The 72089-nt window shown below is 33.0% G+C and overlaps 1 long non-coding RNA gene across 8 annotated transcripts; it reads right to left on the bottom strand.

Moving 5' to 3' along the window:
- Window positions 1-18576: 18576 nt before the first annotated feature.
- Window positions 18577-42318, bottom strand: LOC148598320 (uncharacterized). Of its 8 annotated transcripts, none has more exons than XR_015918745.1 (8): window positions 41783-42312; window positions 34571-34702; window positions 34109-34270; window positions 33435-33519; window positions 27543-27637; window positions 22509-22686; window positions 19267-19377; window positions 18577-18595 (listed from the first exon to the last, which is right to left on the bottom strand). It is a non-coding gene; the product is annotated as an uncharacterized LOC148598320 (long non-coding RNA). The 8 variants fall into 8 exon arrangements; XR_015918746.1 differs by lacking the exon at window positions 18577-18595 and adding an exon at window positions 36645-37003 and having other exon boundaries at window positions 37457-42318; XR_015918749.1 differs by lacking the exon at window positions 18577-18595 and adding an exon at window positions 36645-37003 and having other exon boundaries at window positions 39285-42318.
- Window positions 42319-72089: the final 29771 nt, after the last annotated feature.

Raw genomic sequence — 72089 nt, 5'->3', positions numbered from 1 at the left:
AAATGAATGGATCTGATATAAATTTTACTACAAGTTGCCATATGATGAAAGGAAGACCGGGAATAGTATTTGGGTTGTTAGTAGAGCAAAGTAAGAATATGGGAGCAGAAAGGTGCCCGAAACTACAAGGTGCCCTTTGAGGTTTTAACTGAAACCGATTAAGAAAAAGGCCGAAAAGTAGGAACTAAGATTCTGGTCATATACTTATCCTGTGTTAAATATCTTATAGTAATCTTAAGTTCAAAGTTGTATCAAGTTTGAATAAGTGTGTCCATATTTTCCCTAGCTGTTCCAGATTTGACCTCTGTGTTCGTATCAAGCTGTGTCCTGCAAAGCATTTCATTGTTGATTAAAGTAGAACTATTCCTGGGCGATATTAATGTTCTTGATGGTTTGTTATTTCACAGTTGACTAAACTGGAGAACTGAATATCAAATTAGAATATGAAATCGAATAAATTGAGTGTCAACCATAAGAAATGTGCTGTTAACCCTATCACACTTGCAAGCTTCAGTTTTTCCCTGCTTTCTTAATCTTGGCTACATCTTGGAAATGGGAATGTTATTTTAAGACAAGGATCTTTGAATAGTAAAATTGATAATGAATTGATGTGTGATTTTTTATTGGCCTAAAACTGGATGCAACATATTGAATACTGCTCTGTTTTGAATTCTGTACTACAATAACCATGAGTAAAGTGACATGTGATACTAATGTAATGACATCAAAATATGTGATTCTATGTAGAAGTACAACCATAGTCAGAATATTATACTGTTGGTAACAGTATTTATGAATGCTTAAGTCCTAAAGGAGAACTACCAGTATGTAGTGTAAAGAAATTTCAACTTTATCTGTTCACCATTACAAACTTTATAAGTTGGAGACCTGACTGAAGTTGATTAAATTTCTTAAGACAAGTGCTTACATTATATAAAGATCAAATATTTTTTTTAACAAATACTACCTGATTGTTACTGGATTCATGCAACTAAAACTTTTTTTCAGCAAGGAGAAGTATTCCGTGATTAATTAGTGAAATAAAGCCACAGAGTGGAGCGGAACCACTGTCTGCTGACCAATGTGTATCTGTGAGTTTAATATCCTGAATATTTTATCTGATGTTTTTGACAAAATTCTGAAAAATGGACTGCAGATATCACTTATGGTATAATAAATGGTTTTAATCAAGTGCAAAAATTTTGTGGTTGTATAATGGTATGATGCTTTGTTGCCATTGTCAATGTCTTCATTGTCTCGGTCATCCATAGACATTCTGCTTTGGCTCAATAACTTGAACTTTGGTTTGTTGATTTTTACAAGATTTACTAACAAGGCTACAAACTGCAAAAGGAAGGTTGATATTGATTTTGTGGCTTATGGTTCTAACCGGTTTAGAATTATGAACCTGAAAAAGGCCAAAAACAAGCATTTTATCAAATTTAAATGTATAACTCCAGTTAAAGAATATGAATGACTATGACAGTATTCCACAATATTCTACATGACAATACTCAGACTGGTATTGATTTTGGGAGTTAAGATATGAACATTTTAGAAGTTAGGGGCCAAAAGGGGGCCAGAAACATGCATTTTCCTGAAGTCCAGACAATAATTTGACTATTACATGTATTAATAAAGTGATCTCTTTGAATATGACTGTATTACAAGGTGTTTCATCACCAAAAGAAGACTTGGATTGATTTTGTGGATTAAGACTTGAAGTATTTTTGAATTAGAGGCCAAAAAGATGTCTGGAACAAGCATTTTCCTTATGTCCGGACAATTACTTGAGAAAAAGTGAATGGATCTGATATAAATTTTACTACAAGTTGCCATATGATGAAAGGAAGACCGGGAATAGTATTTGGGTTGTTAATAGAGCAAAGTAAGAATGTGGGAGCAGAAAGGTGCCCGAAACTACAAGGTGCCCTTTGAGGTTTTAACTGAAACCGATTAAGAACAAGGGCCTAAAAGTAGGAACTAAGATTCTGGTCATATACTTACCCTGTGTTAAATATCTAATAGTAATCTTAAGTTCAAAGTTGTATCAAGTTTGAATAAGTGTGTCCATATTTTCCCTAGCTGTTCCAGATTTGACCTCTGTGTTCGTATCAAGCTATGTCCTGCAAAGCATTTCATTGTTGATTAAAGTAGAACTATTCCTGGGCGATATTAATGTTCTTGATGGTTTGTTATTTCACAGTTGACTAAACTGGAGAACTGAATATCAAATTAGAATATGAAATCGAATAAATTGAGTGTCAACCATAAGAAATGTGCTGTTAACCCTATCACACTTGCAAGCTTCAGTTTTTCCCTGCTTTCTTAATCTTGGCTACATCTTGGAAATGGGAATGTGATTTTAAGACAAGGATCTTTGAATAGTAAAATTGATAATGAATTGATGTGTGGTTTTTTATTGGCCTAAAACTGGATGCAACATATTGAATACTGCTCTGTTTTGAATTCTGTACTACAACAACCATGAGTAAAGTGACATGTGATACTAATGTAATGACATCAAAATATGTGATTCTATGTAGAAGTACAACCATAGTCAGAATAGTATACTGTTGGTAACAGTATTTATGAATGCTTAAGTCCTAAAGGAGAACTACCAGTATGTATTGTAAAGAAATTTCAACTTTATCTGTTCACCATTACAAACTTTATAAGTTGGAGACCTGACTGAAGTTGATTAAATTTTTTAACACAAGTGCTTGCATTATATAAAGATCAAATATTTTTTTTTAACAAATAGTACCCGATTGTTACTGATTCATGCAACTAAAACTTTTTTTCAGCAAGGAGAAGTATTCCGTGATTAATTAGTGAAATAAAGCCACAGAGTGGAGCGGAACCACTGTCTGCTGACCAATGTGTATCTGTGAGTTTAATATCCTGAATATTTTATCTGATGTTTTTGACAAAATTCTGAAAAATGGACTGCAGATATCACTTATGGTATAATAAATGGTTTTAATCAAGTGCAAAAATTTTGTGGTTATATAATGGTATGATGCTTTGTTGCCATTGTCAATGTCTTCATTGTCTCGGTCATCCATAGACATTCTGTTTTGGCTCAATAACTTGAACTTTGGTTTGTTGATTTTTACAAGATTTACTAACAAGGCTACAAACTGCAAAAGGAAGGTTGATATTGATTTTGTGGCTTATGGTTCTAACCGGTTTAGAATTATGAACCTGAAAAAGGCCAAAAACAAGCATTTTATCAAATTTAAATGTATAACTCCAGTTAAAGAATATGAATGACTATGACAGTATTCCACAATATTCTACATGACAATACTCAGACTGGTATTGATTTTGGGAGTTAAGATATGAACATTTTAGAAGTTAGGGGCCAAAAGGGGGCCAGAAACATGCATTTTCCTGAAGTCCAGACAATAATTTGACTATTACATGTATTAATAAAGTGATCTCTTTGAATATGACTGTATTACAAGGTGTTTCATCACCAAAAGAAGACTTGGATTGATTTTGTGGATTAAGACTTGAAGTATTTTTGAATTAGAGGGCAAAAAGATGTCTGGAACAAGCATTTTCCTTATGTCTGGACAATTACTTGAGAAAAAGTGAATGGATCTGATATAAATTTTACTACAAGTTGCCATATGATGAAAGGAAGACTGGGAATAGTATTTGGGTTGTTAGTAGAGCAAAGTAAGAATGTGGGAGCAGAAAGGTGCCCGAAACTACAAGGTGCCCTTTGAGGTTTTAACTGAAACCGATTAAGAAAAAGGCCGAAAAGTAGGAACTAAGATTCTGGTCATATACTTATCCTGTGTTAAATATCTTATAGTAATCTTAAGTTCAAAGTTGTATCAAGTTTGAATAAGTGTGTCCATATTTTCCCTAGCTGTTCCAGATTTGACCTCTGTGTTCGTATCAAGCTGTGTCCTGCAAAGCATTTCATTGTTGATTAAAGTAGAACTATTCCTGGGCGATATTAATGTTCTTGATGGTTTGTTATTTCACAGTTGACTAAACTGGAGAACTGAATATCAAATTAGAATATGAAATCGAATAAATTGAGTGTCAACCATAAGAAATGTGCTGTTAACCCTATCACACTTGCAAGCTTCAGTTTTTCCCTGCTTTCTTAATCTTGGCTACATCTTGGAAATGGGAATGTTATTTTTAGACAAGGATCTTTGAATAGTAAAATTGATAATGAATTGATGTGTGATTTTTTATTGGCCTAAAACTGGATGCAACATATTGAATACTGCTCTGTTTTGAATTCTGTACTACAACAACCATGAGTAAAGTGACATGTGATACTAATGTAATGACATCAAAATATGTGATTCTATGTAGAAGTACAACCATAGTCAGAATGGTATACTGTTGTTAACAGTATTTATGAATGCTTAAGTCCTGAAGGAGAACTACCAGTATGTATTGTAAAGAAATTTAAACTTTATCTGTTCACCATTACAAACTTTATAAGTTGGAGACCTGACTGAAGTTGATTAAATTTCTTAAGACAAGTGCTTACATTATATAAAGATCAAATATTTTTTTTTATCAAATAGTACCTGATTGTTATTGGATTCATGCAACTAAAACTTTTTTTTCAGCAAGGAGAAATATTCCCTGATTAATTGGTGAAATAAAGCCACAGAGTGGAGCGGAACCACTGTCTGCTGACCAATGTGTATCTGTGAGTTTAATATCCTGAATATTTTATCTGATGTTTTTGACAAAATTCTAAAAAATGGACTGCAGATATCACTTATGGTATAATAAATGGTTTTAATCAAGTGCAAAAATTTTGTGGTTGTATAATGGTATGATGCTTTGTTGCCATTGTCAATGTCTTCATTGTCTCAGTCAACCATAGACATTCTGTTTTGGCTCAATAACTTGAACTTTGGTTTGTTGATTTTTACAAGATTTATTAACAAGGCTACAAACTGCAAAAGGAAGGTTGATATTGATTTTGTGGCTTATGGTTCTAACCAGTTTAGAATTATGAACCTGAAAAAGGCCAAAAACAAGCATTTTATCAAATTTAAATGTATAACTCCAGTTAAAGAATATGAATGACTATGACAGTATTCCACAATATTCTACATGACAATACTCAGACTGTTATTGATTTTGGGAGTTGAGATATGAATATTTTAGAAGTTAGGGGCCAAAATGGGGCCAGAAGCATGCATTTTCCTGAAGTCCAGACAATAATTTGACTATCACATGTATTAATAAAGTGATCTCTTTGAATATGACTGTATTACAAGGTGCTTTATCACCAAAAGAAGACTTGGATTGATTTTGTGGATTAAGACTTGAAGTATTTTTGAATTAGAGGGCAAAAAGATGTCTGGAACAAGCATTTTCCTTATGTCTGGACAATTACTTGAGAAAAAGTGAATGGATCTGATATAAATTTTACTACAAGTTGCCATATGATGAAAGGAAGACCGGGAATAGTATTTTGGGTTGTTAATAGAGCAAAGTAAGAATATGGGAGCCACAGGTGCCCGAAACTACAAGGTGCCCTTTGAGGTTTTAACTGAAACCGATTAAGAATAAGGGCCAAAAAGTAGGAAGTAAGATTCTGGTCATATACTTATCCTGTGTTAAATATCTAATAGTAATCTTAAGTTCAAAGTTGTATCAAATTTGAATAAGTGTATCCATATTTTCCCTAGCTGTTCCAGATTTGACCTCTGTGTTCGTATCAAGCTGTGTCCTGCAAAGCATTTCATTGTTGATTAAAGAAGAACTATTCCTGGGCGATATTAATGTTCTTGATGGTTTGTTAGTTCACAGTTGACTAAACTGGAGAACTGAATATCAAATTAGAATATGAAATCGAATAAATTGAGTGTCAACCATAAGAAATGTGCTGTTAACCCTATCACACTTGCAAGCTTCAGTTTTTCCCTGCTTTCTTAATCTTGGCTACATCTTGGAAATGGGAATGTTATTTTAAGACAAGCATCTTTGAATAGTAAAATTGATAATGAATTGATGTGTGATTTTTTATTGGCCTAAAACTGGATGCAACATATTGAATACTGCTCTGTTTTGAATTCTGTACTACAACAACCATGAGTAAAGTGACATGTGATACTAATGTAATGACATCAAAATATGTGATTCTGTGTAGAAGTACAACCATAGTCAGAATGGTATACTGCTTAAGTCCTGAAGGAGAACTACCAGTATGTAGTGTAAAGAAATTTAAACTATATCTGTTCACCATCACAAACTTTATAAGTTGGAGACCTGACTGAAGTTGATTAAATTTCTTAAGACAAGTGCTTACATTATATAAAGATCAAATATTTTTTTTATCAAATAGTACCTGATTGTTACTGGATTCATGCAACTAAAACTTTTTTTCAGCAAGGAGAAGTATTCGCTGATTAATTGGTGAAATAAAGCCACAGTGTGGAGCGGAACCACTGTCTGCTGACCAATGTGTATCTGTGAGTTTAATATCCTGAATATTTTATCTGATGTTTTTGACAAAATTCTGAAAAATGGACTGCAGATATCACTTATGGTATAATAAATGGTTTTAATCAAGTGCAAAAATTTTGTGGTTGTATAATGGTATGATGCTTTGTTGCCATTGTCAATGTCTTCATTGTCTCAGTCATCCATAGACATTCTGTTTTGGCTCAATAACTTGAACTTTGGTTTGTTGATTTTTACAAGATTTATTAACAAGGCTACAAACTGCAAAAGGAAGGTTGATATTGATTTTGTGGCTTATGATTCTAACCAGTTTAGAATTATGAACCTGAAAAAGGCCAAAAACAAGCATTTTATCAAATTTAAATGTATAACTCCAGTTAAAGAATATGAATGACTATGACAGTATTCCACAATATTCTACATGACAATACTCAGACTGGTATTGATTTTGGGAGTTAAGATATGAACATTTTAGAAGTTAGGGGCCAAAATGGGGCCAGAAGCATGCATTTTCCTGAAGTCTAGACAATAATTTGACTATTACATGTATTAATAAAGTGATCTCTTTGAATATGACTGTATTACAAGGTGCTTTATCACCAAAAGAAGACTTGGATTGATTTTGTGGATTAAGACTTGAAGTATTTTTTAATTAGACGCCAAAAAGATGTCTGGAACAAGCATTTTCCTTATGTCCGGACAATTACTTGAGAAAAAGTGAATGGATCTGATATAAATTTTACTACAAGTTGCCATATGATGAAAGGAAGACTTGGAATAGTATTTTGGGTTGGAAGTAGAGCAAAGTAAGAATATGGGAGCACAAAGGTGCCCGAAACTACAAGGTGGCCTTTGAGGTTTTAACTGAAAGCCATTAAGAATAAAGGCCAAAAAGGAGGAACTAAAATTCTGGTCATATACTTATTCTGTGTTTAATATCTAATAGTAATCTAAGTTCAAAGTTGTATCAAGTTTGAATAAGTGTGTCCATATTTTCCCTAGCTGTTCCAGATTTGACCTCTGTGTTCGTATCAAACTGTCCTGCAAAGCATTTCATTGTTGATTAATGTAGAGCTATTCCTGGGTGATATTAATTTTCTTGATGGTTTGTTATTTCACAGTTGACTAATCTGGAGAACTGAATATCAAATTAGAATATGAAATCAAATAAATTGAGTGTCAACCATAAGAAATGTGCTGTTAACCATATCACACTTATGATGGTATAATAAATGGTTTTAATCAAGTGCAAAAATTTTGTGGTTGTATAATGGTATGAAGCTTTGTTGCCATTGTCAATGTCTTCATTGTCTCTGTCATTCATAGACATTCTGTTTTGGTTCAATAGCTTGAAGTTTGGTTTGTTGATTTTTACAAGATTTATTAAAATGTTTTCCGAACTATATCTGTTTATGATTTCATGGCGATTATTCCCTAAATGGTAATAGTTAGTCTCTTGAGAATAAAAATTGAGTATATATTATCCCAATTTTATGAAATTTTAATATTTTCTGATTCCAAGACCAGACAAAATGTTTTCACAATGTACCATGTATAATGAAAAGAGACACTTTTCATATTAAAAATGCAATATTTTCTTTTTTTTACACAAATAACATGGTATTGCATTAGTTTACATAGCTAAATTATTTCATAATAGAGTACTTTTTACCAATACTTTATGAAATTTTGGTATTTTTCTTCTCCACGAACAAAGAAAATGTGTTCCCTATGATTCATATACAACAGATATAGACATATTTCTGATGAAAATTACTTTGTTTTAATATCCAGAGTAATATGATGGTATTGCATCAGTCAAAAACACCATATTGTCTAAAAAATGAGTATATATTACCCTAATTTTATGAAATTTCAATATTTTCATACTCGGAGACTAATGCAAATGTTTTCTCAATGTACATTGTATAATAAAATGGACATTTTTCATATCAACAATGCCATATTTTCTTTTTTAGATAAATAAAATGGTTTGCATTAGTTAAAATAGCTAAATAATTTAAAAAAATGAGTACTTTTTACCATTACTTCATGAAATTTTTGTATTTTAGTTCTCCTGGAACAAGGAAAATGTGTTCCCAATGATCAATATACAACAAATATGGACATTTTTCATATTATTTTTTTTTTCATATTTAGAGCAATAACATGGTATCACATAAGCAAAATATACTCTATTATCTTGAAATTGAGTATATTTTACCCAAATTTTATGAAATTTCAATATTTTTATACTCAGAGACTAATCAAAATGTTTTTGCACTGTATCATGTATGAGAAAATGGACATTTTTCATATCAACAATGCACTATTTTCTTTTTTAGATAAATAATATGGTTTACATAAGTTAAAATAGCTAAACTATTTTTAAAAAAGAGTACTTTTTACCATTACTTCTTATGAGGCTGACTTAATAGCTGATTTTATCCGAAAGAAAGAATATCGTTTGGCTAGATCCTTTAATCTCAGTTTCCGCTACATAGATGATGTATTATCTTTAAACAATCCTAATTTCGGGGATTTGATACATCGCATCTACCCCAAAGAACTTGAGATAAAGGATACTACAGACACCGTAAGGTCAACCTCATATCTTGACTTACACTTAGAAATCGATGGTAAAGGAAAACTATTGACCAAACTTTACGACAAACATGATGACTTTTCATTTAGAATTGTCAACTTTCCTTTCATCTGAGACAACATCCCTTCAACACCTTCGTATCGAGTGTTCATATCACAACTCATACGTTATTTCAGAGAATGCCGAAACTGAGAATTTTTGTATCGCACTAGAACTCTAACAAATAGGCTTCTGGAACAGGGTTTTGTTGCTACAAGATTGAAGTCATCACTAAAAAAAGTTTAATGGTCGTTGTTATCTTTGTTGTATATGTCCGTTTCCCATGTCTGGTCTTTGTTTTTGGATTGCGTTCTTTTGATTACTGCTGTAACCTTGGTTCCTTTGATTACTCTTTCATGAAATTTTGGCATTTTTGTTCTCCTGGAACAAGAAAAATATGTTCCCAACGATCCATATACAACAAATATGGACATTTTTTACACTTAAACATAGGTTTATTTATTTCATATTCAAAGCAACATGATTGTATGGTAAAAACACTTAATCAACATATTTTTTTGTAGAATTTTCCTTCAATTTAAAAAATAAAAAATCAACATTTTCATACTTCCAGACCAATGACAATGTTTTCACAATGTATGATGTATGACGAAAATTAAAGTGATTTTATATCAAAACATTTATAGACATTTAAAAATTGTGTATATCGAATGTATTTACAAAAGCATAATTCACATTAATGTAAAAGTTCATGTAAGATTTTATCAATCAACGAAATACGACGAACACGTACACTGTATAATAAATTATTATTACTTTCCTTTTGCAAGTAAGATTTCGAAATATACCAATTACTGAGAAGAATACTTCCGGTGGACACGATCATTTGTTTATTGTGCTTCGTGCAAAGTGTTTCGTGTGGCTTTCGTGTATCGTGTGCTTTGTGTGTGTGTTTCATGTGATCGTGTTTCGTGTTTCCCGGGATAGTGTTTCATGTGCTTCGTGTGCGTGGGATTGGGAACAATGCACATTTCAGGAGGTATAAATTAGTTTTTAGTTTTTTAATTGGCTGTAAACATTAGCATGTACGCAGAACAGTTGGTTATTTTTGAAATAATTTCAAAGCTCTGAGCATAATTAAGTAGCCTTCAATAAAGAATATGCAGTACATTTAACAATAGTTTATTTGTGACATATTGTATAACTCTTCATTTTTGCAGATCCTTGCTTGAAGTCTGAATGAAGATTGACGTTGTCTGTTATCTTGTTACTATCCATGTGCTGTGTTTATTTTATCATAGTACTTTATAGTGACTAGTTTACATGACATGGTTAACATCAGCAGCATCTTAAGAGAATGCCATTAGCGGGAATTATCTCACAACTTTTTTGTTTTCAGGAAACAGCAGGCATACATGTAAGAATGCAGCAGTTTTAGGAAAGTATATTAATGATTTATTTATATCATTTTAAGATAAATGTTGAAGAGGTAACAGTTGTATGACGTGCAATTGCAATATTGCTGTATGAACAACATTATATTTGTATATAAAATACAGCTATACCACACATAAAACTGAGAAAAAGCCTCCCACTAACCACTTGTCTACCAAATTCAAGGTCGGTTGATGGGACCAAGGACTATCATTCCATCTTAGGACTATGATGAGAATTTTGGGCCTTCTTGAGTACTATTAATTCTCAAAATATTGGGAAATTTTCTATATCCACCTCTGTTGTTGAGAAGAATATTAAAAGGGGGCCATTCCTTACTGCTTGTGTACCAAATTTGAGGTCAGTGACTGGGATCAATGTCCATTAGTCCACCTTGGGATTAGGATTGGACTTTAGACCTACTTGACTATCAATTTCTAAGATATTGGGAATTTCCACATCTTCCTCTGTCGTTGAGAAAACCTTAAAAACCAAGGTCCATTAGTCCATTTTGGGACTGGGATTAGATTTTAGGCCTACTTGAGAGGTATCAATGCCTAATATATTAGAAATTTCTATATCTTCCTCTGCCGTTGAGAAAACCTTAAAAACAGGTCCTCACTACCGCTTTTGTACCAAGTTCGAGGTCGGAGACTGGGACCATGGTGCATTAGTCCATCTTGGGAGCAGAATGAAATTTTAGGCCTCTTTGAGGACTTCCAATTCCAAAATTACGGGTATTAAAGGCCACCCCCTTACCGCTTAGGTACCAACTACGAGGTCAGTGGCTGGGACCAAGGTCCATTAGTCCATCTTAGGAATGGGAAGAGATTTTAGGCCGCTTATCTACCAAATTCAAGGTCGACGGATAGAACGAAGGAGTTTAAGTCCATCTTTGGACTATGATAAGAATTTTAAGTTATTTTGAGGACTATCCATTCCCAAAATATTGGGAAGTTTCCATATCTTCTATCATTGAGAAAAATATTAAGAAGGGGCCCTTCCTTACCGCTTATGTACACAATTAGAGGCCAGTGACTGTGATCAACATATTTTAGTCTGCCTTGGGATTGGGATAGGATTTTAGGCCTATTTAAGGACTATCAATTCCCAAAATAAGGGGAATGTCCATACCTTCCCTTGTAGTTGAGAAAATTTTAAAAAAGCTTCCCCCTTACCACTTATGTACCAATTTAGAGGTGGGTGACAGGGACCATGATCCATTAGTCCATCTTTTGACTTGAGTGAGATTTAAGGTCTACTTGAGGACCATCAGTTCCTTAAATATTGGGTTTTTCAATAACCTTCTCTGTCACCGAGAAAATTTTAAAATGGGGGCACCTTACTACTTATGCACCAACTTCGAGTTAGGTGACTGGGACCAAGGTCCATGAGTGCATCTTGGGACTGGGGTTAGATTTTAGTCCTACTTAAGGACTCTCAATTCCAAAAATATTAGGAATTTCCATATCTTACTCTGTCGTTATTAAAATTTTAAAAAGGGGACCCCCTTTCCACTGATGTACCAATTTTGGTGTCTGTGGATGGGACCAAGGTCCATGCGTGCATCTTAAGAATAGGATGAAATTTTAGGCCTACTTAAGGACTATCAATTCCCGAAATATTGGAAATTTTAATATCTTCCTCTTAAAAAGCCTTCTCCCTAACAACTAATGTACCAATTTTGAGTTGGGTTACTGCAACCAAGGTCCATTAGTCCATCTTTTGACTGGGATGAGATTTTAGGTTACTTAAGGACTATCAATTCCCAAAATATTGGAAAATTCCATACCTTTTTCTGTCGTTGGCAACAAAATTTTAAACAAGGACCCCCTCAACACTGATGTTCCAACTTCAAGGTGGGTGCCTGGGACCAAGGTCAATTAATCAATCTTGGGACAGAGATAAGATTTGGCCTACTTGAAGACTAACAATTCCCTAAATATTTGGAATATCCATATCTTTTTCTGTTGTTGAGGGAAAAAAATTAAACAGCGATTCCCCCTACAGTCCTTAAACCGATTGGCGGAACGATTTGACGGAGATTGATCTGATCGCAGTTTTGTTATGTAAAATGACGTAAGATCTGTTTAGAATGAAAGAAATGTAAAATAATAGTATAAATTGATGATTAAATCTATAACATAATGTAAATATATGTAAAATGGACAAAAATTACAAAAAAAAAAAAAAAAAAAAAAAAAAACTGTAAATTACATTGACCGCGCTAGCACTGTGGTCATATGATGCAATCACCACTTTAATGGATCGATTTAACGGCTCGATGACTGACCGGAAACTGGTCGGTGATCTCTGACCGATCGCAATTTTTGTTGCACGGATCGGTTCAGGTACTGTACCACTGATGAACCAAATCCGAAGTGTGTGTCTGGGACCAAGGTCCATTAGTCCATTTTTAGAGAAGGATATTATAGGCCTATTTGAAGAACATTACAAAAAGGAGGCCAATCTCACCACTTATGTACCAAATTCGAGGTGGGCCATCTTAGGACTTGGATGAGATTTTAGGCCTTCTTAAGAACTATCAATTCCCAACATTGTGGGAATTTCTATATCTTCTTCTGCCGTACAGAAAATTTTTTAAAAGGGGCACCCCTTACCACTTATGTACCAAGTTCGAGGACGGTGACTGGGACCAGGGTGACTGGGACCATCTTGAAACTGGGATGAGATTTAAGGCTTACTTGAAGACTATTAATTCCTAATATATTGGGAATTTCCATATCTTTCTCTGTCGTTAAGAATTTTTTATATAAAGGGGCCCCCTAACTACCTATGTACCAATGTTGGTGTCGATGGATGGGACCAAGGTCCATCTTGGGACTTGGATGAGGTTTGATGGAAGACTATCACTTGCCAAAAATATTCGGAATTTCCATATCTGCTGCTCATGTACAAACTTCGAGGTCAGTGGATGTAAATTATTTGTTACATGTAACCATTTGTACTATAAATGAACTGGCCATCCGATGCTAGTTAACATGCAAACAAACTACAATAAGAAGGCCTGATAACTTACATAACTTTTATTTCTACCTTTTTGTTAAATTATCATGGGAAATTCATGGTGTGTCAGACAAAAGGAGAAGTTTTCTCTTAGAATTTAGCACATATAAATCATGTACTACTATTTAACAAAACATTTTTTTTTGAAAATATTCATCGCTAAGCAATACAGGAAATCTAAACACCGAATTTCCGATTTTGTATATGTAAATATGCGATTTATCAATAATAATGTCAACAAAAACCAAACGTATTGTATCAAGTACCCCTATAACTGTATAAATAAATAATGTTCTCTACCTTTCGAACTGTATCAAGTACCCCTATAACTGAAGAAATAAATACTATTCTCTACCTTTCGAACTGTATCAAATTCTCCTAATTACTGTAAAAATAAATTATATTCTCTACCTTTCGCCAATTTTATATTCAATTTATTTGTTATAAGTAATTATTCAAATGCCAGATTATGTACAAACTTTTTTATTTTTTATGTTATTTCTTTCAAAAATCTTCAGCTCTGACACTACTTGACCAAAGGGGACCAAACTTGGTATGAATGTTCATTGGAGTATCATGCATAGAACAGATCTGGGGATTTTTGATCCGTCGAAAAGCATGGCCGTCGTTACTAAAAATAGAACATAGGGGTCAGAAAATAGTTTTTTGCATATATCTTCAAAACAGTTAGGTTTAGCCCATTCTACAAGGAGTAAAAGTGTTCAGCATGATGAGATCTATCTGCGGTCAAATTTTCATTTTCATCCATTAAGCCATGTTGGAGTTATTGCCCCTTGTCAAATTTTTTTTGCCATTTTTAATGTTATTTCTTTCAAAAATCTTCTCCTCTGACACTATTTTACCAATTTAAACAAAACTCGGTATTTAGTGGGTTTTTTTTATCAGTCGAAAAACATGGCCACTGTTACTAAAAATGGAACATAGGGATCAAACAGTAGTTTTTCGCATATATCTCCAAAACCGTTCAGTTTAGCCAAATTCTTTCAATAGCTGAAATGATCCTTATTTTTAGGACTACAGATGTCTTCAGGCATGAAATTTGTCAGACGCCTTCTTATAAGAGTTATTGCCCTTGACAGGGGAAAATTACAGGTTTTTTTTACAGTTTTCACCCAATATCTTGAAAACTATGATAGATTTAGACTTTCATTTACTGAAATGATTCTTATGATAAGTCCTATCATAAGGCCTCGAAAATTATATATTGAACTTTTAAGAAATATAGAAAATAAGAGGTTAAATGTTATGTTATCGGAGAAACTAGAGCATAGAAACTGTACATATTTAATAAAATAGAATTTTTTAAAATTCTTTTTGCCTCGTAACAATGGAATACTTATTTTGATTTCCGATGATCATATGTAAATATATAAAGTCAATAAAAATATATACTAATTTAATAACAATCACCATGCAGACTGAATCAAAATACCCCTGATCATTGTAAAAATGAATTGTATTTACTATCTATGTATCCATACTCTATATTTAAGTTATTTTTACAATACATATGTAAACAACATTCGTACCATAAACTGGCCTTTCGATGCCAGCATATGTACAAATTCCGCAAACTACAGAAAGCTGGCCTCGAAAATTATATATATCCTTATATCTACCTTCTTGTTTAAGAAATATAGGATATTAAGGTCATGTTATCAGAGAAAAGAGAAGTTTTGGTAGTTTTCAGCAAATATTTTCTTTTCCGTCAGAAAACTTTTTAATAAAATAGTTTACTTTTAATTTTCTTTGCCGCGTAACAAATGAATATTTTACATCATATGTAGTCATACATTTAAATAATAAAAAAAGCTAATGTACAGAAATCCGCAAACTACCGTAAGCTGACATAGAAAATCATTTATATTGTTGTTTAAGAAATATAGAAAGTAAGACGTTAAATGTCATGTTATCAGAGAAAAGTTTTTGTAGATTTAAGCACATATTTTCCGTGAAAAACTTTTTAATTAAGTAGTTCATTTTTAAATTTTCTTTCCCATGTAACACAGGAATATTTTATATTCGGATTCCTGAAATCGTATTTAAACATACATTTAAATAAATAAAAAATATCAACTAATTTGACAACAATCACCATACGAACTGCATAGTAGTACCCCTAATTTTTGTAACAAATAAATTGTTTTCATTATCTTTTGGTAGGGGCTGTAAACAGTAAGCTGTTATTAGAGAAATATAGGAGATAAGATGTTAAATGTCATGTCATCGAAGAAAACAGAGGCCTTTCTAGATATCAGCACATATTTTCAGTGAAAAACATTTTAATGAAGTAGTTCAGTTTCAAATTTTCTTTGCCACATAATAAAGGAATATTTTACATCCGCTTTCCGGTGATCATTTGTAATCATACATTTAAATCAATAAAAACATCAAACAATTTGATAACAATCACCATAAAAACTGCATAGTAGTACCCCTATTTTTTGTAAAACTTATATTCACTACCTTTTGGTAGAGGCTGTGTCCATATTCAATATTCATGTGTATATGTGAAGAACATTCGTACCATAAACTGGCCTTCCGATGCCAGCTAATGTACAGAAATCCGCAAACTGCAGTAAGCTGGCCTCCAAAATTATATATCCTTTGTATTTACCTTGTTGTTTAAGAAATATAGGAAATAAGGTGTTACATGTCATGTTATCAGAGAAAAGAGAAGTTTTCGTAGAGTTAAGCTCATATTTTTTGTGAAAAACTTTTTAATAATATAGTTATTTTTAAATTTTCTTTGCCCCGTAACAAAGGAATATTTTACATCCGGTTTCCAGAGGTCATATGTAAACATACATTTAAATAATAAAAAAAATATTATAAGAACTGCCTTGTAGTATCCCTAATTTTTGTAAAAATAAATTATTTTCACTATCTGTTGGCAGGTGCTGTGTTCATATGCAATATTCAAGTTACTTGTTGAAATATATATGTGAAGAACATTCGTACCATAAACTGGCCTTCCGATGCCAGCTAATGTACAGAAATCCGCAAACTACAGTAAGCTGGCCTCCAAAATTATATATCCTTTATATTTACCTTGTTGTTTAAGAAATACAGGAAATAAGGTGTTAAATGTCATGTTATCAGAGAAAAGAGAAGTTTTCTTAGAGTTAAGCTCGTATTTTCCGTGAAAAACGTTTTAATAATATAGTTATTTTTAAATTTTCTTTGCCACGTAACAAAGGAATATTTTACATCCGGTTTCCTAAGATCATATGTAAACAAACATTTAAATAAGAAAAAAATATATCTACTAATTTGATGACAATCAGCATAAGAACTGCCTTGTAGTACCCCTATTTTTTTGTAAAAATCAATTATTTCACTATCTGTTGGCAGGTGCTATGTTCATATGCAATATTCAAGTTACTTGTTACAATATATATGTGAAGAACATTCGTACCATAAACTGGCCTTCCGATGCCAGATAATGTACAGAAATCCGCAAACTGCAGTAAGCTGGCCTCCAAAATTATATATCCTTTATATTTACCTTGTTGTTTAAGAAATATAGGAAATAAGGTGTTACACGTCATGTTATCAGAGAAAAGAGAAGTTTTCGTAGAGTTAAGCTCATATTTTCTGTGAAAAACTTTTTAATAATATAGTTATTTTTAAATTTTCTTTGCCCCGTAACAAAGGAATATTTTTACATCCGGTTTCCTGAGATCATATGTAAACATACATTGAAATAAAAAAAATATTATAAAAGCTGCCTTGTAGTATCCCTAATTTTTGTAAAAGTAAATTATTTTCCCTATTGTTTGGCAGATGCTGTGTCCATATGCAATATTCAAGTTACTTGTTACAATGTATATGTGAAGAACATTCGTACCATAAACTGGCCTTCCGATGCCAGCTAATGTACAGAAATCCGCAAACTGCAGTAAGCTGGCCTCCAAAATTATACATCCTTTATATTTACCTTGTTGTTTAAGAAATATAGGAAATAAGGTGTTACATGTCATGTTATCAGAGAAAAGAGAAGTTTTCGTAGAGTTAAGAACATATTTTCCGTGAAAAACTTTTTAATAAAGTAGTTCGGTTTTAAATTTTCTTTGCCACATAACAAAGGAATATTTTACATCCGGTTTTCGGTGATCATATGTAATCAAACATTCAAATCAATAAAAACATCAACCAATTCGATAAACATCAGCATAACAACTGCATAGTAGTACCTGTGTCCATATTCAATATTCAAGTGTATATGTGAAGAAAATTCGTACCATAAACTGGCCTTCCGATGCCAGCTAATGTACAGAAATCCGCAAACTACGGTAAGCTGGCCTCCAAAATTATATATCCTTTATATTTACCTTGTTGTTGAAGAAATATAGGAAGTAAGACGTTAAATGTCATGTTATCAGAGAAAACAGAACTTTTTGTAGATTTAAGCACATATTTTCCGTGAAAAACCTGTTAATAAAATAGTTATTTTTAAATTTTCTGTGCCATGTAACAAAGGAATATTTTACATCCCGTTTCTAGAAGTCATATGTAAACATACATTTAAATAAATAAAAATATCAACTAATTTGATAACAATCAGCATAAGAACTGCCTTGTAGTATCCCTATTTTTTGTAAAAATAAATTATCACTATCTGTTGGCAGGGGCTGTGTCCATATGCAATATTCAAGTTACTTGTAACAATGTATATGTCAAGAACATTCGTACCATAAACTGGCCTTCCAATGCCAGCTAATGTGTCAGAAATCCGCAAACTACAGTAAGCTGGTCTCGAAAATTATATATCCTTTACATTTACCTTGTTTAAGAAATATAGGAAATATGGGGTTAAATGTCCAGAGGTTCCACGCTATGTCTTACTAAGAATACCCCCAATGACTCATTTCATTAAAAGCTGGGAAAAGGGAAACCCAATTCAAGTCATCACGAGAATGCAATATACCAAATATCTATGCATCCCCTCCAGTAGAAGCCGAGTAATCTGTTACGAAGCCTACCATCATGCAGCTACTAAAAATATACTAAGTCGACCAGTACACAGGAAATAGATGAGCAACGAACCTGAAAAGGGAAAACATGGTACAGGTTATCAAGAGAAAGCAGTATACCAAATATCTAAGCAGTCCCTCCAGTAGGAGCAGAGACATCTGTTACAAAGGGTGTAACGGATGGATGGACTGATGGAGATGGTGATTGAAATGTAGTCCCCACTCTAATGAGTAACATTACTGACCAAGAACGCTAGATTTGTGAATTGTATGTCAATGGAATACATAACCAGGTAAACACACCTGCACAAAACAAACTTTTTCCCAGGCAGGCAGTAAGAACATTGGAGCAACAATAGACATATCAGAAAGTAGTACTGCTATAAGCACCAATGAAAGTCATTTGCAACAGAAACATTAAGAATTAACAGAATAGACCACCAATTCTATCACTAGCCTTTCATGATTTTTGTTTGGAAATACAAATCAGTAAATAATTCAAAACTTGTATGAAAATATGTGATAAACAGATTAATACTTGGCCTTATTTAAATATTGCTCTATTATTAACCTTCATGTATCTTGCACACTAAAATTCTAACATCACATTATTAGTAAGATACATGTATGAGTAATTATAGACAAGATAGCAGACACACTAACAGGATAGCCTGTGGCTCAAGTGGACTTGCATTCCTAACCTTGTAAGTCTTCATGGGTGACTTGTTAAAAAAATATACATACTTTAGAATTTTATATTTTTTTATTTCTATAATGGTACAGTTTGTTCTGTCTTTTTAATACATTCCACTGGTTCCAGCTTGCTGTGATCCCTATGGCCGTTGTAAACCATACCTACAAACATATAAGAATGCATTCATTTAACTAAAAGTTAAAATATTTCTAGGAATTATATAAAAACAAATTATGACAAATATTCATACATTTCCTAATGTAAAACAAAAATACCCTTGTTTTACAAAAATAAACACTGTTATCACAGAGATACATGTATGTCTTGCCTGTTGTGCATGGTCATTGTTGTTCAATATTTGATAGTACTTGCAGAGCATATGGATGAAACAGATATGATATCGTAATGTAGGCCAGAGACCACAATAAATTTTCAAGTGTATTTCAATATACACATTTGAGCAGATTTTTAAAACTCCACCACCACAAACTAAAGAAAGCTTCTCTGGCCTTAAGATACCTACAAGCCTGATTTTATATATAAATATTAGAAAAAGTAACAAATTTTCTGGAATAAATTCATTTGACCTGGAGATGGGGAACTATCAGTGGTTCATTCCATGACTCACATGTCTTGTGGTCAAAATAAATAAGAGCCCTTTAAAAAGTCCGTTTTTTTTTTTAAATGCAATATTTTTGGTAACTTGTTTTACATCAGTTGCATCATCACGTGTATTTTAATTTACAAGAGCTAGAGTTGGTTTGAGGCAAAACGTGTTTTTTAAGACCACGTAAAGTGGTAGGTATGAAAACTCATTTTGTGATTCTGACAGTGACTTAAAAGGATCAACTTAAAATTTGAAGTGGCCTATATATATTAAAATGTACATTAGAAATAATATGAAATGGTTTCAAAGCTAACAGTGTCACTTCAGATCATTTTAAACCAGACCTTTGCATAGCTTGCTGAAGTGCGATTTTGACCTTTATCTTATGCTAGCCTTTATTTTGGCTTTGAACAAAAAGCTGAAAAAATGTGAAATAATGTAAGGTTCTAAGCTTATAAGATACATAAGCCAACAGTCAGCTGTATTTTATGTGTGTTTCTACAAAATTTGTCTGTTTTGAAACCTTACCTTGTATGACTTACTCTAAATAAAGTATTTCTGAGACCTCATAAGGTACATGAATATACATGGATCGCTACTGTGTATCCATCTGCGCCATGAAAACTTATTTGTTCAGCGTGTCAAATTTTTCCTTTCCTCTTTCAGCTACCCTGGACTTGACTTTTTATGAGCAACTCGGCTGGTGTTTCTAGAAAAGCTGAGGATGCTTTTGAGGATGTATGTCTGTTTTCCATGTCTGGCCTTTGATTCTGGATTACATTCTTTTGATTTACTGCTATAACCTTGGTTCCCTTGATTACTCTTTCATGTAGATTTACAGAATTCTTGAAAATAAACATCAACTTACCCCCCCCCCCCCCAAACACTAGCAAATAACATTTCTGATACCCCCTATTAGGCACTAGACCACAATAAATTTTCATGTGCATGTCAATATACACATTTGAGCAGATTAAAAAGAATTCACAAGCGCAAACTATATAAAACTTCTCTGGCCTAAAGATACTTACAAGCCAAATTATATACATAAATTTCAGAAAAAATTATTATCGTTTTCTGTAATTAATTCATAAGCCCCAGCAATGGAGTAAACATGACAAATGAACTGAGTTAAAAGTCCTTAACAATAAATAACCTTCTACTGAACAAAATCACAAAATTGATTAATAATAAAAAAAATCCCAAGATCTACTTTTTACCAATTACCTACAAACATATAAGAATGCATTCATTTAACTAAAAGTTAAAATATTTCTAGGAATTATATAAAAACAAATTATGACAAATATTCATACATTTCCTAATGTAAAACAAAAATACCCTTGTTTTACAAAAATAAACACTGTTATCACAGAGATACATGTATGTCTTGCCTGTTGTGCATGGTCATTGTTGTTCAATATTTGATAGTACTTGCAGAGCATATGGATGAAACAGATATGATATCGTAATGTAGGCCAGAGACCACAATAAATTTTCAAGTGTATTTCAATATACACATTTGAGCAGATTTTTAAAACTCCACCACCACAAACTAAAGAAAGCTTCTCTGGCCTTAAGATACCTACAAGCCTGATTTTATATATAAATATTAGAAAAAGTAACAAATTTTCTGGAATAAATTCATTTGACCTGGAGATGGGGAACTATCAGTGGTTCATTCCATGACTCACATGTCTTGTGGTCAAAATAAATAAGAGCCCTTTAAAAAGTCCGTTTTTTTTTTTAAATGCAATATTTTTGGTAACTTGTTTTACATCAGTTGCATCATCACGTGTATTTTAATTTACAAGAGCTAGAGTTGGTTTGAGGCAAAACGTGTTTTTTAAGACCACGTAAAGTGGTAGGTATGAAAACTCATTTTGTGATTCTGACAGTGACTTAAAAGGATCAACTTAAAATTTGAAGTGGCCTATATATATTAAAATGTACATTAGAAATAATATGAAATGGTTTCAAAGCTAACAGTGTCACTTCAGATCATTTTAAACCAGACCTTTGCATAGCTTGCTGAAGTGCGATTTTGACCTTTATCTTATGCTAGCCTTTATTTTGGCTTTGAACAAAAAGCTGAAAAAATGTGAAATAATGTAAGGTTCTAAGCTTATAAGATACATAAGCCAACAGTCAGCTGTATTTTATGTGTGTTTCTACAAAATTTGTCTGTTTTGAAACCTTACCTTGTATGACTTACTCTAAATAAAGTATTTCTGAGACCTCATAAGGTACATGAATATACATGTATTGACTAGATGTATTAATGTCAATGGAATGAAACTATGAGGTCTTCTTTCACATTATAAATGTTTTTTCTCTAGCAAATACAAAAATTTCAAAACAATTAAAAAACACAACTCTGTGTTTTTATAGACCCTAAGACAAGGCTGTGAAAACCCCTGATTTTGACATATTGAATTAATTGGGTTCATAAAAATGAACTAAATTGTCAGATTTCAGTCTAAACCTTGTTCACAGATAATTTTGTGGTTGTTTTAATGTTCCTAGTGTATAGTTAGTCCAGAAAATCTCAAAGCTGAGCAATGTTTTGCTCACTGGTTTATATTTCACACCTAGCAGCCCTAGCAAAAGTATAGTGCAGTTTCAATGGAAAATCAGAGTACATTTCTTTTGGTCTCTCTACCAAGGACAATGATTGTGATTTACCATTTATGGATTCCTAAACTCCACACGAATCCATACAAACAACGTTTCATAGCTGGATCTGCAAAATGTACCACCAAACCTCTTTCAATACTTTTAACTTCTATACTCACAACTGTCAAAGAGGGTCTACAGTCCTACCACAACACTTATTACTCCCATAGTGGTATTACTGTGGAACCTGAAAAATTTGGAGACAATCAGTTCAAGACTTTGATAGCATTAAAACCTATGATTTTTCAACACTGTATACCTCTATTTCCCATACTCAGTTAAAATCCCGACTTAAAAACATTATACATCGTTTGGCTAGATCTTTTAATCTCAGTTTCCACTATATAGATGACGTATTATCTATAAACAATCCTAATTTCGGGAATTTGATAAATCACATCTACCCCATAGAACTTGAGATAAAAGATACTAATGCCACTGCAAAGTCAGCCTCATATCTTGACCTACACTTAGAAACTATTCACCAAACTACGATAAACGTGATGACTTTTCATTCAGAATTGTCAACTTTCCTTTCATCTGTGGCAAGTTCCTTCAGCTCCTGCATATGAAGTGTTTATATCACAACTAATACATAATGCCAGAACTTGCCGAAACTACGCAGACTTTTTGTATTGCACTAGAACTCTAACAAATAGGCTTCTGGAACAGTATTTTGTTGCTACAAGATTGAAGTCATCACAACAGAAGTTTTATAATCGTCATCATGAACTCATGGATCGCTACTGTGTATCCATCTGCGCCATGAAAACTTATTTGTTCAGCGTGTCAAATTTTTCCTTTCCTCTTTCAGCTACCCTGGACTTGACTTTTTATGAGCAACTCGGCTGGTGTTTCTAGAAAAGCTGAGGATGCTTTTGAGGATGTATGTCTGTTTTCCATGTCTGGCCTTTGATTCTGGATTACATTCTTTTGATTTACTGCTATAACCTTGGTTCCCTTGATTACTCTTTCATGTAGATTTACAGAATTCTTGAAAATAAACATCAACTTACCCCCCCCCCCCCCAAACACTAGCAAATAACATTTCTGATACCCCCTATTAGGCACTAGACCACAATAAATTTTCATGTGCATGTCAATATACACATTTGAGCAGATTAAAAAGAATTCACAAGCGCAAACTATATAAAACTTCTCTGGCCTAAAGATACTTACAAGCCAAATTATATACATAAATTTCAGAAAAAATTATTATCGTTTTCTGTAATTAATTCATAAGCCCCAGCAATGGAGTAAACATGACAAATGAACTGAGTTAAAAGTCCTTAACAATAAATAACCTTCTACTGAACAAAATCACAAAATTGATTAATAATAAAAAAAATCCCAAGATCTACTTTTTACCAATTAGAGGCAAAACTACAGCAAATTACAACCTTACAAGAGTTTAAAATTTCAAAGTCACTAGATCGTGAATGCCGGGGCATATGCATAAACTTATATATAATTTTGATTCAGTGATCTACCACAAGTGGTTCATACTAAACTGACCTAAAAAGAAAACTTAACATTTAAATCTGAAGTTTCAAAATCAATAAAGTCAATAAAACATGACTGCAAACGCATATGCAAAAAATGAAACTGAATTGTGATGTAGTAATGCTAATCCAACTACATACCAGATATGATTAACTTAAATGTAGCAAATTTAGTGCTTCATAATCAAGTGATCTAATCGAAAATCTTAAAAATGATGCAAACAAGTAATACCTTAAAAATTGTATCTTAATTTTTTTTTATTAGATTCCTCAAATGTCGCAAAACTTTCGTGACATATGAGGAATATATTAAAAAAAATAAGAAACAATTTAAAAGAACAAAAGGCTCTTGAAAAGCCTGAATCACTCACCTACTTGATTGATTGATTGTTGGGGTTTAATGTCCAAACAGCAATATTTCAGCTATATTCATGCGATGAACATGAAAGGGATGATAAAATGAACATGAAATGATGATGAAATGAAAAAGGATGAGACACAAGGATAATAAGTCAATAAATTTTGATTGTCACAAGTTAAAAGGGAGAGATGGGTAGGGTAGGGCAGTTTAGCCTCCTGTGGCGGAGCACAAAGGTTCCCACTCCTATCGAACACCACAGCAGGGTTTTCTAAAGTGTGAGGACTGTGGCATCTTTCCCAAAATGGTGCACCATGGTTTGCGGCCAGGTTTTCCTGACAACCCCAACATGTAACATACCAGGGGTACCCCATTCCACCTCCTGGGGCACACAACCCAGTTGCTCTGTGAGCAAAGCGCCTAGCCCATGGCTAGGTTTCTGAGCACTATTTAATCACCTTTTATGACAAGCTTAGCGCTGCTGCAGGCCTATTCTTTTGACACCCGGACTTGCAAAGGGCCACTCACATAGTAAACCCAGCCTAATTAACCAAATAAATAAAGGTATCACGCTTTGTTACCATGTTTAACCAAAATATTGCAGAAAAAGAGTACCTGAGATGTAGGAAATTTTAGAATCCCTCAACAAAATTTAGAATGGGGTTGCTCTATGCCTTGTTATCCAATTTGGTCAAGGGTGGGTGGGGCCATTAGACCGCTATGCATTTGCTGCAAAAAAACATAAAATGAAGTTAAATCATGGTATGCAACATTTGCATCATTACCATTCAACTAAGGAGACAATACTAACTATATACATCAAATATCGTTGAAATTAAAGCACATTTTTTTAGGGTGTGGCCTCTTTGACCTTTAATGACTTGAAAACCTTAAGAGAAACAGAAATCTGATGAAAAAACACATGCAGGGATCCAATACAAAATACTTTTTTTTTTAAATTTGACCAAAAATTGAACAAAAAATTTTGCATGACCCAATTTTGTATCCCCTTTACTCCAAAGACTACCCTGTAAATATTTTTAAAACAAAATTTTAAAAGAAACACATTGACTTTTGAAACATAAAAATCAGATTTAGAACATTCTTTTTTATTCCAATTATAACACTCATCTTCCCTCTTTTTAAAAGTGATGGGGTAAAAACCACAAAAAAACAATATGGCTTTCCACCATGTCCCTAGGAACAGTGTGTTGAAATTTAAAAAAAGACCAGACAAGTTTAACCCAAGTTAACATAACTGAGAGGATAGGGTGATTATATGACCAAGACAATTTTTTTCTTGTAAGTTAACTAGTCAGATAATTAAAGTATTCTAGTATGATAAATAGGTTTACTTGTCAGATAACTAAGTGACAACTAGTACTTAAAATGGTGAACCTTAAAGAAAGCTTATACAGTATATTTATTGTAAAAGCACTGATTCAAATTAATCGAAAAAGGGAAAGAAATGCTAAAACCAATAAATGCACCATTGTATAAACTTTATAAAAAATGTAGACTGGATTTCGAGTAGTAACATTAAGTACTTAATTAGATAAGATTTGAAGTAGTGCTGTACTAAAACAAGAGGCTCCCAAAAGCCTGAATTGCTCACCTGTTAAATTTTCCCTTTCAAGGGCAATAGATTAAACAAGAAGTTGTCCAACAATTTTGACTCAAGATAACTTTGATAGGACTTATCATAAGCATCATTTCAGTAAATGAAAGTCTAAATATATCATAGTTTTCAAGACACTGGCTGAAAACTGTAAAAAAAAACCCTGTCATTTTCCTGTGAAGGGCAATAACTCTTCTAAGAAGCCGTCTGACAAATTTTATGACTGAAGACTTTTGTAGTCCTAAAAATAAGGATCATTTCAGCTATAAATGAATTTGGCTGAACTGAATGGTTTTGGATATATGCGATAAACTACTGTTTGACCCCTATGTTCTATTTTCAGTAACAGTGACAATGTTTTTTTCAATGGATCAAAAAACCCCACTTCAAGTCTATGCAGGAACACTTATACCAAGTTTTGTTTCAATTGGTGAAATAGTGTCAGAGGAGAATATTTTTGAAAGAAATAACATTAAAAATAGCAAAAAAAATTTGAAAAAGGGCAATAACTCCAATATGGCTTAATAGATGAAAATGAAAATTTGACTACAGATAGATCTCATCATGCTGAACACTTTTATCCCGGTTAGGAGATATATGCGAAAAACTACTGTCTGACCCCTATGTTCTATTGTTAGTAACAGCAGCCATGTTTTTCGATGGATCAAAAATCCCCACAACAGTTCTATGCAGGATACCCCAAGAAACATTCATACCAAGTTAAGTTCCACTTGGTCAAGTAGTTTCAGAGGAGAAGAGTTTTGTAAAATTGTTAACAACGACGATGGACGACGATGGACACCCAGTGATGGGAATAGCTTACATGGCCTTCAGCGAGGTGAGCTAAAAATGACTTAGTTTTTACATAGGGTAGCAATTAAGGGTCACCGAGGTATATGTTTTTTTGATAACAATGACCAACAATACTATCTAGATTGCACAAACAAATAAGACACTATTTTCAAAAGGAAACTATTTCTTCCACAAGAAGCCTAGATAATGGTGTGAAATTAAACGCTTTTAAAAGGGAGTTAGCTCATCTTCCCAAGGCAAGATAATATTTTTTCTGTATACCCCTAATCTGAAAAAAAAAATTTAAGAGGAACAAATTGACACTTAATTCCTTAAAAAATAGAATTAAAATAAATTTTTTCTATCAATTCAAATGATTTCACCTTTTTTTCCTCTTTTTAGTTACATATTTTCAAAGGAGTTGGGGCAAAAAACCACCCAAAACTATGGAGTCCTCCACCATGTCTGTCCCTAGGAACAAAGCTTTCAAAGAATTGAATTAGTTTTACTTGTGTTATCATAAAAAGACCAAAGTGAAGAGACACCAATGACTAGGATGACAGGGTGATTCCATTATACCATATCAATTTTTTTAGTGGTGTTATAAAACTGTGACTGGATGCAATCACAACTATTAGAAGTAGTAGTAATAACTTGTTGGTATTACTGAAGATGAAAATATAGAAAATATATAATCACAGACAAAATCTCATTAACTTCAGAACTTACAGCAGTACTATAACCATAAAAATATTGCTAATTCTTTGACTTACATATTCTATTATGTCAAAAAGCTTTTTCTACTAGAGTCATGACTGCTAGATTACAGACCATATAACCGGTACATCAGGAGGCTTCAAATGATCTGCTGAAATAAAAAAGATTATTTTAGCAATAAAATTTTGACCTGTTAAGTTAAGGAAACTGTGAGCAAAGCCTACATGGTGATACCCTCACAAGTTATTTCCCTCCCCAGAAACCATATATGATACCCCATAAGTGATTTTAGCATTCAGATGGTAATAAAATTGGAGGTACACAAAGGTCTAATGTAATAAAGAATCTGTGATAATTTCAACAAAGTGCATTCAGCATTTTCAGAGAAGTAGACGATTTGCAGAGGGTACCCTTTTGGTCTACATATGACTAAGTACATATTTTGCATCAGGAAACCCCAAAAGTCAATCAGATGGGAAAACAAAATAGGAGATGCAGTATGGAATCATGTACAGTAAAAGTACAATTGTTCCTGGGGTACCATTTTTCAAGGTCTCAGTGGGTAGGCCAAACCATGAAAGGAATAGGTTTGGTAAGGTCCTATTTTGGCCCCAGTATTCAACATTTTTGAAAGATTTGTTTTGGTCTTTACTAGATAATGGTTGAAGTAAATACATCTCAGCCGATTTTGGTGACATCATGAATGTATTTGACCTAATAGCAGTCAAAATTAACACGTAGTAGTGAAATCTTCAATTTTGTTGCATTTTTGTGCATATTTCTCTATGGTTTTTGCCTAAAAAGGGAGTGGTGATTGATATCCGTGTTTATCCAAATATTGACATAAATGTTGTATCTTACAAACTACACAATATATATAAAGATAAGAATGATCACAAATGTGACCAAATTGATTTTTCACAAAAACCATCAAATATATGCTGAATTAATAAGATTTTATGGATTTTTCATCATTTAGGCAATTTTGTTTGTGCTACAATGATGAGATGCTTTTCTGTTTTGGCCTAAATCTTATCAAACTAGCTGGTTTAAACACTTATGTGTACAAAAAGGATAAAAAGCTCTATTTTGAACAATTCCAAATTTTGAGGCCAAAATTGGCCATAACAGGACCTGTTTCTTTGGTTCCCAATGAAAAGTAGGTTCCCACTGATAAAACTTCAAAACCACAAATTCGATAATCCACAAACTTATGTTTCATCCCTGCTCCATAGAAATTGGAATCCACAAATCAAAATACTTTCACAATATCAAAGAATCTGTTTCATCAAATTTCATTCAGCAGTTTCAGAGGAGTTGCAGATTAGAACTGGGAACAGATAAACGGATGGACACATCATCACTATATACCTCCTGCTTTTCAAGTGGGGGTATAATTTAATTTATCTCAGTGCGCCAGTTGATTCAACTTACAGGTGTTAAACTGAATATTGAGAGCAGGTACTTGTACAGTCAATAGTTTAAATTAAATACAATATCAAACATGTTTGTGTACATCTTAGGGCTTAACTTTGAAAAACTTTCAACTTTCTTAATGCTGAATGTGATCATAGAATATAGAATTATAATCAGATATTTAACTGTTAAAAAATTCAGTGAAAAGTGGGATTTACAGATACATTTAGTATGTTGATAATTACAAAAGAATTATTTTTTTTTAAAATCAAAATAAAGTTAAACTTCATCCCTTTTAACCCCAATGAAAACCAAATTAAATAAAAGGTCCAAATTCTAAAAGGTGAAGGGGCATTAAGCTATGAATATTGCCTAAAAATATCAACTTTGTTGTATAAGTTGTTCAAAACATAGTAAAATATAAAAAAATAAGAAAACTAATCATTTGTGGCATTAGTTCATTGTAAAGGAGTCATAATGGTGCCATACTTTTACATAATTTAGCAAAAAACTGCTGAGAATTTTAAATTTTGTTATACAATATTTTTTTTTTTTTTCAGACATATTTACATATACATCCAGAAAACTATGTCAAAACCTAAGAAACAACTTTATATTTTTACATATATATGCTAATTTATGTAATAATGAATGTATTTACTAAATATGAAGTAGTTTCTTGCCAAAAATATGACCAGAGAGTGATCAAAAAGTACAATATAATATTTTATTATTGGTAAACTTCAAGCAATTTGTCTGTCCGTTGAATTCAAGAATTATTAGAAGTCTTTATGTTTTCTCATTTGTGATTGATTCAAGTCTCAAAATTCACAACTGAAATTATTGAACACTTTATGATTAATTTTCAGTTGAATTTGAGGCCAATAAGACCCGTTATCACGGTAAGTATTCACCCCTTCTCCTTTGAAGAATATACAGGTTGTGAATCAATCAAAGTGCAGAACTTTTTGTTTCTGACTGAAAATGCTGTCCATCTAACTTCCTTAGGTCTCACTAACCACTTCTGGGCTAAATGGCAACTACCCCCCCCCCCCCCAGAACACGTAGTGCCAAAAACACACTGAACCTAAAAATATGCATTGTACGTGCATTATTTGTGTGTATTCTGATCAAAAATAGTCAAAATAAGACAGACAACCCCATTCCCAAAAATACTCCCTCTTTGCAAGTGGTGGGTATTATAAATGCTCACATACCCTTGTGTTCACATATTGGAAACTCAAATAAAATGTATTTGAAAAAAAAAACAGAGGCTTTAGAGTGCCAGAATCACTCACCTTAAAACTTTGAAATCATGTGGTCATATCATTAGATCATTTAAATAAAAGATTAAGAGAGTTTTCTATACATACATCATTCCTGCCATCCCCAGAGCCATACAAAACATAGACTATTTGTAAGGTGTATTGAGGTCATTATCCCTATCAAGTTTCAAAATTTTGGCACGTGTTTTAAAATGGATTGTTAGGGTTGTCCCTTTCATTACTTCTGCCAAGTTTGGTCACCACTGCCTTCAGAAGAGTAAACATGTAGGCCAAAACATGTTTCCACATAGGGTTTCATAAGCCAAAGCCACCCACTGTGCCACCTGAGCCACACACAAGGTGGATCATGCAGAAGACATTGGTAGTTAACCCTACTCAGTTTCAGATTATTGGCACCTGTAGTTTCAGAGGAGGTGATTATTGAAAACTCAGAAAATCAGAAGCTTAAATGGCCTCCGGCCGCAATCTTGTTTAATCAAGTGGAATCAAAATTTAATCAAATGTTAAAGTTGTCCATTTTATTATTTCTGCCAAGTTTGGTCACTTTTGACCGCTTTGCAAAAGCAAAGATAAAGGCCAAAATGTGTTTTCCCATAAGGTTTCAAAGGCAATTTCGAGTGGCTGCAGCCACCCCATGAGTTACAAGAGCCCCACAAAAGGTGAATCATTTGTTGAAGGCATCAAAGTCATTAACCCTATCATGTTTCAAAACATTGATACTTGTGATTTCAGAAGTTGATCATTGAAAATTGGCCAATCAGAAGCTTAAATGGCCTCTAAGGGGACCATTTTGATTAAGGGGAACCATAAGTGGATCTTTTGTAGAGACTTTTGCGTACAATGTTTCTGCCAAGTCAGGTTAAAACTGGTCCAATTCATGTATATGAACATGAGAGAAAACGGACACAAAGTCAAAGCATGAGCTCACTGGGAACTTTGTCCATGTGAGCTTAAAGGAAAGTTTAAAGGGCCTTAATTCAAAGTAAATTTCAATGAAGCAAAAACTTGATCTGAACTAATCAGGGTACAAAAATGCAAAATGAATTCTCAAATACCAAAAAAATCAGCTCAATATCTGCAAGAGTTTAGAAAAAAAAAGTGCAAAAAACTGTTATTTTGTAATTTTGGTAAAAATCAGCAGTATGGTACAAAAAATATGCTTGATCTGTAACTCATCATAGTCGAATAATACACCAACAATCAGCCCATTAATTGCAAGTGTCTGAAAAACTTTAATTTTTGTAAAATTTGCAAAGTCTAAGGACCATAATTTCTGAAAAAATCAGTGAAGTGGAACAAAAACTTAATCTTGATCTGTAACTCATTATGGTAGACTCAAATACAAAAAATCAACTCATTATCAGCAAGCTTTAGAAAACAAGAGGCTCCCATGATTTGAATTACTCACCTAGCTAAATTTTTGCCTTTCAAGGGCAATAACTCGAACAAGGAGTCATCCAACAATTTTAAATCATGTACACTTTGATACAACTTTTCATAAGGATCATTTCATTAATTGAAAGTTTCTTTCTACGATAGTTTTCAAGATACTGGCTAAAAACTGCTAAAAACCTTATTTTTGCCTTTCCAGGGCAATTACTCTAAGGCCAAAAACCACTAATTCCACTTCCCATAGGCTTCTATGCTAATTTCACAATATTCAATGACTTCTCTGGACTTTACCTTAACTTTAACCTGCAGAGGACTATATATCAGCATGATTCTACATATGTCAGCTCACAATCCTCAGAATGGCATGTGGGGTTAGCAGACTTGCAGTGCAGTACTGGTCACCGGAAGTGAAGGGTCTATAAATAGCATGGGAAATCCCAGTGTTTTCACAAGATATGGGTATATTTAAAAATCATTATGGAGATTAGGCTTCACATCACAAGAAGCAAAATGCACCTATAAAATGTACAGAAATGTTTTTCCTTTCAGAAACTGTTTAAATTTTTTAAATAAGATGAGAACTTTTTTCACAGCACTATGAGGAACAGGGGTAATTTCTGTGTAGGACTATTTTTGCGTACGTTCCAAATGCTCATTGGTTGAATTGGTGGTCTGTAACCTCTAACAAGGCATTGTCTGACAACTTGATCCCAAAAGACATTTGTAGGCCTTATGATAGGGATCATTTTGGTAATGAAAGAATTTGGCTAAACCTTTCAATTTTGGATATATACATGTAAGAGAAAAACTGGACTGACCTCTTTGTCCTATCTTAAGTAACTGCGGTCATATTTTCCATGGGTCAAAAATCCCCACATCAGATCTACATAGAACAAGTTAATGAATATTCATACTTACTTTAGTTCTTATTGGTCCCGTAGTTTCAAAGGAAAAGATTTTTGAAAGAAATAACATTAAAAATAGGGACAAAGCATTAAAAAAGGGTAATTATTTCAACATGGCTTAATGATTAAAATGAAAATTTGACCAGAGATAGATCTCACTATTCTAAACACTTTCAACTGCTGTCAGAATTTAGCCAAACATAATGGTTTTGCAGATATGTGCAAACTACTGTCTTATCCCTATTTTCTATTTTTAGTAATGGTGGCCATGTTATTTAAGGAATCAAAACTCCACACACAGTTCGGTGCAGAATACCCCAAGAAACATTAATACCAAGTTTTGTTCTAATTGGTCCAGTAGTGTCAAAAGAGAAGAGTGTAAAAAATTGTTAACAAAGAGGGCTGCTAAATGATGCCAACAGTTCATAAAGCCTTTGGCCAGGTGAGCTAAAAAGGGACAACAGCTGAAAGGGGGAGATAGGATAGGTAAACAGTGATGTCCATTTTTTAAAAAAATAATTCAGTGTACTGTACCTTCACGTAAATACTGTAAATAATAATATATATATATTTATATATCTTAATTTTTACCCAATTTAAAGACCACTTTCTCTTTGAATTCACTACCTTGATCAACTTCTTTGGACCTATCTGATACCTATTCCAGTTTGACTGAAAGTCTATCATTTGCCTTGCATGCAATGCTCAGTATAAAAACCCTTAAGTTGGATTACCTCCCTTTGGAGTCCGTAACAGGAACTATATTCCTTCATGTTCATCTACAAAAGATTCAAACTTTCCTTTAAAGTTTCATCAAAATCCCTTCAGCGGTTTAGGAGTTGTGCTAACAAGAACTGTGGCCAGTTGGACAGACAGACAGACAGACAAAGAGATTCCAATATATTCCCTAAATTTGTTTGCAGGAAGTATAAGAACATGTTTTAAATACCTGAATCCTTATTACATCAAGAGCATAATCTAGTAGCTAATGTTTACAAGCCAGACTGCAGTACAGATCCATTCAACTTTGATGCCTGTAAATAAATTTAACATATAAATGTACCATGTACATATGTAAATTTTAGATATCTTCAAGAAATATGAAGCTGTATGCAGTGTTGTGCTAGGTATACCCCAACTCGTACAGGAAGGTGACATTGGAGAACAACTTGTTTCTTACTTACATTTTACATGTACATATATAAATCCTCATATAAAATTTGAAATCCATCCCCTTGGAGCAGAACAATTTTAAGTAAAAATATTCTCACAGAAAGAGAGACAAGGTGATACCAATATGTACAATGTATGCAACAATATATACATGTACTTCCAGAAAAATAATGAAATGATAACCATAATAGCAATGCAATTTTTCTTATTTTTATTAGTTTTCTTTTTCTCAAGGCAATGTGCATGTATGTTACAATGTACATGTATGTGCACCAACAAAATTGTATAGTTGGGCAAAATAAGTAGGTATAGAATTACAGCCTTAAGAAATATGGTACACATATTATATTTAAAATTAAATTATTGCCTTACATTTTCCCAGTAACAAAAGGATATATCATACTTTGTTTCAAAAGATCTTATCAGCTGAAAAAAAAACAGTGTCTTTACCTCCACTTATCTGAATGAAGCAACAGGAAAAGTGTTTTTTCACTAAGTGTATCCATTTTATAACACAAATAAGAAGTTACAGAGCTCTCATACTTTGGTTTGATCCTTGCCAGGGCATATTAGAATTAATGTGCGCATCATGCAAGACAGCTTTTTTTCCTCCTGCAAAAAAAAATATATTAAATGCTGTTCATTACATAAATAATGAAAGCTGAACAAAATACACCCTTGTTTCATCATTAGTTTGATGAAGTAGTGTATTTCCTATAGGAACATAGCCCCAATACATAACACTGTAAAATTTGCTTATTTTTATCACATCTTCCATCTCAGGAAATTAGTTAATGAAAAACACATATTTTTTACTAAAATGCAGTTTTTTTTTTCTGGTAAAGCATAAAATCAGCATTTTAACTACATGATAGAATAGTGTGGTATATGCTAACAAATAAAAATGCTTACATAAATCTTTCAAGAAGGTTATTTTCAAATCAAGTGTCAAAATACATAAAGCTGTGGTGCAACAGCAGGGCACAGTTGTTCAGTCAAACCTCTAAAACCTGGCAATTGACATCTATTCTAGATTGCTTAAACCTATAAAAGACAGAATACTGTATTTATTACATGAAAAATTCACAATTTGCCACCATATTACCAAAAAACATGAAATTCATATGTTTTATGCTATGACATTTAGGAATCGGGCTGAGTAACAGACAATTCAGGTTTACAAGAAGAAATATGACTAAAGTATGATAAAAATTGTTATTCCAGATTTGTCGTAAACTACAATATTTATAGCGAGTGCCACGAAGCAGTGTGAGCTCCACCGCTATTACGTGTACCTTCTAAATTTCCCTTAAGATTCCACAATATACTTAAGAAAAAAAAAGTCATGTCCCTGAAGTAACAAAAAATGACTGTCCTTACAGAGAAAATTCATCATTTCCATAAATCAAACAAATAAAAATATATAGGTTAAGATTACATTTCAGTAAGAAAATATAAGACGTTACTGGTGAACCAGGGTTATATTTGAGAGAAACTTGTGGAAAAAAAATATTACCAGGGCTTCCAGGTTAAACAGCAGAGATACACGCACTTACATCCACATGTTTCCCAAAGTTTTTATAAATATAACATTCACTTCTTTAAATAAGTATAACAAATTAGAAAAAGACTTGAAACTATCAGAAAAGAGGATTTTTTTTTACTGAAATGTAATCTTAACCTGTATATTTTTATTTGTTTTTCAAATAGAAATATTGATTTTGCTTGCTGCTTAAATATAAATAAGAATATTGCACTTGCGAGGCAAAAATTTCATCCGGGTCGACCCCCCCCCCCCCTCCTTTGTAATGTCCTTTATTATTTTTACAAGTCTCGCACAGACGATACATGGTAAAGCTCATGGTGCTCGCTGATTTAGGTGATGCCTACCCCATATTAAATAGTAACAGTAATTTGCACCTTTAAAAAAAAAAGTTGTACGTGAATGAATCTGATATTAAGTGACCATATGTAAGGGGAAATAACTGTTTTTTCTCAAAATCCTCAAGAACTGCATAAAAACATTATTTCTAGAAAAAATATAAATTGAAAGGAGCAAAAATACATTCAGTGAGTGATTCTTACATTCAAATATACATAAACAAAGTGCACCTACTTTGAAAACTTCCATATCAAGTCATGTAGGTGTAAAGTGTGTGTTTACGCCATGAAGCAGTGTCCGCGGAAAGTTATCCAGTTATTTTTTTTTCCATAGTAATACACTTATTTCTGTCATTTTTGTGAATCAAGTTTCATCTTAGTGATACTATGCAAAAACATGCTACAAGTATCAAGATGTTGCATTGCATGTGTTGAAAAATTGAAAAACACCATTCAGCAGAGTTAGAAATAGTAGCCTGTCCCCAGCCCGAGACTTTTTTGACAGGGCTGACCAATTTTAACAAAAATCTATAAAGCCATATATTGAAAAATTGTATTCAGGACTGACCAGAATTTGAATGAGTTTCATACCCTACATTCAGGTATAGGAAAAACAGTAGTATTTATTTTCCTATAGCTGACAATACTAACCTTTTTAAGTTTTTCAGTAATTTCTTATACATGTACATTCCATACATATAATTCAATTGATGACTTAAAATTATATACCAGTACATGTACTGATACACTGTATGTACAATTCCATGTTTTAAATTAAAGCCTGCATCCAGCAAACATAGCCACATACATGTATTTCTTACAATGAAATTTCTGCATAAAGAACTGAATATCATTTTCGCCTCCTATTTAAATTATCAATGAAAATACTACAATTTCTTTGTACCTTGTATATTGCCCTTACTAGTCTAAGGAGTTAAAGAACGATCAAAACTATTTTTTCATACCTTCGTTATTTTTATTCTTCCTGTCTTAAAAATGAAAACCAGATGTACATGTACACAAAGGAGTATAAATGTATTATTTATGTACATTCATGCATGTAATAATGTACAATAATATGGGTTCAGGCAAACTGTTTACCTACATGTTCATGTATAATTGCATTTGCACATGCACTTGTCTACTGCTCGTAAGACTTCAGTTATCCCCCATTGTTATGCTTCAACATACATGTATATATTCATACGTTGCTTTCATAATCTGTTGTGTCAAGGAATTTCAAAACTTGTGCATGTCGTTTGAGTGTTTCCTTCATTAGGCTTTATTGCTGAAGTTATATTCTAAGACTCTGGCATTTCAAAGGTCGATGCACAGTTGTATTTTGATACTACTATGCTGGCATAATGTACTATATCAGGATAGGCAATGCCATTTATGTAATTCTAAAGAATTCGGAAATGTCAAAATGTCTTTTATAGCTTCAGCAATACATGTACATTGCAACTATAAATATAAAAGAAACAAGATTACAAGTGCTTACATATAAATGAATGAATTACTAAAACAGGGGTCGCGCTGGGCTTCGCCAATGTCGTAATTTGTGATTTTTTATTTTATCTGGCGACAAAAATAGCCAGTTGGCGATTTTCTTGGCGCCTAGGTTTTGTATATTAAAATTGACAGCTAGTTTACCAGCAACGGATATTCTCTCTAATTTTGTGTTGACACCTGGTCAGAGTTAATTGACTATGATCTATTAACGACTGAAAGCAATTAAAGGTAATTAGACCAGGCGAATATATTCATGGGAGGTGTCAATCAAATGTAAATATATTATTGAGCCAATCAAAACTCTCATCTGGTCAAAGGTAAACACAATTAAGGCTATGTGCACGTGGCTACACACAAGTTTCACAGCCCTGTTTAACAATGTAATACTTTCAGAAACAGACTTACCTAATAACAGAATAAATTAAATCCAATTAACAATGATTATCCCATCAGGAAGTGTCTAAATACTTCGAAATGAAAGAATTGGTAAAAGAAAATGGATGACATTTGTTTACACTTTTGCCATGTGACTTTTTTGGCGGAAAAATTGGTAAACAAATAGAATGGGGATTCCCAAAATCTAATTAAAGAAATGCTATTCAGATATCAAGATAATTAAACAGGGACACAGTTAATGGTCCATGGTACAAAATGTAGTTTGATAGAAATTTTATCACTTGAGAAAAAGAATCGAATAAAAAAAAATAAATTATATTGTATTAGATAAATTAGCCCATAAATGACAAAGGTGAACATGTTTTAAAATCATTGAATATATGAGAATAGTAATATAAAGTCTTTGATAGAAGTAAAGTACCAGTTTCTGGAGTAGTACGTTTTTATTTTATGCATATGAAAGTGACAGACTAGAGCAAAAGACCTGCTTTATACATGCATCAAGAGTGAATCTTGGGTACATGTTAACATGTCATGACAACATGGCGACAAAAAATGGTAGCTGGTGATTTTTCTGGGAACATAATTTTGGAAACCAGAGCAGCCCCTGCTAAAATACATTTTGTATCCAGTGCCACAATCATGAAGTATCTATTTCCTTAATTGTTTAAATTTTTGTTCAAATAAAACAACTTGGTTATGCATAATCATATTCATAAATTAAAGTCTTCTATCTTTAGATAACGGATGTTATCTAAAAAACGTTTTTTGAATTCACATCTTTAGTTAATAATAACCAATACACTTAAATAATATGGGCTGTACCAATGGTCTGACAGTTCTTTAGTCCAACAGGTTGATGGTCTGACAGTTTGATAGTCTAACAGTTCTAAGAAATGTTATTGAAAAGTAAAAGAAACAATTCATCCATGTACATGTACATATATATCTCAGTCTATAGAGATACATGTACATGTATATAACCGTCAGGAGTTTCATTAATTTTTCAAGCCGGAGGTACTTTACAGAAAGTAGAAGGTAGCAAATAAATTCGGCAAGGGGTCTGGGGGCCGCTTAAGTGGGTCAAGGGCAATGCCTTGGTAAGGGGTCCGGAGGGTGGGGAAGGGCAAAGCCCGGAAGCTCCTGAGATTTAAATTTTGGCTTGAAAATATGGGATTAAGTCTGCAATATTTGATTCATTAAAGCATACAAATTTGAAATCAAGATATATGATGAATCATAACTGATTTAGTCTCATAACCCTGAAATCCAGGAACTCCCCTTGATTCCCACCAGATACAATTCTAGACTAATCATTTTCATAATAAAACTTCATTGTTGTTTATTGCCTATAATTATTACTGTGACATGTAGAGCAATTGCTTGTGTCTCATTATGAAATGTTGGTCTAAAAATCATAGTCTGATAATAAATTCTTTGCTTCTGAAAAAGAACAAGGCTGGCAGTTTTCAGTCTGGTTGACTTTAAGACGGACAGAATTTTTTAAACATTACAATGCATCTATTTTCTAATATTATATATATAGCAGTGTTGAATCTCGGATTTTTTCTATTTTTGTGAGCAAAGACCAGACATGTTCTTTTAAAACTTAGGGTTACCAGAATATTTTTACAAAAACTCCCCCTCCCCGCTGAATCGAATGGTCGTCCCTTAAATTATATTTTGTACAAGTTTGTTTCACGACGTTAACTCGTTGTCAACATTAATAATTCCTGCTCTCGCCTGCACAAATCACAACAAATATCGGGAAAAATGACGGGTATGGGGCAATTCCAAATACGAACGACATTTTTTACACGTTTTATAGAATCTTTACCTGTGTTAAGCTTTTTGTTCAGCACAAAATAATCGGTGGTTGAGTCACCACATGTTTTCTACAAATGGACACTACTTTATATCCCGTAGGTTAAAGCGCTTTACCGATTAGATTTCGACGCGGACCTCGACGAAGACACCAATATAAACAATAATTAACAATTTTGGAGACATAGCCTACACGGGCTACAGACAGAACGATCTTAGATATCTATTAACTAGATTTTTCCTCAAGATTTGTTTTGTTTTTATTTTATTCTGTCGGTACCATACGCTACCGTAGCCGGGTAAAAGTACCGGGTACCGGCTCTTAATGAAAGCACTGCATTTATAATAAAGAAAGTTGGTGTGCTTAGGGCATACAAAGATGAGGCGTTTTTTTTTCTGACCTGACCGGTTGTTTGTCACATATCTTCAAAGTGCATATCCAATGAAAACTACAATACTGAATACATGTATAATGAAACCTGTCAATAGGCGTAATTAATTGTCAACTTATAAAGACAAAAATTATGAGATAAAAAGTTCCAGAAAGGTCTTAAGTAGTAGTCTTTGTAAGAATCATGCAAATTCTGTAGAACCTGATACATTGTACATCTTACAAAAAGGCTACACATTTTTTTTTGTTATTATGTTACTTAATAGGTCTATGATAAAATATATAAGCATTCATTCCAATCTGTTTGATCTTAGATATAATTCACATTGAAAATCAAACAGCTTCTATTGTATTTTAGTGTCACTTACCAGGGGCAGATCCAGGATTTGAGTTTAGTGGGGGCATTAATTGAATTTAATGCAAAGCAAGGCAAAAAATATTGTGGGGTGAAACTTGTGGTGAATTTTTTTTTCTTACCAATTTAGGGGGGGGGGCGTATGCCCAGCATGCCAGTCCTTGGATCCGCACCTGCTTACAGAGTAATCTCCCTTAATTTTGAATTCTATAGTACATTCTTTATGATTTTTATTTCCTAAAGACAAGGGTGATATGAAGAGCCACATATTAATTTCTGTTTACTTTTAAACATTTTAAAATAAACAATACAATTGTATCAAAAATTAAAAAAAATATGTAGGCTTTCCAACAAATGAATCACAATTGACTGAATCTTATCTGGAGTGCTACTTAAATGTTATTTATAAATCCTAGGTTCTAGGACCAATTTTAAACATGTTCTAGCAATAACAAGTCCTGGATTGCAGAGTGGGGGGTACATGTTTATGTACATAATGATAGGGGTGTCCATCCTTCTGCCTATCCTTCCTTCCTTCTGTTACAGAAGGTGGGACCCATCCATTAATCCTCCTACACCACTGAATAGAATATGTATGAATTTTCACAGAATCTTTATTACATATATATTCCCATTGTGCACCTCCTACTTTAGGTTCGAAATAACATATACATGTATGTTGTGAAGTGGCTCAAATTAAATGCACATTGTAAATAAGAATATTGTATAAGTAAACAAAAGCCACTTTTAAAAGGTAAAATGGAATTACAGATGAATAAAATACATGTATCAATAAAATGTAAAAAAAATAAAGAATATAGGCTACAATTGTTGGCCTCATGGTCTTTGTCAGGGCCATTTGCAATGCAGGACATACCCAGACAAGTTTGTCTGTCAGGTACATTTTGTACAGTACATGTATCCAGAAGTCAGACCGGCTCTATCCACAATTGCTACAAATGTACCAACATTCATATGTTATAGACGAACAGCTAACAAAATTTCTGTAAGGTTTGGTTGTGTGAGATCCACAAATCATACATGTACATGTACATGCATGTACGTGTATGATAAACCACCGTATATACTTACGATTTTTGATTGATTGATAGATTGATTGATTGTTGGGGTTTAACACCCAGGCAGCAATATTTCTGCTATATTCAGGTGATGAACATGAAGTGGACAATAAAATGAACATGAAATGAAGATGAAATGAAACATGGGATGGGAGACAAGGATAATGGGGTCGACAAATTTTGATTGCCACTGGAAATAGGGAGAGGTGGGTAGGGTCAGGCAATTTAGCCTCCTGTGGCGGAGCCCTATGGTTCCTACTCCGGGAGAATACCACAGTAGGGTTCTTTAACGTGCGAGGATTTTTGAAACTTTTGTCCATTTTTCACCAATATCATGTCAAATTACTGTGGAAAATCAAATGGCTATGGCTAAGCTTCAATGTCAAGACGCTCGTACCAACCTATTATATTTTTTTTCCATACCACATTCTACATATGATGCTTTTATTTCAATAATTTCTAAATTGTCAGTTTCTTCTTGGATCAATAATGTTACTAGTACATTCCACAGTTAAAGTGACAGCCCTGTGTACAATGTACCCCTTCTGTTTGCTAGTCCCACTGTCCCAGAGGTAGAGATCATTATTGTTTAAGTATTGTAAACAGTATCTGATTTTGTTCAATCTCATTTTAAATGACTTTTTGTGCATACAATGAATGTCCTAGATCTTGACCTTTTTGCCTACCTTGATGCATGACTATCAATAAACTTTCATTCTGCTATTCCCATCTTGTTTCACCATATTGGTGAAATGTTAAATCTTGCTGGATAAAACTGAATTCAAGATCCCGTCACTTGGTTCATTACTGATACATGTATATATTACAAGTCCATATTATCGGCACCAACGTGATCGGCACACGCCTTATGATAATAAACAGACGTTTCTTTACTGCAGGATATTTCCTTCGAATAAGACTTATCACAATTATAATAACATCTTAAACTTCAAACACATGGTTTGGGATTTACCCCCTTTCTCTTCTGTACACACCACGTGCGCATGGAGATTAGATCCAACAACACGATTAATTTAAAATAAACAACTTAAATTAAGTCTAGCTAATCCGTACATTCCTTATATATGACGTCAATGAATGTTATATCTCAGTCCAGTTTATCCCACTAACTTTCTGAGGTCATGGGGTACATAGTCCAGCTTACGGGCTTGTTGTGCATGAACAAAAAATAGGTGCCGTAAGCTGGCATCGTATATAGGTTTTAACAGTAATCTGGCCTCGAGGAAGCCAGTTTACTGGCCAAAAATAGTTATGTCTTTCAAAAATTGCAAATTTAATACAGTCAAATACTTAACCGTTAAGTAACACAAAATAATGTTAAACTAGTTAATTTAGGCAATATATAGCGTAAAATAACAATAAAATACCGATTTTCGTAAAAGGCCAGTTAATGGACATTTGTAAGCAAGGCCAGTTTACGGGCTTATTGTGCTTATATATATATATATATATATATATATATATATGGCGAAATCTACTCTATGTACTTTTTAAAAAATGCAATTTTTGTTGCATGTCCTAGATTATTACATGTATTTACATGGAATAGATTGCCGTTAAATAATACTTGATATATATTAATAATCACACAACAGCACAAATTTACAATCTTTTCACAACTGTTTAAGCTACTATAGATCTCAAAAACCCTAACTTTCAACCTTTCAAACCAACTCAATTTCTTCCCTCGTCAATGTTTCCTTGTAAGGTGAAGAGGTTGATAATAATGTTCATTTCGATTGTTATCCAGATCCAAATTTTATTAAAATCATTTTACTATATTTTGTCAAGTTTAACTCAATTTTTCTTAGTTTTTGTTTTTAAGTTCTGCTAAGTCTTACTCAATTTTGCAAAATTTACAGCATTTTTGTCATATAAATACATTCTGCTTTCTTTCGCATACCTGTTATAAGAGTAATCAAGGGAGCCAAGATTCTAGCGGAAATCAAAAGAATGTAATCAAGGGACAAAGACCAGACTTGGAAAACAGTCACAGACAACAAAGAACATAAAATAACAAAAATAATACATACAAAGTAACAAAAGTAAATGAGCAACTCGGATTCCTCTAAAAACTGGGAGCATGGACCAGATGCATCAGTAGGATAAGTGTCCTCTGTTTTTTTCTAGAAACATCCGCCAAGTTTCTCATAAAATGTCAAGTCCAGGGTAGAAAAAAGAGGAAAGGAAAACTATTACACGCTGAATAAATCAGTTTTCATGGTACAGATGGATACGCCGTAAGTTTCCACGAGTTCTTGATGACGACAAAAAACTTTTGTTGTGATGACTTCAATATTGTAGCAGCATAAACGTGTTCCAGAAGCCTGATTGTAAGAAGTATAGCACGAAACAAAAGGTCTGCGTAGTTAAAGCAAGCTTTGACATAACGTATGAGTTCTGACATGAAAACTCCATACGCAAGTGATGAGGGATGTTGCCACAGATGAAAGGAAAGTTTCCAATACGGAATTAAAAGTTATTGCGTTTGTCGTATAGGTTGGTCAATAGCTTTTATTTACCATCGATCTCTCAGAGTAGTTAAAGATATGAGGCTGCCTTCATAGTGCATGTAGTATCCTCAAGTTCTTCAAGGTAGCAAAGTACCAAGAACTACATATTTGCATCTTTGTGTATCGTGTTTTTCGGAGTATCACGATGTATGATGTTTTAGAGTCGGGATTTTGACTGAGTATTGGAAGTAGAAGTATAAAGAGGAAAAATTATAGGTTTACAATCTAGAATTTAGGGTTTCCAGAAGATCCTTCTTTGATTTAGGATCCACATTGAATTAATACCACTAAAGGAGTAATAAGTGTCGTAGTAGATTTGAGTCTTTCTTTGACAGTTGTGAGTATAGAAATAAAATATTTTGAAATAGGGTTTGTGGTACATTGTGCGGATGCAGCTATGTAGTGTTGTTTGTATGGGTACATGTTGAGTTTAGGAATCCAGTACATATATGGTAGATCACAATCATCATCTTTGGTATAGAGACCAAAAGAGGATAGCATAGATTTATGGTTTTCCACTATCTTTGGATATTGTGGTAACAGTCTAGGTCCTATTATTGCTATTATTTTCTACATCTACTTCTGATAATAAACATTGGATGTAAAAAGTTTTGCAGACAAAAGCAATGTTGTTTTGGGCTTTGTTTGCTGGTACGACAACATATTTGTCATGTATAGTAGACAATGTTTTGTTACACCGGGGTCTTTGAGAACTGATTAGCTTTGACACACATTGCCCAACATAAACTTTCATACGTTTCAAAATTATGGACCTCACAGCCTTTACCCACTCTTACAGTGGATCAATGTATTCTTGTTCTCGTTTTATCCATTTTCTTGCGTAGTCCTCCACCGCGTCCATAAGAACTTTAAAGTTATAATTCCAATGAATGAAGCGTAGTTCATGGTACTTGGGACCTTTAAAAAGGTCATTACGCAGAGATTCGTTTTTGATCATGTTTAAATCTTCCTACATTTTTGGTATGAGGACAATCAATAACCAGAAGGGCCATAATTGTATGTCTTTATTGATTGTCCTCATACCAAAAATGTAGGAAGAATCCAGTAAGTTCTTCTATGTGAATCTCAAATGTACAAGTTATAGTTCAATCAGTCAACAAAAGAAAAAATAATACTTTTAGATGACTGTTTAAGTGCTAAAAATGTAAACAACCAATTTAGTCAATAGATTTATCACAATATCCACAATTTCAATATTGAGAAATGTCATAATTAACGATGGGTCATAATGCTTTGCTTTTTTCACTAATTCCACTAGTTCGTGTACAGTAACATCAAAATATAATGATAAAAAATATGGTTAATTTGATACAATATTGCCTTCCTATAATATATACCCTACTAGCTTGTTATGATAAATGTTTTTTAGAGCCTGTCATATTGCCATTTTAATATTGGGAAGATACAAGTAAATGTAAATTGAATATGTTAAGTGAAAGTTTACATGACCTTGCTCATATTGTCGTTAACATCTGGATTATATGATTTAGTCACGTAATATGTAGGTGTTCAGCAAGGTAGTTGGTATATTCCGTTCCCATGTAAATTTAAATCATTTTATATGTAATGTGCAAAATATAGTTCATATACGTCAATTTATGCCCCAGGGTACCAATAAAAATTAAAACAAACAGCAATAAAATAAAAGCCCTGTTCCTTGATATCATATTTTTTAAAATTTTTAATGTATTGGGTGAGATTTTTTTTCATACTCCCATAACTCTCATTTTCACATATACTAACCTTATCTATCACAACATCAAAGTCTTCTTTCTTGAAAACCATGTATAGTTTGATACCATTGCCATTACATGAATCATCAGGTATGTGATATAAATCAATTCAGTTGTTGCCATTTTCTTTAGTTTTCCCTTTGATTTCGGGTCCGTAGACGCATTTTGAAAAGTAGGGTAGCTCATCAACTGGTCAATGGTCCTGTACACCGCGCAAGAGCTTCATGAAAAGATAACCATCACACTGCATGAATTTCTTTGTACTTGAGATTTCGATGGTTAAGTAACTGTTGTAATTTGCGTAGCTGTTGTTCTAATATAGCTGAATGTTTGAAGTAATAGAATAAATGACGTCTTTATTCTTCAAATGGTATTCCAGCACAAAAACGTACATGCCAATCTATGAACCATACAATGGACATAAATTAAATGAGGTTTGTGCTCTTTAAGTCTTCCCCGGATCCCTTTGTCACGACTCGTCATCACGGAAGCCCCATCAGAACAGAAGCCAGAACTTTTCCAGAAAGGAATTGACCATTGAGATGCTTCATTAAAAAAGGCTTCACCAAATCCTTCACCTGAACCATCTTTATAGTCTATATTTCGAAGAAAGACTGTTGATGGGTTTGATGTTTCTGGGTCAATAATTCTAGCTGTCATTGTTATCCGCCTTGTGTTGAAAATGTTGCTACTCTCGTCTGTAAGAATAGGATTTCTGCAGTTGACTGTTAACATAATGATCTATTTAATTGCTGATCGATTACAACATTTGATTAGCTGAATAATAAGATTGGTACTGTACTCTCTTATTTACCTTGAAAACTTCTGTTCATGGACATTCAAGATCTTTCATGAGATTAATCATACTTTTGTACGGGTCATAGTTTTCCTTTCCTCTTTGTCTACCCCGGACTTGACTTTTTATGAGCAACTCGGCAGATGTTTCTAGAAAAGCAAAGGACGCTTACCCTACCGGTGCACCTGGTCCATGCTCCCAGTTTTTAGTGGAGTCCGAGTTGCTCATTTGCTTTTGTTACCTTGTATGTATGATTTTAGTTACTTTATGTTCTTTGTTGTGTATGTCTGTTTTCCATGTCTGGTCTTTGTCCCTGGATTACATTATTTTGATTACCACTATAAGCTTGCTTCCCTTGATTACTCTATGACGTTTGGCAGAAATACTTCTCATGTAATGTCGTTAAAATATAGAGAGTGTTATTCAAATAGATAAATTATTCAGCTTAACACCAAATTAGTCGATATAACAATTAGTGAATGTTTTGAATTTTTTTAATTGAATTTTTGTGACTTTTTATCAGCTTCTGAGAAATGCCTATTCAACCTTTGTCCTGTAAATGAAATGAATTATCACTATTGTAATCATATGATATTGGCTAGATTTTCTTCAAATTGTGACTTATTTGACCTTAAATATAAACATTTGACCTCATATTTTATATGTCAAACCATTTGAATTATACATGTTTTCACTATGAATTGAATACTGCAGCTGAAGTATAATTTTGCCATTTCTCTGTAAATGCCTTGAAAATTTAAAGACATGCCTCCAATGTCATATATTTCATATATACAAAGTATCAAATAAGTCAGAGAAAAGTTCAAAATTAACACATTTTTTCTGGCAATAGAAAAATTAAATAAATTTATGCTAATTGAGATTTTTATGACCTGCTGTGAAATGCTTATTTCACCTCTTAAATTATGTAAATGAAATGAATGTTAAATATTGTAAGCACATAATATTTGGCTAGATTATCTCCCAGTTTGAAAACGTATGAACTCAAATTTTGATATGACATACCATTGAAAATACACATTCATCCACTATGACACTTCAATTTAATTTTGACAGTAAAACGGACATGTCTTATTTTAAAACTTGCAACCTTGCAAAAATACTTAACATGTTAGACATTTCAAATTTACAAATTTTAAATACGTCAGATGTACTGTTCAAAACTATCCTCGTGCAGGTCCGGGTGTCAAAAGAATAGGCCTGCAGCAGCGCTTAGCTTGTCGTAAAAGGCGACTAAATAGTGCTCAGAACCTAGGCTAGGGTGTTCCCCCATAGAGCAACTGGGATGTGTGCCCCAGGCGGTGGAAAGGGGTACCCATGGCGTATTACATGCTTGGGATGTCAGACTATAATACGGAAAACCTGACCGAAAACCATAGTGGTGCACCGTGTTGGGAAATATGTCACGTTTCTGGTACGTTAAGGAATCCCACTGTGATATTCAATAGAAGTAGGAACCTTTGGGTCCCGCCATAAGAGGCTAAATTTCCCGACCCTACCCATCCCTCCCGTTTTCTAGTGTGGCAACCAAAATTTGTCGACCCTATTATCCTTGTGTCCCATCCTTTTTTTCATTTTATCATCATCATCATCATCATTTCATGTTCATTTTATCATCCATTTCACGGTCATCGCCTGAATATAACTAAAATATTGCTGTTCGGGCGTTAAACCCCAATAATCAATCAATCACTAATGTTAAACACTATATTCTGATCAGGCAGTAGAATAATAAGATAAATTTATGCACTTTATGACATTTTTCAGAAGCTAATGTGAAATGCTCAATCATTTTTTGTACTGTAAATGAGTGAATTATAAATATTTTATGCATAAAACATTGGCTATAATTTCTCCAAATTTGAACAGATTTGCACTAAAATAAAGTTTTGACATTGCATACCATTGAAATTATACATAAATTCACTATGACACGGATACTGACACTCAAGTATAGTTCTGACAGAAAAAATTTATGTCTTTTTTTATAGTGCATTGAAACTCAGTAAAAACCCTTCCAATGTCATGTATATTATAGGGGTCACATCTTTTAGTAATTGAAAAATGGGATGAACATTTTCCGAGTTTTGAAAACAAATAATGGGGTGTCAGTTTGTCCAATGTAAACTTACATTTGCCGGCTCAACCTTCGAGAAATGAATTAATGACCGGACTTTTACGTTTATTCGATTACTCGTTAAAATACCACTCTGAGTCTAACTTTTACTTTAAATATGGTTACTTTGGGGACTTAAGAAACAATAATTATTACATTAAGATTTTTCTTATTCTGAATTTGCAAAGTTTAATTATCTATTCTCTTAATATATTTACAAACTTACAATAACTGATTTCAGAGAGCTTTTCATATTTATTTTATTGCTTTATTTAATATATCAGAGATCACAAAGCAAATGCTGATTAAAAAGTAAATGGTACATGTATATAAATTGAAAAAGTCATGTTTAACAAATTTTTCAGATTCAGAACATGCATTTTCTAAGACATACTTCAATGAACCTTGATAGTATTATGGCAGTTAGACCCGTTTTAACAGTAGATCAGGGTTTGAATCACTGTCAGAGTTAAAATAGAGTGAATGAAATAGAGAAGTACACGTTTGATTTTATGTTATTTTACCTAAGTTAAAAGCTTAGTCATTTTCAAATATTATAAGAAAACTGGAAAAAAAAACTTCTTGTCATTCATGATAAATACGTTTAAGTCAGTGATGAGAAAGCGCTAAAAAGTTTTTTGTATTATCAAAAGGTTTAAATAGTTAATCAAGTAAGACAGAAACTAGAACTAAAAAAAACAAAAGATACTAAGCTCCCAAATGTTTCGATCATATTTGATCTAGGCTTCCAGGTTTGTTCCAACCGTCTGTTTTCATCCAGCATGATACCTCTAATTTGATATTGTTTGTGCTTTTCGGTGTATTTATATTTACCGGTAGTCAGCAGTCTTTAAACCATTGATATTTTTGGTGGTGAATCAAATTTGGGGAAGGCAAAAAAATATAAGCATGGGAATATTTTTTTAATTCTATGGCACCGTTGCCTTTTTATCAGAACATTAAAAATCATATGTCGACAAAGTAATCTGCTTTGAAAAAGGTCGTATTGTTGTGGTCAATCAGATCCAGAATTTAACATTGTTTCTTATATAGATATAGAATCTTTCCTGTATTAATGATAAATGATTTAAATATTTGTCATGAACTGTTCGTTCATATTATCTTAGTGCTGATCATTTTGAAGAAGTAAATCTTAATTACAATTTTGAATATTAGAATTAACAATGAAAGGAAACCTATTGGTAGTTATTGTTGCCAGCTGTTGTACGTTGCTCTTTCATATGTAGAGCTTGTTTATACTTTGTAAAAAGGAATATCTGCGAAGGAATCGTTTTTTGTGCCTCGGCCTTGGATTATATACACTCGTATCCTATAGACGCACCGATATTTTTGCACTAGTCCCAATGAAGTGTCAGAAATCCAATGTTTTCGTGTAGAAGACGTGAAAAGAAAATGTAAAAAAAGGTTAAACATCGTTTAACCAGTGGAATTTTTCACATTGATGATGACCTGCAAGTTGAATATATTGATATTTAAATGATCATGCCTTTTACAATTTTACAATTATAATTTTACAAAACTTTAGGATGTGAGCTATAAACAAATAAACATTTGTTTTCATTAAAGATACAAAACTAGTAAAGAACCTGACTCGGTATTACAGGCAAACTTCCTGTCAGACGGGTATCCAGCTCTTAGTGCTTTTAAGGTCAGAGGTTAAAATTGTTTTGATTATTACAGTGATTAATTCTTCCACTGTTAAATTTGTGAAGAATTCCAAATTCTGATATTATAAAGTTACAATGAATCTCTTTTGTTTGTAATCATATTGCAGTGTTTATATCTATCTACTTTATTTATTTTAATGCGTTTAAACGTGTTCATAAAAAAATTACGTTCAAGCATATTATCAAAGAGCAATAAATGGCTTTATGTATGTACAGTGAAACCTGTCTAAACATAATCATTTTTGCACTGTACAATTCGGTTGGTTTAGACAGGTGTTCAGTTCATACAGGTTCAAAATATATTTGGACGGACATAATGGGACTTCCAAAAGTGTCAGGTTTACCCGATTTCAACTGAACTAATGGGTAAAGATTTTTTTTTCTTTTCTTTTTTTTGTGTTCATGTGACCGCTGAGTTACTAATTATGATGCAGTAGCATGCAAATGCTATTTAATCACCACTGGTTTATTCACGCCGCAATGGAAGATTTAATCCACCATTTCGTTTGAATGCCTGTACCATGTCACGGCTATCGCAGTACCAGCTGCTCCGATGGTGTAATACATAATTTGCCAGATTTATATTGGACTTGACATGATTAAAAAATGGATAAGTGTTCGGTATTTTTTGTTAACCTTATTTAAGGTTTTCTGTTTATTCTGGATTGGGTTTGGTTAGATTTCACTGTATATTACATGCATTATTTGTAGATACAGTGTATTCTACTCGTTCATATACCTGTTAATTGCATTTCCTGTGAATCCAAAAACACAAAAGAACCTTCTCTCCTATCCATATAAAATAATTCCTTTTATTTGCATGATGTAAGTTCAAAAATTGGGACATTCCCCATAATTACATAAACATTTGTCCGAATTTACTCAAAAATATACTTAAATGGGTATAAAAACGTTGCATTGTTAGTGAAATCCCTCAGTTGTCTTTAGAATTTTTTTTTAAAACGTGTTATCTTTCTCTTTACTGTACATTAAAGGCAGGAGACATAAAAGAAGAGCATACCGACTTAAACTATGAAAACATTAGGTACTTTTCATTAAAATGGTAATTTCTGTTAATTCTACATTCCTATAAATGGCTTAATTTCTTCTGTTAAATAGGCTATGCGAGTAACACTGTATAACTACTTGTGTCATGTTCATAAGAATCATTGTTATAAGTTATATTGAAACAAAACAGTTTTAAATGAGAAAGTGTCTTTAATATCTCACTTAATTGGCATATCTGTGCATAAGATTTGGTACACATCACTGGACCAAGATCGGTATTTTTATCGATTTTGATCTGAAGTTACTAAATCAATGTGTAAATTTGTGCAATAATTTCAGAATGAATTGATTTTTTTTTCAATAATGCGAAATTGGAATTCCATATTTATTTTGTTCTAAAATAATTATATCTCAATTAAAATGCAAGCAGTAATTTCTCAACTTACATTATATCATTAAAAAAAAACTATAAATATTTGTAACTTATGAATTTAACATTACAACAGGCTTTTTTACCTCCCTTTTGAAAATAAATTTTAAATCTCAAAGTTTGTTTAATGTACATGTATTTTTATTTTGTAAATTATTTTTTTTAATTAAACAATTTATTGTTAATGCTCTCTCCCTATCTCACGAAGCTAGAATGTGAATATTTTGATATGGCATGACTTTTTCATTGACCTTTAATATAGTCCAAGATTACAATATGTATTTTTAACTGTTTGGCGGTTTCACTTTACTGAATATTATTTTGCATAACAGTTAAATTGAAATTAAATCTACAATGCTGCTTTATCTTTAAATAGCACTCCAGCTAATAATCATGCAAAATGTGATTCATGGGTAAAAAGCCTACATATTTTTTATTTTTTCTATTTTGTTTGAAATGTCATAGTAAACAGAAATTAACATGTGGTTTTTCATATAACCCGTGCTCTTTAGAGATAAACATTATATAAAATACACTGTAGATTTAAAAATTAAGGGAGATAACTCTGTAAATGACGCTCAAATACAATTGAATCTACTGAATTTTCAATGTTGATTATCTCCTAAGAGCAGGCAGATTTGAATGAATAATTACACATTTCATAGTATAGACCCATGAAACAACTTAGTTACAAATATAATAAAAATATGTAGCCTTTTTGGGGATGTATCACATTTGTCATATTTTGCATGATTCTTACAAAGACAGCTACTTAATGTCAATCTCAATTTAATGTCAATTTGCTGAAAATTTAACAACTATCAATTAGAGATCATGCCAGTGGTTTGTCAGAATACATCATGAATGGACCAATTATATCATTGTGAACAACATTCAATTTTAAATAATGTCAGAGTTTAATGTGAATATATTATAGCTGACCAATAATACCATTTCCAACAACATTCCGTTAGAGGTCATGTCAGGGGTTAATGCGAATACATTATAGCTGACCAATAATACTATTCCCAATAACATTCCATTGGAGGTCATGTCAAGGATTTATTTTTAAATACTTTATAGTTGACCAAGAATCCAATCCATTGGAGGTCATGCCAGGGGTTGATGTGAGTGCATTATAAACTAATTAATTATATCATCATCTACAATGTTCCATTACAGGTCATGTCAGGGGTTAATATGGGTACATTATGAATTGACCAATCATATCATCTTCAGCATTCAATTGCAGGTCATGCCATGGGTTTATGTGAATATATTATGAACTGATTAATTACATTTTCATTTTCATCACACAAATAAGGGATTTTCGACTGTGGTCAGGGAGAATTTGATATGAACATCAATTATTTAGATTCACCCCGACCTAAAACAAACAGTTAAAGGAAGATACATTGACGATTTTATTGGTCATATATAAACTATTATCTGACCTGAATGCCCGTTTTTTTTTTTTTTGTTTTATTTTGTTTTTAGCATTTATTGATGTTTTGTTTGCTATGTTTGTAATATATTATTGCAAACTTTAGCTCAAAGATCTGAGATATTTTATTTTCTTTTATTTACTTGTACAGTGTCTGGACGATTCATGTACGGTTATTCTATATGTCAATTTCCATCCATTTAAAATGTACCACCAACAGCTTTCTCTTAATCATTCTCATACACAGATACCAATTATTTATTTTTTTTGTACGCCAGACTTTTTGAAAATTTAATATATACCTAAGTCATGAAATATGTGAATATTGTCATGAAAGAAATGTCTTCTGGATTAACGTCACCATTTTTTTACATTTAACACAAAAAGGGGGGACTGGCATATCATATGTTTAAGTGCAGGTGCTGGTTGTTTTTATTGATTGCAAGTTCTCTGGTTTACATTCATACTTTCTTGAATTTTTCACTTATCCTCCGTGTTTGGTCGGAATGATACGTCCATCCAGTGTGGTGTTTTCAATTAAAAGGATGTTTAGACCATCCAAACAGTACGGTGCAACTGACCCGTGTGTAGTCATGTAAACTTTGGTTTAATAATTATTTCTAGTTGTTGTTAGTGACTTTGTATTGTGATAATTGCGAAAATTCAAAGAGAAATCTATATTTAAGTTATTGTCGAATTTAATTTGTTCAGAAATTTAAAAAAAATGTATATATTTGTTGACTTGCATTAAAAAGTTCAGATGTCTGGATACTACAAGCTACATTTAACTTGACAATGAATCAATTGGTGTTTTGGTATACAAAACTTTTCAAAATTGAAACAAATGGATGTATGATTTATTTTGCTTAAAAAGAAACATTAAAAAAAAAGCATTTCAAAATCGTTAATTTGACCTTTTTCAAAGAAAACTAATGCAGGTACACAAATGAAATTACCTACTACTGTTAATTGACAATTACAATGTAACATATATTTCCAATCAATGTTTGTTTTGATATACAATGCACAGATATATTGATTAATAGTTACTTTCAATTTTGGTAATGACAATGATATTCCACATGGCATTGTCAGTATCAACATCGGAAGTAACTATTCTGTTTATCGGTTGTCCAATTACTACATTTTCGTATCTATATGAAAAAAGCAATATATATATATAGGTAACATGTTTAGGGTTATTCACGTCTGAATTCATCTGTCAAAGTTAAGAAAGTTCCGCTAGATACATGCATATTGTTAACAAGGTCTGTCAATTATCATTCGTGGGTAAAAAAAATCTGTAACATGTCCTTCAACATTATTGTCTTCCGGCAATTATTCAATTATTGTGATGAAAAAAACCTGACCAGTGTCTGTTCATGGTGAACAATGACCGTCGATTTTCTTGTCGAGGATTTTGAATGAACTTTCATTTTTAAGCCATTATGCACGGATATATTGTTTACATTTAACAACGCCCTAATCTTAGATAAAATTACATCTATTCAGCTGACGTTAAAATGCTTAATTAGTATTAATGGGTCCCTCACCGAATAGTGTAAGCAATACCTAATACATGTTGATTCATTTACGGTCACAATAGGGGGAAAAGGCTAATCATTACCCTTTTTAAGGTGTTTTTAATATGATGTCAGGTCTAATTTCGAGACCAATTATGTGATATCTATTGTTGTTTCCTGATTTTTAATTGGTCTTTGTAAAGAAGAATGCATTGTGAAATAAGATTCTTAATTAAAAGGCGAATCTGTAATCCCAAATGATTCATGAACAAGAGACCAAGTATATACGTTGTTGCCATATTTGTATTTAGTTTCCCTAGAACGAGAAATATAGAGACAAACTCACAATTTTTATTTTTATTTGTCATTTTTGGCCTTTTCAAATTTGTCTATTGTCATGCTAGGGAAACTGATGTCAAATTGAATTCAGATTAATCAGGATTAAAAACGTATGATCGTCCCTACAAATTTTGATAGAAATTAATTTAGTTTAATTTTTTGTCGATATAGTGATAGAAGGGACACATTTATTAGACATTGTCGTATATTTGAAAAATCATTATAAATATATAATGCAGATATACTTTTTCATGCGTAAGAAAAAAAACAATTGGTCAACTCCATATAGTAACATTTTATATACGCATTTAGCGTCTAAAAATATTTCAAAGCTGCTTTTGACGTAAGATGAGAAATGAAATAATATTTGCCAAGTGTACTACAAACAGTGTGAAAATAGGGACATGCTTCTGTGCATGACATTGTCGTATATTTGACAAAATCATGACTTACAGAAAATATGAAATGTATTTCTTCAAAAGAAAAGATATAAATTGCATTACACAAATTTACACTAAATATTCATATCTATCGGCTAAAATGAGTATCACTGGTATCGGTACCTTAAGGTTGCGTGTTATATAAGAACAAATCAGCTTTAAATCTAGCTACAAATATGCATGTACAATGTACGGAAAAGATAATCCTTGCTATAAAGAATTCTATTATTCTCGATGGTGTCCTTTTGAGTTTTTCTGCGTCTTTTAAAAGCAGTCTACTTGGCATTAGATATAAACTGACATTGTTATGGTACACAAAAAGTAATATTTCAGGGTTTTCATTTCGTAGTGCTCTTATGTATGTAATATATCGCAAATTGTAATAAGTCCTTAAAGGGCTTTGGGACGACAACTTTGGTTGATTTTCGATTGCTATATGAGCAGCAAGAGACTGTATTGGGCGTAGCTTGAGTGTGTGTTTATTACCTCCCACCTTAAATCATGTAAAGAAACACACGTAACATTCCGATGTGTATCAGATGTTTTCATTCATTTCAGTAGAGTGAATATTAAATTCATATTTTATGAAATTATTTTCTCCCTCATTGCATTCGTCCGAAAATAAATCTTTTCTTGGCTACTATGAATGTAAAAAATTAGACAGTGTAGGGTTGTGCGTTCGTTACAAGATCGCTATTTATTCAACAATTTACAATGATTGATGCACTTGTAAGATTAAAATTAAGAACTTGAATAAAGAAGAACGAAACGTTAACTGCCTGGACCTAAAAATCTGCCGAGTTTTCTTATAATAATGCACACATAGATAACACAAAAAACCGTCGTTCATTGCGAATAAAGGGCTCATGTAAATTTGGACTGCACTGAACGCTGATTAAATGTGATTAGATATGAAAACATCCTATGTACAACAATACAAGCAAACTAGGATTGGTTGGACCGACTCAGGGTGTAGGGTGGGGAGCTGAAGGGTGGGGATGTATACACCTATAAAACCTTATCTCGTAACGAACGTCGCATAAATGAAAAAACTTTCACGATTTGTTTAAATACTACAAGCAAAATCACCAATGCGGAAAGGGCTACTCGAATAGGTAAAGAACTTAGTTTGCATATTAGGTTGAACTATTGACGGATTTTAATATACAAAAAGAAATTCAATTATTTTCTCCCTCATTGTATTCATCTTTTCTTGGCTACTATGAATACAATGTAGGGTTGTGCGTTCGTTACAAGATCGCATATCAAAGTAGTGGTGTTGATATAAAATTAAAGACCAAGATTCATGGAGACTAAAATTTGTTGCTGAATACTAACCTGAATATAACCGTCTTTGGACTTGTCTGAAGCCCATCTACCAAGGACTTTTAATAGTCCGTCTGGGACTTTATTGTTGGCTGCTGCTGATACGCCCCCACTCCTAAGGCTATAAGCATGTTTAGAACTGTCTAAACCTATTTCTTGAAGGGCATTGCAAAGGACTTCCCTGGCTCTGGTATAAGAAAGAGGTTTGTCCTTATTGGTAGCTAAATTTCTGTGTTTACTTTTGAAATAATTTACAGCAGTAAATAAATAATCCTCTGAATGTAGATCTAATCCTGCTAGTGAAATATATTTTCTTAACCAGTGTACGGGGCATACATCGGTCCCGGTCTTAGCTATGATAAATGAATTGCCTCGTCTGTAAATATCGGTCTTACTTGTAGGAATTTTTACTTGAATGTGTGAACTATGCCAAGTAATATGTGACAAACGGATGCCTGATAATTCACTAAACCTTAAGAAACCAGAGACACCTAAAAGACACAAAACGCATGTACGTAATTTTAAAAGGTTTTCCTCGTCTGAAGCATAAAAATGTACCAATTTGGACAAAATTTCGGTAGTGATAGGTTCTTTTTTATTCAATGGTTTTGAAAGAATACGTTTTCCACCCTCGAGAATAAGATTGAGAAATTCACCAGAACAAGGGTTTTGGACTTGTGCTAGGAAATGGTACAAACTTATACTGTAGGAATAAGCCTCTAAAACTGACGAAGATACTTTTTGTTTGACAAGACCGCCTAGAAACAGTGCAACCGAAGATACTGAAACCGGTAAATCCGAAAAACTAAGAGAAATGCACCATTTTTTTAAATTTAGAAAAATGACACTCATATTTCTTGTTAGTTGATTCTGATTTCGAGTTTTTCACAATATCAGGTAAATATTTCACAATGTCCGAAAGTTCTCCATGGTTCTGAAAGGCCCGTAAATCGTCCCAGTGCCTCCGATGAGTAGTATCTGTAACAGATATCAGAATAATAAATGATACTATTAAAAAATTACAACACAAACAAAATTAACGAAAATCAAAATAATTAACACACGTATAAACATATGTATAATACATTCAAAATTACTATATAGAGAATAGTTCTCTATTATATATGTTTATGCAGGAATACAGTCCTCTTTTACAATCTGGCATCTGAAAAATTTCTTAGGGTTCTTATACTCAATAAAATTATTAATAAAAGGTAAAAATTGACCTTCTAAATTCACTAGGGATGGCCAAAAAGCTGCCGATCTCCATTTAGGAACTAATAGCGTTTAGCTCTACACTGTAAAAAATTACTTATCTGTTGATAAGATGAACTGGTGGGACAGCCCAAATTAAATCAGTCAAAAGCGAAAGCATCTACGCCCGATGTACCGGGTATCCAGAAAGCTGAATAGAATTTGTTTACTTTAAAATTAGAACAATATGCGAAAGCATCGCAAGTAAAAGGGTCCCAAATTTTGTTAAAATAGGAAAATATATGATGATTCACACCCCAGTCGTCAAAATCAAACAGTTTACTGAAAAAAGTCAGTTTCTTGGTTAAACTCACGTGGTACCCAAGATAAAGATAAATCAATGTTAAGTATCAAAAATGTTTTATAAATAGAACAAGCTAAAGATTGTAATTCGGGTTTCATGCTTCGCATGTGGGTTATTCTTACAACATTCTGATTGTCAGAATAAAGTTTTACACACTTATTACGGAGCTGTTCTCCAAAAGATAACAAAACTAAATCTACAGCTTTTACTTCTCTATATGTGGAACTTTGGAGTTTTGTAAATTCGTCCCACATACAGTGGAAAGTTTGATTCACAGAATCAAGCAATGCTCCTGCACCAGCTTGATCGCTTGCGTCCGTATAGATAATACGCTCCGGTTCGCGCAGCCATGGTGAAATTACACACGGGGGGGGGGGGGAGGGGAAAAATACTACTAAACCAAAACTCTAACTCTGTTGGTGCAAATTCGGTAAGCTCAAAATGAAGATCCCAGTGAAATTTCTGTGCGATTAACATGGACATCTACCTTGTAAAAAACTGACAAACCGGGCCGTACGCGAATTGCAAAGAAATAATGAACCCTACAACGGACGCAAGCTCTCTAGCTGTAACTAACTGTCTAGACCGTAAGCTAACAACTTTTTCACGCAGGTTTTCTAACTTGTGTTTCGGAATATCTATAAAACCTTCTCTAAGATTCCACGTAAAGCCTAGCCAATTAATAATTTGAGAAGGTTCCCATTGACTTTTCTCCTCGTTAACTAGAAACCCTGCTTTAAAAAAATCTTTTTTTTTCATAATCTTAGCTATTGTATGACAATTATTAAAATTGTCACAGGTCCAACTATCGTCAAGGTAAACAATAGCCTTGATTCCTCTCGACCTCCAATGTTTAACTAATGGTCTTAACACCTTAGTAAAAACAAACAAACCCATAACTAGAAAGGCCAAAAGGTAGGACGCTAAATACAAAATATCTGGTTCTGGAACCAAATTTCCAAGAAAATCCTAAAAAAGTATAAAATTCTGGGTGTATATTTACATGGTGATATCCGCTAGTTAGGTCAAATTTTATCATGTAATTACCTTTCTGAGCGAACGCTAAACCTTCTACTGTCCTTCAAATTTTACTTTTCTCCTTTCTAAACAAGCATTAACATGACGCAAATCCAAGATTAATCTTGGTTTTCTACCATTTGACATAGATACAGACAATTGATTAACACAATATGGAGGATTTGACATTTCATTAACAAGATTTTTCTGTCACAACTCTAATATAGCCTTTTCTGCAAATTGTGCATGGTCTAATGCAGACTTATTATTCTTTAAAATAACTCTACTTGGAAAAGTAAAAAATTCTAACCTATACCGGTTTTCAACGATATCTAGTATGAAATCTGAAGGTTTTAAAACTTCTGTCCAAAATTTTACAGAATTTTTTAACCTGCCTTTCACTGAAACAGTACTGTTTTTAAATTCATATTGTTCTTTCAAATTGTAAAATAAATACTCAACTTGTTCAATATTGGACGTCGTATCACCTGGGACTTCACTTTTTGCTGTCTGGGCGGGTTGCTGTAGCACTAGGTGGTTGTCTCTGCTGGTACTGATCTGTGTATGGGCAGAATTTTGCAATGTGACTCGGGAATCCGCATGTATGACAGAGTCCGTTGAAGGCTGAAGGGACGGCTGACCTGTAGAAATTGTTGAAGCTTGGCCTTTGTGCGGGACCAGCTGGATGACGGGGGTAGAAGCCTCCTTCATGAGCGCCAAGAAAAAGCTGTTTGCTAGACATTCCGTCGAATACTCCTGGATTACGCTGTGAATACTTATGTGCAGGTTTAGAATAGGGGATATAGCCCTGAGTGTGTCGCTTTTTGGCGGCTGCTCGTGAAACTGCTGCACGGATTTTAGGGGCATCTTCAGCATTATCAGCAATATCAGAATCAGTATACTCTTTAACTGCATCCCAGCCATGTTTATCGGCTAATTTCAAAAGATTATTTCTATATTTAATGGCCTTATTTTCTGAATCAACAATAGATTACACGCCTTGCAAGTCACCAAAATTAAGTTTATTATCAATACTTTCTAAATTGTGCAATCGCTCTTCATTAAAAATAAATTGAATTTTGTTATCTTCGCTTTTGAAATCCGAATTAGTTTTAAATTTGTCCTGTAGTTCAGAAACAATTTCGACTCGCTGAGTTTTCAGGGCAAAATCAATATTCTTGTTAAACAAATTGACAGCGTCTCTACTGCGTTGAAATCTGTGCCTCTAGTATCTCGGGGGAGAATTTATAGAGCGTCTTTCTGCTTGATCAGATTCATGTCGAGAATTTTCTACATCAGACATCTTATGTATACACCTATAACACCTTATCTCGTAACGAACGTCGCATAAATGAAAAAACTTTCACGATTTGTTTAAATACTACAAACAAAATCATCAAAGCGGAAAGGACTACTCGATTAGGTAAAGAACTTAATTTGCATATTAGGTTGAACTATTAACGGAATTTCATATGCGAAAAGAAATTCAAATATTAAACGTTATGTTTTAGAAAAGTTATATCGTGTTCCGTGAAAATCATTTTACACACGTACACGGTAGCACTCGTCACATTCATGTGTGACAACTGTGACCTCACAATGCAAACAACTATTGCCATATCTAATATTGTTTTTTCGGCCTTCCCTTCATTATAAATAATACAAAGCACTAAGTTTCACGAGGGACCATTTCAACTGACATAGCTTAAAGTGTACAGCCAAATACGAACAAATATGGGTACCGTAATAGGCCACGAAAATGTTAAAAAAATACCCTAATTGTTCTATTAGAATCGAAATAAATAACGGAAACTCAAGTTTATTAATGTTTTACCACGGGTTGACTATTTGTGTTAATTTTGTAATGCTGTACACGTGTTTCAAGGAGTAATCAGTTATCAGTACCATGATAACAAAATACCTTATTAATCGTTAACAATTCTAGACAAACTAATGACTGGCATAGCCATCCACAGTCATTTTTTTGGCAATACAAACACAAAATGTCACAACCAACACATTAGCTTTGAGAATTACATCTTGTCTACCACCAAGGTACAAAATGTTACATTAGTCATTTTTGTTAATTAAAACCGAAACAAATGTTCATATAGAGATATGAGATAGTCAAAAATGTCGATGTTAACAATTTTTTGTATTAAGTTAGACAACAAATATCTACGTGAACACTTTTTGCGTTGAGGCAGATATAATGTGTCCACTCAACGCACAAAACTTTGTATTAGACATATTGAATCCTAGTCAACGCTACACTATTTGCGTTGATGTCATAAGACAACCTATTTTTGTGTTACATGACTAAGTAAAACAAAATTGGCGTTTAAGTAGACATACTTTGTTTTTTTTTCAGTTTTATTTTGACTGGGTTTATTCACTAGAACTAGAACAAAAAAACTGAAGAAACTAAGCTTCCAAACAGATACCACTTTTTCGACTCCATATGGCCAAATTATTTACAAAATCGTTCAAAACAAACAAAAAGAAGTTAATGTCGCTTCAGTACGAAATCGAATCCAACGATACAGAATGCCCGTATAACTCTTCTTTCAAAATGACTTTGATAGTTTGTTGCAAAGATTTTGTGACGAAAATTATGAGCGGACCGGGACAAAGACCACTTTGTACTTCCTAGTTACAAACCGGGCACATTAAAGTTTGAACTTGGCAGTGTACACGATGATCTAACATAAACAGCTACAGCACATCGTAGACAATCACACATGTGTCGCATTAATCTGCCTTTTCTGAAGGACGAAGGTCATGATCTTAGTTTTGTACTAGATGACCTAAGAAAAACTTTTTATGTTTATGAGAAGCAAATTTCACGGTAGTATTTGCCCATTGTACTAATTTAAGAAATTACATCAATACATACCTTGCCAGGAGAAACATTAATCATATGTAGATTTAATCACCTCTCCAAACCTATAACTGCAACTGCCACATATAACCCCTTTAGCGGATAGGCTCTGCTATAAAGGGACTAAAAACGTCACACGGCGTGAGCACTTCTAACGACGAAATAACTAAGTCATGGGTAGACGCACACTTTGTGTCTCCTGCAAAGCGGGACATAACAATTTTAAATGGTATCAGTACCCTACGCTTGCATATTATATAGACAAGGACGAATTTTCAATTGATGACAATCAACTCTAAATCCAGCAACAAAAATATATTGCATAGATGTGAGAATCATTGCTTTATAATTTTTCTTAATTGATGACTTTTTTACTACAGTGAACGAAGTATTTCAGAAAAAAAATATGGGCAATCTATTCCTTTTTATATGTACGACGAAGTGATACATGCAATAACACACCATTCTTATACTAGGTACAACATTTTTTCTTTTGATTAAGCGTAGAATGGTTTGCTCAATTTTTATTTTGTGTAACTGAAGGGATGAAATAATCTCTCATGGCAAGTCAATTTTATACAATAAATCAAACAATACCACTGTGCAAAGACCTGCAGTACGAATGGAACATTTAGCCATTTGTAGGATGTTTCTTCAAATTTCAGAAAGAATTTGTCATTTCACAGAAGGATTGTACCTACTAAGAAGTACATATGAATGAAATAGACTTTTCACTTTGTTCCAGTCCGATTAGTACACTAAGAGCAATAGGTCCTCACGTTTGTGGATAAAATTAGATGCAACAGCTTCTCATTTACTTCTGAAATATGTTTGGCATTATCCCGCACTTTTTACATGTAGTGTAATATATTGAAATTTCTGAAGTCCAGTACCAGTGGGACTAACCGGTGTCAAGGTGAGTCCAGGAGTATAAGTAGAAGGGTCAGTACGCATTTATCAGTCATTGATTTTTGTTGATTCACTTGGTACGAGGGACGGTGACGCGTATAGCCAATCGACCCACCTGTTGCAATTATTCATGTTTAGTTTCTGTGTGTATATTTCAGATCATTTGTATTTTTTTCATAATTTTATCTGATCTTGCCTTTGTCCCTGGATCAGAGGAAAATCATGGTCTTTGTTCTAATTCTGGTCTCATATTTAAAGTCCAATATGCTCTATGACAATACAACTCATCCATTCCAGATTATTTTTTATATATTATTTTTATATTTTTTATATTTATTTATATTCCAGATTTAATGTTTAGCCCAGAACACTGAATACTTTTTTCTAGACATTTTACACATTCTACATCCGTTTTTTTTTCTCATCGAATTACTAAAATCTCTGTAACAGTATTTGGTCATTTCGTTATGTTTGCAGAGTAGTTGTTTTTAGTTTTAATGTTTTAGTTTTCTTTTTTTTCCTTTTACTACATTCCGCAAATTTTTACGTCTCATAAATCAAGGGTAATTCGACATATTGGTTCTATTTGTTATTACAGCTATGTAGAATGATTCTTTAAAAACAATATTATTGCCAGCGTATTTTTTTTAAAAAATAAATTTTAAAATTTAAAGTTTTTTTTTTCTTCAAATGTACTATTGTACAGATAGCAGTGATCAACCGAATCACAAAATTTAAAATTTATATTGAAAATAGCAATGAATAATGGGAAAATCTATATAATATTTAGGATAATCAATTAGTTGTCGTCAATAACCAAAATATGATCAATCGTTGCAAGAACGCATTGAGATTGAACTCATGCGAGGAACAAGTTCCGCCCGTTCGTTTCATCTATGCGTCCTTCGGCACTCGTGGTCACATTTTGGTTGTTCACTTGTTCCTATTAATTATCCTATTATTATTTGGCAGACAAGGACTAGCTACAGTCCCTGATCCGATCAGGGCAACAATTTGACGGATCAATGGCCGCTGACTGATTGATCGATGAAGGATCGATAACCGATGACCGGTGACCGATCTGATCGCAGTTTTGTTATGTAAAATGACAAATGATCTGTTAAAAATGAAACAAATGTAAAATAAAAGTATTAATTGATGTTTTAAACTACTGTATTAAGTTTATATGTGTAAAATTAACAAATAAAACAACAAAATCTGTAAAATATTTGACGATTCTGTGGTCACGTGATGCAATCGCCGGTTTAATGTATCGGTTCGACGGATCAATGACTGATCAGAAACAGATCGGTGAGCGATGACCGATCGCAAAATTGTTGCACGGACTGGTTCAGGTACTGTAATTTAAAGGTTATGAATAGGAAATAAATAAACCTTTCAAAATAACAAACATTATAACCAGTTCGTTTCTTATTTTCACATCATCTACAGATTGAAAAATAATTGTTCCACCAAGTAATATTTTGATGATGCTAAAAAATATTGAATGGTCGAATACCTTTTTGATGTCAATGGAATCTCAAGTAATGAGTTACAAACGTGTTCGTTGTAAAAAATGATTATTGATTCAAAACATTTGACGAATTTAAGATCTGCAAGTATACCAAATAGTTTACTGGTTTCGTATAATCATTATTTTAAATGTTTTTTTCTTATTATTTTAAATTTTAAACTTAGATCGAACTAACTACCCTTATCTTACAATACTGATATATAAAGTAAGGAAGTACAAATGACATAGTTATTTTATTTTACTTGAAAGATATTCATATCAATAATTTATTTCTTTCAATTTGAGTTTTAGTAATAAGCAGTTTATTCTTGTAATGAACTCCATCCATTCCAAAATGATTAAAATACGACAATTTCTGCAGGCGGTCGATTCGGAGAACTAAAATATTCAATTCTTAGAAAAGTAAAGTGTATAAAAGTACAGATTCGCCTAAGAATTAAACATAGTGTGTTTGTGAATTTTCGTAATAGTGTAGTTGCGTGCAATATTGTCTATTTATGTAAACGGACGGAGGTCTTGAAAGTTGACAACTGACTGTAAATATGGTAACATAAAATAAACATTCGCAGATACATTTTGCATTTTTTCTTTATATTTCATTCTTGTTGTATTTTTGTAATGATTTTATTACTTTGTGAACAATATTTTGTTTTCACAGAGGGGCAGTTTTGAACAAACATGATATTTATAAGTTGTGTAGGCAATATGATACATATAATTGTTGGTGCTATATGGTGTATTTATATGTAGTCAGTAGTCTTTAAATAACTAACGTTCTTTGTGATGGTGAATCAATTTTGTGAAAGGCAAACATAATGTACTTGAGTAAACATTGCTCTATTCTATGGAACCCTTACCTTTTTATCAGAACACAAAAAAACATATGTCGACGAAGTCATCTGTTTTAAGAAGGTGGTATTGTTGTAGCCAATCAGATCCTGAAGTTAACTTTGATTCTTATATAGTTATAGTATCATTAATGTATTAACGATCAGTGATTTTAATATTTATTATGAACTATTTGTATATATTTCCTTATTTCTAATCATTTTGAAGGAGTAAATCTTAATTACAAAGTTGGAATATAAGAATAAAAAATGAAGGGAAACCTATTGGTAGTGATTGTTGCCAGCTGTTGTACTTTGCTAGTTCATATTTGGAGCCAACGAAAGTCTTATTTATTCTACTCAATGTACTACATTCATAAATCCGATTGGTGGGACTCTTATTTTTTCCTTGTTCCAAACACTTCAGATTAGCTAGGTTCAGATCAAAGCAACGTTTGTGTATACCAAAAAAAATACTTTCGGTTATGACGTCACACAAATCAACTATTGCTGGATTTGTCATAGCTCACATTTACGCGCTTCTTGGGTTTTCTATTAACTATTCAATTTCTCTTTACCCAATTAGATGGGGACTTTCGGAAACTGTAATTTTAAAATATTACTTAATGTATTATGTGCCATTTATTGTCCTCGGTACCGCTATTGCTTCATGTTGTTTGATCATCAGGTTTCGTTTAAAGCAACATATTCTGAGAGTGAACGATCTTCTTACATCAAATCAAAACATATTTTCATCTTGCAAAATTGCAGCGCTTAAGCGGAACATCATAACAACATACATTATAATTTCAGCCGCATTTATAGCTTACATCCTACGACAAATTTATTTGTTCTAGATTTTCGATACCAGAAATGCACATACTGCTCAATCGTTACGTGTAGTAGAAATACTGTCTATTAGTACTTTGTTAAATCCACTTATTGATCCTGTTGTGTACCTCCAGAGGATGAAAGTGTTCAGAAAGGAGTTGAGATGCAGATGTGGGTTAGTGAACACAACGACAGTTGTAGGAGATGCCCATGTCAATGGAGAAATGCAACAAATATCCAATACCCCTCAAATAAACACGAAACAACGAACTTATAATGTCAAGCAAGAGCAAGAAACAGTCTCTGCCACAATTGGATCTAAACTTTTAAAGAGCAATGAAAGTAGTTTTGCTACACATGAACAGGGACTTTCTAGAATCGCAGGAAAATTTTAAGTCATGAATTGTCACGGAGATATATATGTTGTGCACAAGTTGTTATAAACCCCTTCGTCACATTGCATGACGTCCAACTCCATTGCTGTTCATCGCAGTTAGAGAATCTGTTTGGGTAACATGCTATATAAAGTTAAAGGTAAAGGTTGAAGGAAATTCTAAAAGACTAGTGGATTTTTCCAGATTATATTCGGTATTTGATTGGTTATCGATTGATATTTATACACAGATTTGGCTAAAATAGTTTGACGCTTGACTGACGTAAAGGGAAGTGAGTGAGACGAAGAAGTAGTTAAGAAATTGGTGAATATTGTATTTGATAAAAAAACACAATGAGTGTGCGTAGAACAGAAAACTTATAGAATTCATTAGTATAACATCGTTAGGTTTTAATAAGTTAATTTTGTTTTCTAGAAAGTATTCAAAGACGTTTTTTTATGAATTAGTTTATGCTTTAGAAAATTCTGAGATGTCAGGTTATGAAGTCCTTCAAATACGGATTATCGTATCCGGTAAGGAAAACATTTTTAAGGTAATTAAAGTTATTTAAGGTTAGAAAGATTGATAATTTGATTATGTAAAGGCAAGGAATGCTGAAAGGTGACAAAATCGTATCAGTGTTGCATAGTCACAGGAAATATCAAGCAGCACATGCTTTCAATCAAAAGACGTCTTGGCACGTATTTTCATACCCACATTTTAAGACGATATATATATATATATATATATATGGCGAAATCTACTCTATGTACTTTTTAAAAAATGCAATTTTTGTTGCATGTCCTAGATTATTACATGTATTTACATGGAATAGATTGCCGTTAAATAATACTTGATATATATTAATAATCACACAACAGCACAAATTTACAATCTTTTCACAACTGTTTAAGCTACTATAGATCTCAAAAACCCTAACTTTCAACCTTTCAAACCAACTCAATGTCTTCCCTCGTCAATGTTTCCTTGTAAGGTGAAGAGGTTGATAATAATGTTCATTTCGATTGTTATCCAGATCCAAATTTTATTAAAATCATTTTACTATATTTTGTCAAGTTTAACTCAATTTTTCTTAGTTTTTGTTTTTAAGTTCTGCTAAGTCTTACTCAATTTTGCAAAATTTACAGCATTTTTCTCATATAAATACATTCTGCTTTATTTCGCATACCTGTTATAAGAGTAATCAAGGGAGTAATCTAGCGGAAATCAAAAGAATGTAATCAAGGGACAAAGACCAGACTTGGAAAACAGTCACAGACAACAAAGAACATAAAATAACAAATATAATACATACAAAGTAACAAAAGTAAATGAGCAACTCGGATTCCTCTAAAAACTGGGAGCATGGACCAGATGCATCAGTAGGATAAGTGTCCTCTGTTTTTTTCTAGAAACATCCGCCAAGTTTCTCATAAATGTCAAGTCCAGGGTAGAAAAAAGAGGAAAGGAAAACTATTACACGCTGAATAAATCAGTTTTCATGGTACAGATGGATACGCCGTAAGTTTCCACGAGTTCTTGATGACGACAAAAAACTTTTGTTGTGATGACTTCAATATTGTAGCAGCATAAACGTGTTCCAGAAGCCTGATTGTAAGAAGTATAGCACGAAACAAAAGGTCTGCGTAGTTAAAGCAAGCTTTGACATAACGTATGAGTTCTGACATGAAAACTCCATACGCAAGTGATGAGGGATGTTGCCACAGATGAAAGGAAAGTTTCCAATACGGAATTAAAAGTTATTGCGTTTGTCGTATAGGTTGGTCAATAGCTTTTATTTACCATCGATCTCTCAGAGTAGTTAAAGATATGAGGCTGCCTTCATAGTGCATGTAGTATCCTCAAGTTCTTCAAGGTAGCAAAGTACCAAGAACTACATATTTGCATCTTTGTGTATCGTGTTTTTCGGGGTATCACGATGTATGATGTTTTAGAGTCGGGATTTTGACTGAGTATTGGAAGTAGAAGAATAAAGAGGAAAAATTATAGGTTTACAATCTAGAATTTAGGGTTTCCAGAAGATCCTTCTTTGATTTAGGATCCACATTGAATTAATACCACTAAAGGAGTAATAAGTGTCGTAGTAGATTTGAGTCTTTCTTTGACAGTTGTGAGTATAGAAATAAAATGTTTTGAAATAGGGTTTGTGGTACATTGTGCGGATGCAGCTATGTAGTGTTGTTTGTATGGGTACTTGTTGAGTTTAGGAATCCAGTACATATATGGTAGATCACAATCATCATCTTTGGTATAGAGACCAAAAGAGGATAGCATAGATTTATGGTTTTCCACTATCTTTGGATATTGTGGTAACAGTCTAGGTCCTATTATTGCTATTATTTTCTACATCTACTTCTGATAATAAACATTGGATGTAAAAAGTTTTGCAGACAAAAGCAATGTTGTTTTGGGCTTTGTTTGCTGGTACGACAACATATTTGTCATGTATAGTAGACAATGTTTTGTTACACCGGGGTCTTTGAGAACTGATTAGCTTTGACACACATTGCCCAACTCAAACTTTCATACGTTTCAAAATTATGGACCTCACAGCCTTTACCCACTCTTACAGTGGATCAATGTATTCTTGTTCTCGTTTTATCCATTTTCTTGCGTAGTCCTCCACCGCGTCCATAAGAACTTTAAAGTTATAATTCCAATTAATGAAGCGTAGTTCATGGTACTTGGGACCTTTAAAAAGGTCATTACGCAGAGATTCGTTTTTGATCATGTTTAAATCTCCCGTAATGGCGTGACCAGGAGGGCCATAATTGTATGTCTGTATTGATTGTCCTCATACCAAAAATGTAGGAAGAATCCAGTAAGTTCTTCTATGTGAATCTCAAATGTACAAGTTATAGTTCAATCAGTCAACAAAAGAAAAGATAATACTTTTAGATGACTGTTTAAGTGCTAAAAATGTAAACAAGCAATTTAGTCAATAGATTTACTCACAATATCCACAATTTCAATATTGAGAAATGTCATAATTAACGATGGGTCATAATGCTTTGCTTTTTTCACTAATTCCACTAATTCGTGTACAGTAACATCAAAATATAATGATAAAAAATATGGTTAATTTGATACAATCTTGCCTTCCTATAATATATACCCTACTAGCTTGTTATGATGAATGTTCTTTTAGAGCCTGTCATATTGCCATTTTAATATTGGGAAGATACAAGTAAATGTAAATTGGATATGTTAAGTGAAAGTTTACATGACCTTGCTCATATTGTCGTTAACATCTGGATTATATGATTTAGTCACGTAATATGTAGGTGTTCAGCAAGGTAGTTGGTATATTCCGTTCCCATGTAAATTTAAATCATTTTATATGTAATGTGCAAAATATAGTTCATATACGTCAATTTATGCCCCAGGGTACCAAAAAAAATTAAAACAAACAGCAATAAAATAAAAGCCCTGTTCCTTGATATCATATTTTTTAAAATTTTTAATGTATTGGGTGAGATTTTTTTTCATACTCCCATAACTCTCATTTTCACATATACTAACCTTATCTATCACAACATCAAAGTCTTCTTTCTTGAAAACCATGTATAGTTTGATACCATTGCCATTACATGAATCATCAGGTATGTGATATAAATCAATTCAGTTGTTGCCATTTTCTTTAATTTTCCCTTTGATTTCGGGTCCGTAGACGCATTTTGAGAAGTAGTGTAGCTCATCAACTGGTCAATGGTCCTGTACACCGCGCAAGAGCTTCATGAAAAGATAACCATCTCACTGCATGAATTTCTTTGTACTTGAGATTTCGATGGTTAAGTAACTGTTGTAATTTGCGTAGCTGTTGTTCTAATATAGCTGAATGTTTGAAGTAATAGAATAAATGACGTCTTTATTCTTCAAATGGTATTCCAGCACAAAAACGTACATGCCAATCTATGAACCATACAATGGACATAAATTAAATGAGGTTTGTGCTCTTTAAGTCTTCCCCGGATCCCTTTGTCACGACTCGTCATCACGGAAGCCCCATCAGAACAGAAGCCAGAACTTTTCCAGAAAGGAATTGACCATTGAGATGCTTCATTAAAAAAGGCTTCACCAAATCCTTCACCTGAACCATCTTTATAGTCTATATTTCGAAGAAAGACTGTTGATGGGTTTGATGTTTCTGGGTCAATAATTCTAGCTGTCATTGTTATCCGCCTTGTGTTGAAAATGTTGCTACTCTCGTCTGTAAGAATAGGATTTCTGCAGATGACTGTTAACATAATGATCTATTTAATTGCTGATCGATTACAACATTTGATTAGCTGAATAATAAGATTGGTACTGTACTCTCTTATTTACCTTGAAAACTTCTGTTCATGAACATTCAAGATCTTTCATGAGATTAATCATACTTTTGTACGGGTCATAGTTTTCCTTTCCTCTTTGTCTACCCCGGACTTGACTTTTTATGAGCAACTCCGCAGGTGTTTCTAGAAAGCAAAGGACGCTTACCCTACCGGTGCACCTGGTCCATGCTCCCAGTTTTTAGTGGAGTCCGAGTTGCTCATTTGCTTTTGTTACCTTGTATGTATGATTTTAGTTACTTTATGTTCTTTGTTGTGTATGTCTGTTTTCCATGTCTGGTCTTTGTCCCTGGATTACATTATTTTGATTACCACTATAAGCTTGCTTCCCTTGATTACTCTATGACGTTTGGCAGAAATACTTCTCATGTAATGTCGTTAAAATATAGAGAGTGTTATTCAAATAGATAAATTATTCAGCTTAACACCAAATTAGTCGATATAACAATTAGTGAATGTTTTGAAATTTTTGAATTGAATTTTTGTGACTTTTTATCAGCTTCTGAGAAATGCCTATTCAACCTTTGTCCTGTAAATGAAATGAATTATCACTATTGTAATCATATGATATTGGCTAGATTTTCTTCAAATTGTGACTTATTTGACCTTAAATATAAACATTTGACCTCATATTTTATATGTCAAACCATTTGAATTATACATGTTTTCACTATGAATTGAATACTGCAGCTGAAGTATAATTTTGCCATTTCTCTGTAAATGCCTTGAAAATTTAAAGACATGCCTTCAATGTCATATATTTCATATATACAAAGTATCAAATAAGTCAGAGAAAAGTTCAAAATTAACACATTTTTTCTGGCAATAGAAAAATTAAATAAATTTATGCTAATTGAGATTTTTATGACCTGCTGTGAAATGCTTATTTCACCTCTTAAATTATGTAAATGAAATGAATGTTAAATATTGTAAGCACATAATATTTGGCTAGATTATCTCCCAGTTTGAAAACGTATGAACTCAAATTTTGATATGACATACCATTGAAAATACGCATTCATCCACTATGACACTTCAATTTAATATTGACAGTAAAACGGACATGTCTTATTTTAAAACTTGCAACTTTGCAAAAATACTTAACATGTTAGACATTTCAAATTTACAAATTTTAAATACGTCAGTACTGTTCAAAACTATCCTCGTGCAGGTCCGGGTGTCAAAAGAATAGGCCTGCAGCAGCGCTTAGCTTGTCGTAGAAGGCGACTAAATAGTGCTCAGAACGTAGGCTAGGGTGTTCCCCCATAGAGCAACTGGGATGTGTGCCCCA

This window comes from Perna viridis, chromosome 14 (genome assembly GCF_037379345.1).
Source record: "Perna viridis isolate PV_CMFRI_1.1 ecotype Kerala chromosome 14, ASM3737934v1, whole genome shotgun sequence".
Taxonomy (NCBI): domain Eukaryota; kingdom Metazoa; phylum Mollusca; class Bivalvia; order Mytilida; family Mytilidae; genus Perna; species Perna viridis.
Note: the sequence above shows the minus strand (reverse complement) of the source record. Positions and strands in the feature narration are given on the sequence as shown.